This window comes from Pagrus major, chromosome 18 (assembly GCF_040436345.1).
Source record: "Pagrus major chromosome 18, Pma_NU_1.0".
NCBI lineage: Eukaryota > Metazoa > Chordata > Actinopteri > Spariformes > Sparidae > Pagrus > Pagrus major.
Window position 1 is genome coordinate 24102691 of NC_133232.1, and position 63120 is coordinate 24165810.

The 63120-nt window shown below is 39.5% G+C and overlaps 10 protein-coding genes across 10 annotated transcripts in view; all 10 read right to left on the minus strand.

The window, feature by feature from the left end:
* Positions 1-5943, minus strand: part of gfpt2 (glutamine-fructose-6-phosphate transaminase 2) — a 17832-nt gene extending 11889 nt beyond the window's left edge. Inside the window, exons 1-6 of the mRNA XM_073486472.1 lie at positions 5734-5943; positions 4055-4238; positions 3308-3415; positions 2683-2808; positions 1357-1415; positions 396-530 (exon numbers count right to left, since the gene is read on the minus strand). Of these exons, the coding sequence (XP_073342573.1) occupies positions 396-530; positions 1357-1415; positions 2683-2808; positions 3308-3415; positions 4055-4238; positions 5734-5943 (822 nt within the window). The remainder of the gene's footprint in view (positions 1-395; positions 531-1356; positions 1416-2682; positions 2809-3307; positions 3416-4054; positions 4239-5733) is intronic.
* Positions 5944-19397: 13454 nt separating this feature from the next.
* On the minus strand, positions 19398-27138 carry LOC141013091 (putative monooxygenase p33MONOX). The gene is made up of 8 exons (XM_073486645.1): positions 26930-27138; positions 25810-25932; positions 25464-25651; positions 25169-25280; positions 24767-24894; positions 21674-21825; positions 21322-21497; positions 19398-20658 (listed from the first exon to the last, which is right to left on the minus strand). Exons 2-8 carry the CDS (start codon positions 25835-25837, stop codon positions 20453-20455), a joined length of 990 nt encoding a protein of 329 aa, XP_073342746.1. The 5' UTR covers positions 25838-25932; positions 26930-27138; the 3' UTR covers positions 19398-20452.
* A 1645-nt stretch (positions 27139-28783) lies between these two features.
* LOC141013261 (C-X-C motif chemokine 2-like) lies at positions 28784-30071 on the minus strand. Its single transcript, XM_073486922.1, has 4 exons — positions 29868-30071; positions 29547-29676; positions 29246-29323; positions 28784-29087 (listed from the first exon to the last, which is right to left on the minus strand). The coding sequence occupies exons 1-4, from the start codon at positions 29932-29934 to the stop codon at positions 29009-29011; spliced, it is 354 nt and encodes a 117-aa protein (XP_073343023.1). The 5' UTR covers positions 29935-30071; the 3' UTR covers positions 28784-29008.
* Positions 30072-31163: 1092 nt separating this feature from the next.
* On the minus strand, positions 31164-32380 carry LOC141013263 (interleukin-8-like). The gene is made up of 4 exons (XM_073486923.1): positions 32218-32380; positions 31917-32031; positions 31658-31735; positions 31164-31497 (listed from the first exon to the last, which is right to left on the minus strand). The coding sequence occupies exons 1-4, from the start codon at positions 32282-32284 to the stop codon at positions 31419-31421; spliced, it is 339 nt and encodes a 112-aa protein (XP_073343024.1). The 5' UTR covers positions 32285-32380; the 3' UTR covers positions 31164-31418.
* A 3308-nt stretch (positions 32381-35688) lies between these two features.
* On the minus strand, positions 35689-36860 carry LOC141013265 (interleukin-8-like). The gene is made up of 4 exons (XM_073486925.1): positions 36683-36860; positions 36382-36496; positions 36123-36200; positions 35689-35964 (listed from the first exon to the last, which is right to left on the minus strand). Exons 1-4 carry the CDS (start codon positions 36747-36749, stop codon positions 35886-35888), a joined length of 339 nt encoding a protein of 112 aa, XP_073343026.1. The 5' UTR covers positions 36750-36860; the 3' UTR covers positions 35689-35885.
* A 3197-nt stretch (positions 36861-40057) lies between these two features.
* Positions 40058-41327, minus strand: LOC141013264 (C-X-C motif chemokine 10-like). The gene is made up of 4 exons (XM_073486924.1): positions 41156-41327; positions 40855-40969; positions 40554-40631; positions 40058-40393 (listed from the first exon to the last, which is right to left on the minus strand). The coding sequence occupies exons 1-4, from the start codon at positions 41220-41222 to the stop codon at positions 40315-40317; spliced, it is 339 nt and encodes a 112-aa protein (XP_073343025.1). The 5' UTR covers positions 41223-41327; the 3' UTR covers positions 40058-40314.
* A 4813-nt stretch (positions 41328-46140) lies between these two features.
* LOC141013692 (alveolar macrophage chemotactic factor-like) lies at positions 46141-47359 on the minus strand. The gene is made up of 4 exons (XM_073487510.1): positions 47181-47359; positions 46878-46992; positions 46577-46654; positions 46141-46416 (listed from the first exon to the last, which is right to left on the minus strand). Exons 1-4 carry the CDS (start codon positions 47245-47247, stop codon positions 46338-46340), a joined length of 339 nt encoding a protein of 112 aa, XP_073343611.1. The 5' UTR covers positions 47248-47359; the 3' UTR covers positions 46141-46337.
* Positions 47360-50141: 2782 nt separating this feature from the next.
* On the minus strand, positions 50142-51415 carry LOC141013501 (alveolar macrophage chemotactic factor-like). The gene is made up of 4 exons (XM_073487253.1): positions 51237-51415; positions 50935-51049; positions 50633-50710; positions 50142-50474 (listed from the first exon to the last, which is right to left on the minus strand). The coding sequence occupies exons 1-4, from the start codon at positions 51301-51303 to the stop codon at positions 50396-50398; spliced, it is 339 nt and encodes a 112-aa protein (XP_073343354.1). The 5' UTR covers positions 51304-51415; the 3' UTR covers positions 50142-50395.
* A 3241-nt stretch (positions 51416-54656) lies between these two features.
* On the minus strand, positions 54657-55816 carry LOC141013502 (C-X-C motif chemokine 2-like). Its single transcript, XM_073487254.1, has 4 exons — positions 55659-55816; positions 55358-55472; positions 55057-55134; positions 54657-54900 (listed from the first exon to the last, which is right to left on the minus strand). The coding sequence occupies exons 1-4, from the start codon at positions 55723-55725 to the stop codon at positions 54822-54824; spliced, it is 339 nt and encodes a 112-aa protein (XP_073343355.1). The 5' UTR covers positions 55726-55816; the 3' UTR covers positions 54657-54821.
* A 2043-nt stretch (positions 55817-57859) lies between these two features.
* On the minus strand, positions 57860-59106 carry LOC141013464 (C-X-C motif chemokine 2-like). Its single transcript, XM_073487212.1, has 4 exons — positions 58898-59106; positions 58599-58713; positions 58344-58421; positions 57860-58186 (listed from the first exon to the last, which is right to left on the minus strand). Exons 1-4 carry the CDS (start codon positions 58962-58964, stop codon positions 58108-58110), a joined length of 339 nt encoding a protein of 112 aa, XP_073343313.1. The 5' UTR covers positions 58965-59106; the 3' UTR covers positions 57860-58107.
* Positions 59107-63120: the final 4014 nt, after the last annotated feature.

Here is a 63120-nt window from a genome sequence, read left to right on the forward strand (position 1 = left end):
ATTTTATTCCTGCTTGAAAATGGGTCAAGAATTGCCCTCAATCTCATTTGTCACTTAACATTTCTCGGAGCAAGCTATCTTAAAACACATTTTTAACTAATTATGCTTTTTAAAAAGTGATAGGGCCAAGATTGGTCATTTAAAAAAAGTTGTGAGACATGCCCCCAGCGTCTCATATGTAAATGACACTGATTGTTGGTATGTGTCCAGAGGTACTCTGGTCTTTGCCCATTGATAATTACCCTTGGAAATCGTAAAAATGAATGATGCCAGGCTAACAAAACAAAGATAAGCATGCTACCACTTCCTGGGCTGCTGTTAAGTGGGTTGGTGTGTTTTTGTGGCTGCAGGAGTTGGCGTTGTAAGTTATGCTTTGCTGTGTTTGAGGTACTCACCAGCTGCTGAATGACCCTCTCCACCAGGGTGGAGAAGGAGACGCTGTCACTCTCTCGGTTGTCATAAACATATTTGATCAATTTGGGGATCACTTCTGTGTCCGTCTCTGACTCAAACTCATATCCTTTGGTTTTCTGAGGAAGGCACGAGATACAGTTCATGTTAATATAAACATAAACACACTGAGGAGGACCGTCATATATTAAAAGGCTTCATCAAACATCTTTTAAATAGAACGTATGTAAAAGACTACAAAGCACAATGAGTCTCATTTAAAATACTTTACAAGATACAGGGGCTGATTAAGTAGTTTCACACTGAATGTTTTATGTGCAACAAGCTACGTAGTTTGAACAGACGTCATCAGTGTCATCCTGTTTTAACAAAAAGTGTCCCTCCGTAAAAAAAAATCATCCCCTACTACAACACCTTTCCTTAATATTTTATTCCAGGCTTTTTCCAGAGGAATAACATGACAGTTACGTGATACAAGTTTGTTTATTCCAGTCCAGAATTGCTTTTGCCTAAGCAGCTGGGCTGACTAAACAAAACAAATAATAATTTTTTCATAAATGTTATAACTCGTTATTGTATACGTTTTCCATCTATCTATCTCATGATATTCTTTTATTTAAAATTCATGCAAATTAATATGTTGCTGTTGTTTTGTAGGTCATGTCTTGATGAAAGACGTATGACATATGCAGTGGAAAACAAATCCAGCTGAATATGCATAACTCATGACCTTAACTATATAACCTGTCTTACCTGTAAACTAAACACCATGAACCACTTTTGCCATATTTAATAGTCTTTGTGCCACACAGTGACAGAGCAGTGACACCATGGCTTGCTGCTGGCAACAAAACAAAACTTACCTGAAGGGTTGGTCTAAAAATGGCACCGGACATAATGCAACTTCATTTGTTTGTACAAGAGGAATTCCTGAGAATGCCTTACCAGGTACTCCTTCAGCTCTTTGTAGTTGGTGATGATACCATTGTGGATGACGACAAACTCTGAGAAAGGGCAGCAAGAGTGAACAGATTAGACAAATGGGCTTAATGTAAAATACTTGATCTAAAAACACTCATATGTTCTCTCCTGATTATACCCATTTTGATTCATTTACATTTTTGAAGGTCTGAAGGAAGGTTTTTACGACGCTAAAATGTTGCTTTCAACAATGGCACGTAGGCACGTATGCCTGTAGGCAAGGCAGTAACTCAAATGACACGTATACAGTGTCACCACAATGACCTGGTAGAGCAGGATAGGGAAAGCAGCTAAATATACAAGCAAAAGGTCTACAGACAAACCAGGTGATAAGTTATCATAAATGATAACCAAGTGATATTAGACCAAATAGATTATACTAATAAGCTGATATAATACACATATGAATTGCTCAGCAAGATTTTTTTGTGATATGGACTGTCACACTATGGACTTTTATGAGCATACATATCTTGGTCTAAAGCCAAGGTACATTAGAGACACACATGTGAACATGGTGTGCTAATAACAAAGATGTAAAAGGGTCAAAGCGGACAGAACAGAGGGTGTGTGAGGGAGTTTTCATGAAATGTATATTGTATCATCCTAACCATTTATTTTGATGCTAACATGAGATGTAATGGCTACGTACGAGTCACAGGAAAGGTCAGAGTAGGGCTTCGACTAAAGGTTTTTAATAAATTCTAATTATTAATTAATCTGCTGATTCAGTCTATAAAAATGTCAAGAAATTGTGAACAATTCGTTTGTTCAAAGTGACATCTTTAAATTGCTTTTTTGGTCCAACCAGCAGTCCGAAACTCTTCATTCGCTATCGTACATTGAAAAGCAGCTGATCCTTACTTTCAAAAGGCTGGAACCAACAAAAGTTTGACATTTTTGTTTTAAAATTGACTTAAATGATTATTCGATTATAAAAATAGTCATTCATTAATCCTATTGATCGACTAATTGATTGTAAGGCGCCAACGGAATCATCTAGATGATCTTTACAGCACAGCTGTATACAGGAAAGCCCCATCAATCATTCATGCCAAAACAGTTTGAGCTGCTCCGATCAGGGCGACGCTGCAGAGAGCCCCAGGCAAAGACAAACATCTAAAAGGGTTCTTTTATGATGACAAAATGATTGACATTAATATTGACATTCCTCCAGTATGTTTTGCACAGATTAACAGTTGGCTAAGCCTGTGCACGAAATGCTCTATACACTGTATATACCTATATACTGTATGTGAGCATGCATGAAAGTACAGTTGTACATGTTACCATTATCTTTGTCAGAGCGGTGAGGGTGGCTGTTGACAGCGCTCGGCTCTCCGTGTGTGGCCCAGCGAGTGTGAGCGATGCCAAAGTGTGTGCACAGCTCCTCGTCCAGGTCCATTGAGTCTTTCTCTGAACAAATGAAACAAATGATATACTGAAGTAATGCATGACTCATGATGATTTAATGCATGGATTAATGTGGAATGTACCATTAATTCTTGTTGCTCAACATGCACGAATGATCGAGTCACTATGAGTATTTATGGTTAGTTCTCACTTAATAGATCATCAAAGGAATGTTAATTCATAGTTATTTCATACATGAATTAATATGCAAGTTGCTGGCGTGAAAACATGAAAGCACAACGGTGGTCCCTGTACTAGCATGAACATACTGCGGGGAATTTTAAAGACTGAAAAATGCGGCAGAAGATGTTCAAAGAAGGGCAGCCTTGGTGTGTTTGATTGATGCTTCAAAATGAGGTAAAAACAAACAAACATAGGATTATGATTTTGAAAAAACACAAACCAGCTAAATGGACAATAAGACAATACATTGAAACTGACGTGCAAAAATCTTTCAAAGGATCTTTCATGAGAAACATGAATTAAACATGCGTAAACTCACTGTAGAGCTCCTCATCCAGAGCCTTGACCTTCCCCATCTTCTTGATCAAGCAGATGGTGTTGCCGTTGATGTCGGTGGTCGTCTTGTTGGGGCCATCCACAGCGATACCTGCAAACAGGCAGGACAGGATTGGAACGAATTCTTTTATAATGAGATTTAAAAAAGCTAAAAAGATGAAGAAGGAGGATTATTTGACGTGATCCTGGATTGAATATGTTTGTACCTAAGGTGTGATTTATCATGGGTGTGTGTTTGTCTGTGTGTGTGCAAAGGAGGCACGAATGGACCTTTTAGTTGTGTGACTTCATCTTGCTCAAATAGGATGAACAAACACAAAGTGTGTGTGTGATCATTATCAAATGTCCATGTGGCAGGATGTTGATCAGCGAAAGAAGTCACTGGAGCTTTTTCAGCTATCATGGTGGCTCCTACAACGATTGTGCCAATAAACTGGCTCAACTTTGTATATATGTTTTTTAAAGGTGTGTCCGTGTGACACCCAGCACACTGTGTGACATAGCTTTAGTTGTTAGCCGCACAACCAGTTTGTCTTCATTTCATAATTATTGTGTTTTAGAATAAATGTCAAGCAGCATGCAGATATTAAGTAATGCTTTGAATGCTGCCAAACGTTTCACTTTTGGAGGACATGACGCACAGGTGCTGCCGAAGAGCACTATAAGCTTTTGTGAATGGTGTGTGTGTGAGTGTGTATGCGTGGCAATGCTGTGAAGCCGAGTGTCTTACCTGCTGAATCGTACCCTCTGTACTCCAGCCTCTGCAGCCCCTTCACCAGTGTCTCAAATATCTCCTTTCTGGTGCGAGGCACTCGGTAATTCAGGTAGGCAAAGATCCCTTTTAGAGAGGGAGAAAGAGAAACAGAACTTGAATCCTCTGAGATGCTCAAACTTTGTCCACAGAGTTTACACAGCTGCAGAGAGCACAGTGGCAGCATTATCATGTTTGTGTATAAGATAAATATATAATTTAGATGAAGGGTACTGGAACAAACAGTGGCCAACAGTTGTTAGATGACATTGAAATAGAAGTTTTGGTTCTGATAGATGATTGCGGAAGATCAGAGAGGGACTGTGTTATTTTTATCATCCGTAATCTTTACCTATCACTTATGTGCTTATGGGGAAGAACAAGATCTCACAAACAGGCTGGATGAAACACCAGAAATGGCATCGCAGCTTACAATTCTCTCTTATCCACAATCTGACGATTACTTTCACAATACATTGATTCATCATTTGGTTCGTCTATAAAATATCAACATCAAAAAAACAGAAATGTAAAAAAGAAAATGCTCATTACAAGTTTCCCAGAGCCCAAACTGATTGCTTTTATCTTCCAACTAACAGTCCAAACCCCAAAGACTCTTCGTTTACCATCATAAATGAGTAAGAAAGCAGCAAATTCTCACATTTAAGAAGCTGGAATAAGAAAACATTCTACATTTTTGCTTGAAAAGCCCACTGGGGAGGTGTTTCATTCCAGTCGTTCAAGTGTCCCCACTGCCCTTTGGTGTTTTTTTGTTTTTTTTTTCACCCCTGCCTCTAAACGTCTTGAGTCTGGATCAACCAGTTATCCAAATAACTGGCAGTTAATTTTCTTTCCACTGATTAATCGACTGAATCGACTCTAATGAGTCAGTCAAGCTGAAAACTACATGAAAGTAATTGTGTATACAGTGTGAGGCTGTTGGATATGTTGTCGTTGTATACCTGCCAGTGTGTGTGTGTGTGTGTGTGTGTGTGTGTGTGTGTGTGTGTGCAGGAATGTTCCGGGCAGCTCTTGCTCCCGCAGGCACACAGCTGGCCATTGACGGACGCACATTGCGCGCACTGTTGGATCATCCAGGTAGGCAGGCGGCCGTACACTCCCCCACAGCCTTGGCCTCTTCCTTGCAGACACGGGGAGCGGCCGAAGCGCTGATAAAGATTGACTCTCGGCCGTAAACGTCCCTGCTCCTCATCGGGACATGTGAGGCCGTCAAAAGGTGAATGGGGTTTTAACTTGTGGCAGTCACTTAAGCTGGTGGCTGTGGCTCAGTTCATGACGGCGGGATAATAAACAGCATCAAGACGTTTCTTCTTGACAGTTAACTGTGTGTGACTTGCCCGTCCTGTCGTCCAGCGAGTGAGCACACTGACACGTAGCAGTTTAAAGCTCTCCGCGCATCCATACAGACCAGAGATCAGCTACGCTTATTTAACCGTTTCAGCTCTGAAATAAAACAGACCATTACCACTAAACCCACAACTGACATCGGAACGACTGCGTGAAACCAGCACTGATATGACAAGAATCCCTCGCCGTGTCGTTTAGGTTACGCGCATGACAGCGGCACCGTGCGTAATACGCGCAGTCCCTTCCAACAAGTTGGAAAAGACACGTAGTCGATAAAAAACTCACCACACATGGTTCAAGCGGTCGTTGTTGGACACCTTTCTGTGAGAGAATGACTTTCCTGTTTGGAGTGATGCTTCTGCCTCCGCCGTGTTAAATCCAGAAGGAGCCGCTGCACACTCCCACTTCTCATTTAAATGGTGTTTCCTGGAGAGGCGGCGGCCGGCCACACCTCCTCCCGTCCTGTCAGCATAGTCCTGCTGCCTCCCAGGTATTACCATGTCATAGATTGATAGGCGCCTTTCAACTTAATTGTTCTGTCATCTCACCTGTTAACGTCAGCGAGCTTCAAGAGTTTGTCGACACAGAACGACATAGTTCACTTCACCTGGCATGTTATAATGGGCTATAACAGGAACAGTTGTTTTTACCTGTCAGTCAGTCATTTCTTTCTTTCTTTCATCAGTTATTTGATCAAGGTTTGGTCATGACTTCTTTGTCAGCTTGACCCTTTTTCCACAAACTTCTTGGCTGTAAATGAAGAATGAATAGAGGCTGCATTATTCAGCAGGGGTCTTCATGTTGGGGGTATTGTGTAACTGTACACTCAGTCACAGACTTTTTAGTTATGAACTCTGTCAAAAATCTGGTGCTCTGTGGATCTGCCTCTGAGATGTAGGGGAGTAAAAGTATAAAGCTGTAGAAAGGACGAATACTCAAGTAAAGTACAAGTATCTCACATTTTTACTTATGGTGTCATTCACACTGGGCACCCAGGGGACATGTCCCCACCCCGTCACTTTTTAGCATCATTTGTTAACATTTGACTTGGAAATATTTACTTCACCTCTCTCATTCCCGTCCTGACCTATATGGGTTGCTTCCTTGTCATCTCTGTACATTTCCTGGACTCTGAAACATTCACTTCTCTAGAAGCCTGTGTACTTAAGCTGAAAGCATTTTACAATTCAATAAAAATGTTATTTTATTGTAGACTTCTGTTAAATGATTACCAGGAAAGCAGTTTTATCGAAGTCCCAGGTATCAGACAGATACAGTACATTCAAACGAGTCATAACAGGTCAGATTTATTCCACATAAACTTTAAACCAGAGATAACAAAACTGTTGACCTTACACATGACTGGATAACAGAGATTTACTTATGTATATATAATAATTATAAACTTAATTTATATTGCACCTTTCAAAACAGTTACAAAGTGCCTAACAACAAAAACTGAACACATTTGAAACACAAAAGCAATAAACACTGGGGACATGTCACCACCCCATCACTTTTTAGCATCATTTGTTATAAATGTTCTGAAGAATAGCTTGCAATGATGACATGTTAACAGATGAAAATGACTGACGTGCACTTGTACTTTCTATCTCATATCGGCATTGTTCTCTTGACACGGTGTTGAATTTGTGGATGTGATGCATGGATTGTTGTTGCTTGTTCGGTGGACGTTATTGTGTGTTTTATGCTAAGTATGCAGGCTGAGCTCTTTTGATGAACCATTGATGCACACAGGGACACGTGGAAAAAACGTCACTTGAGTGCCCATATGATTAATAATATATATATATATATATATATATATATATATATATATATATATATATACATATATATATATATATATATATATATAAATATATATATATATATATATATATATATATATAAAACATTTCTGTAATCATGAAGTCTTATGTTACTTGACAGTCCTCTGGTTTATCAGTCAAGTGTATGAACTACACTGCAGTCTGGAGTGTTTGTTAATAGTGACAAACATTATCTCTCCTCTGTGAATGTCTGTATCAGACACACTGCTCTTAATACAAGAAAAGAAATAACTGCCTGTTTGTTTAACATTTGCCGAATCTACAAGAATGCCCAAATAATTAAGAAATTGTCATAGACAGCTTTTCACAAAGTTTATAAAGTTCTCCTAACTCAACAGCTCACAAAATCAAGCGATTTTATAAGGGAGTCTGGGGGATTTCTCTTCCTCTTCGTCTCCTTGCTGTTGTCGACTGCAGTTGCTGTGGCTGCTTTGACCTATTTTGGTGTTTGCGTTTGCTGCCTGCTCTTCAAATTGTTGTACATGTCTGTTGATAACTATTAGATATAAGTCATCCTGGCCATTCAAATTAATGCAAAACAAAAGCATGAATGTTGCATACCATTCACTACGACATCTTTATATAGACTGACCTCTCAGCACCTCCAACTGTGACTGACTGACAGCATCCCTGCTCTGACCTCATACTGATCCCCCTTAGGAAGCCTTATGTCCCCACCACTTTTCAAAATAAAGGGACAGCCTTATACTTAAGTAAAGTATTTGAGTAATTGTACTTCATTACATCCACAAGTGTCTCAGAAGGATCGTCGAGTACAGGATAGCCAGACAGGGGGCTGTATGGTGGGAGTCTTTGCCACCTTTGCCAGTGCAGTTTGAATACATTAGTCAACAGGACTGGTGGACCTGAGTGAGTCAACTTCCTGCCCTCAGTGGACTCAACAGATTACAAAGACAACCACAATGAGCTTGCGACTCTGGGGCTTGAGACAGGGAGTTGTTTCAGACAGACTCCATGGTTAATGATAAGATAAAACTAAAGTTGCATGTTCCATGTTCATGAACTGGCGTGATCAGTTTGGGGCTCTGTAGAGCGCTGATTATTCCTGAGTCAGCTGCAAAAGATTAACAACCAAAGCAATACTTCCTTATAGTTTTCTCTCAAGTGGAAATTTGCATAGCTGTCTTACATGTAGTCATTCAGGAATTCACGGTATGTACTCAGCCATTCTTGGGTGGTACTGTACAATTAAGTGTAATTTAGCAACCAAAATACATATTAGACACATACATGTAGAAATGTAACATTTATTTATCCAGTCGGATTCATAGACCTTATTCACACAGCGGCTTTTTTTCCTCTCAGGGTGGGAAAACTTGAATGCTGATATAATGTTATGCTGCTGTGTTCCAGGTTGCAAGTTGTATGAACGAACTTAATCTGACAAACTGTTGTCATTTTACACTCCCTGTCCAGTGAAAGCCATGTTTGATATCAACTGAAATATGAAGATTTCCTTAATGGATTGAGAAAATTCTCCAACTTCTTAAGATAAATAAACTATCAGACTAGCTGGAAAATGCATTGTCACAAAACAGAGAACAGGTTGTTATTCTGAGTTTGTGGAAAGTTGACTTTGGCTGTCCTGTGGATCTCACAGGACAGCCGCCCTATAAACATATGATGATGCAGTAGTTAAAATGAGTTCAACCTTAAATGCCTACAACAGTGAAATGCCCTATACACATTATGCAGCAGTATTATTAATCCAAAACTGTAACCAAATTACTTCAGAATGAGTATTTCACTTTTGTACATTAAGTTAATTTAAGTCGATTGTACTTACAAGCTTTTACTTCAACTGACAATACACAACTTTTTGCTTTAACTTATCATTCTTGAAGTAAATACTGATTGCAACGTGTAATGGCTGCAGAAAAATGACACCATCCACGTATAGATTGGTTCCCTCGCTTTTAAAGTCTCGCTTTTACTATGCTATTCGGTCCGCCATCAAGCTGAATTATGGCACAAAAGGGCATGTCTGCCATTGCGCAAACGAAAACAGGAAGAGGCATTGTTTTCCTTGTTATCTCCGGGTAACTCCAGGCAACCGAAATAACTGTGGAAAATCTTCACTGCAAAAGAAAGGTTTTGACTGCAGGACTTTTACTTGTACTGGAGTATTTTCACAGTGTGGTATTTGTACTTTAAAGAATCTGAACACTCACAGATGAAGTGAACCAAAGGGGTCTGAATGACCTTCAGAAGTGAAAGGTTTTAGGTCATCTCGTAACTCCTTGATTGAGTGTCATTCAGGAGCCACTTGTTATTTTGGTTACTCACTGTTCCTAATTAATTCACCTCTAATTTCCTGGTGAGAACTCACGAAAAGTACCTCCGTGCATACCTTTGTCAGGAGGATCTGCCCAGTTATGAACAAGTGACGTCCACTTTGTAGTATGTAAATATGTGGAGTTTACAAATTCTTCCGCACTGGTACGGGTTCCTGATTGCTGTCTGTGTGGAGTAAAAATAAATGAAAAAGATTATCTAATGCCAAGTGGCATGAGAAAGGACAGAAATTTAACTTGGAAATATTTACTTCCCCTCTAATTCCCATCCTGACTTATACGGGTTGCTTCCTTGGCATCTCTGAACATTTCCTGGACTCTGAAACATTTACTTCTCTGTGTACTTAAATTGAAAGCATTTTATAATTCAATAAAAATTGTATTTTATTTAAGACTTCTCTTAAATGATTATCAGGAAAGCAGTTTTATCCAAATCCCAGGTATCAGACAGATACAGTACATTCAGATGAGTCGTAACAGGTCAGATTTATTCCACATAAACTTTAAACAGAGATGACAAAACTGTTGACCTTACACATGACTGGATAACACAGATTTGCTTATGTATATATAATACTTAATTTATATTGCACCTTTCAAAACACAGTTACAAAGTGCCTAACAATAAAAACTGGACACTTTTCAAACATAAAGACAATAAAACAAACTACAAGCCATAAAAACTTAAAAGATAATAAAACACACAGAGGAAAACGAACTGAAATGTCATTAAACAAATAAAATCACTGAAAGGCAATTTAAAAAAAGTGAGTTTTTAAAAGTGATTTGAAAGATGAGACAGAGTTTGCAGCCCTGATCTCCTCAGGCAGGTCACGCCAAAGTCAATGAGCCCGGACTGCAAAGACTCAATCACCTTAGTGTATTAATCTGGGCCTAGGAGTAACCAGGAATGACACATAAGAAGATCCCAGTGAGCAGGAAGCAGACATAAAGCAATAAAAGATCTGTTAAATAACTAGTAAGTAAGTAACCAATAAACTCTTAAAATCAATTCTACAACCAATATGTAACCAGTGTGAGGAAGCCAGGATCGATGTAATGTGGCCATGTTTACCAGCTCGAGTCAAAATCCTGGCAGCGGAGTTTTGGATGAGCTGGAGGTAGGAGGGGGATTTTTTTTCCTGATGCCAGAGAGCAAGGAATAACAAAAGTCTAACCAACCAGTTAGGAAGACGTGAATAACAGTTTCCATATTTTGGTTGAAAGAAATGGTCTAATCCTTTAATGTTTCTGAATGGTGGAAGCAGGACTGAACCGCTGAATCAACACGTTTGTCTCGGCTGAGGTTTCGTTCCAAAATGACACTAAGATTTCGGCAATGCTGATTTATAGAATAGGACGGAGAACCAAAGCTGTTTGGTTATTTTTACTTTCTTGATCTATGATCATTACCTCTGTCTTATCAGCATTTACCTGCAGGAAATTTTGTGAACTCCCCAAGTGGAAACTGACAGTATGTCCACGTATAATGTCACTAAGAGGGGGCATGTAAATGAAAAAGAAAAAGGATTGGACCTCATTCGACCTTGGGGCACATCACGGTGAACGCCTGTTGCAGCTGACCTGGCATCAGAAACATCTGTCTGTCTTAACAATTTTAGAGCAGCGCCACGATACCTGCTTCATTTTCATCATGGCCAATGGTATCAAATGCTGCATTTAGATTCAGGAGAACAAAAATAGATTGAAAGAAACCAGAGCACTTTAAGAACAAAATTCAGGAAAGGAACCTGATGGCAGAGAGTGGTTTCACATTTGTAGAAGAGAGTGGGACGTGTTTAAAATGTCCTTACAGGGAGAATACCTAATGAGTAATAGGTTGAAGGTTTTATTTCCGTTTCAGATAATTGTTTCAGGTCGATGAACCAACTGAAACTGCCTTCCAGAGATGAGATCTTGCACTTACTGTAAGTTTTCAAGTTTATCACCTTGATTACTGCTACTGCTTCAGGTTTTCCCTGTGCAAAGGTCTAACCACAGCTCAGATCTGATGCCAGGCAACATTTAGAGCCGTCATTAATGATAGAAACTAACAGTTGTATATGGATTTATTGCAGGTGCAATTGAAGACTGATCTTGAGAGAGATTTCATTCTTGTATAAACTATGGTTTAATAATGAATACACTACATTTGAACTCTGGTTGGCATATAAAAACATGACAATGTCAGTGAGAGGCAGAGATAGAGTCGGAGACACTGCTTATCTCCGTCTGCCTGTATCTCAGTAGGAGGGTTAGCAACAGGCACTGAGTGGACACACAGGCAGCAAGACAGTGTGTGAGACAGTGTGAAGGCAGGAAGACTTGGAATTTTAAAAAAAAGACAAAGACAGGCACAAATCTAGAATCAGAGACTAGAAACGGGTGCTGGTGTGATCTCTCTATCCACATCATGTCCTCTTACTGTCCACATCTCTGCTTGAGGAATGTGTGAGTGTCTTGCCAAGTCACACGCCTCACCTCGCTTTGTCCAAACCACATCAGCCCATATGTGAACATGATGTCGGAGAACAGGGACGGACTGCTTAGTGTGGTCCTATTTTGGGTGTACGGAAAAGTACAATCTGTTGTGTTTTCCCAGCTCCACACCTCAGTAATGCTTCACAAAACTACATACACTAAATATTTTTTAAATACTGTATTTGCATACTGTTGAAGATATAGGACATATGTAGGATCTTTCTTTGTACTGTGTATAGACATATGTTTAGGTGTGCTTCAGATGTGCGTGAGCAAGAGCCAGTGACGAAGCCAAAGAACCACATTCCTCTCCTGCTTAAGGGATTAATAAGTATAATTGAGTGTGCACCATGACTTTGTTATCCAATGAGATCCACCCCAAAGATCAAAAGTTCCTTAACTACTACGATGATATAAAATGATGGGCAAACTGCGAGGTTTTGCTATAGCTCATCAAGGAATTTCACAGTTTAAACACTTTGATTCTTCGTCACTTTTAGCTGTTGAGACTTCAAACTTTCACTTCTGTGGTCCAGTTTGTTAGGTTATGATTTGACTTGAATGCCATGCACTCAGGGCCACCCGTTAGGGGGGAGCGAGGGGAAAGCTTTATTTCGGCTTTTTTCCGGGGGGAAACTTCTTCTCCTCTCAGCCAGGTTACGTTTAAGTCGCTAGCATCAGTGTAGGAGCCGCCACCACCTGTGAGAAAAAGGACGATGATGATGATGACAGTGAAGCAGATTTGGCAGGGGCCCGTTGACCTGACCTTATCAGGGGCCAGGCTATTCCTGTGGGCTTATGTGCTGTGATTCATCCTCTCTAATTGCAACATACACATTATAATTTAATAGCAGGTTATTGCCTTGTGCAGTAACAATGTCAGAAATATTTGTGAAGATACACCCAGATAAGCAGGTGTTCTGAATGTGGGTGAGCCCACAGGAAGTATAATCCTCTGTGTCATTTACAGTGGAGAAACTGAGGACATGTTTAAATGGCCTAGTTTGTCCTCATCGTGTTTTTGCATAATTTATTTGCAAAAAGTAGCTTCCACCAAGAAATGTCAATGATCAACGTGTTTTTTTGCCCTAATTTTCTACTATGACCTCATTCTGATCCCCCTTATGACACTGCCTAAAATCGCATACGTCGAAGACCTTACATCTCCACCACTTTTCAAAATGAAGTGACACCCTTCATGATAATAATCAGGGTGGACAACTTTTGACACCCACATCACATAAAAACAAATAAACATTCATCTGTTCATTTTCCACATTCACCCAATAAAAAACAATAAACTATCAATTATAGAAAGTAGAAGGTAGAAAATGACAAACCAGGATAGTTGAGGATTGATATGCGATTGTAATAACTAATCCGTTTCCAAGTCATGGAGATAAATCGGGATGGAGACAGTTTAATCTCTAGATCAATAAGGAAACATCACAGCCTGGATGACGTGACTAAGTTTATAAAACAATATCTGCACTTTGGTCAATTGCACAACACATGCCATTGGTATCAAATTCATCTATTACAGCAGCATATCCGAGAAATGAGTCACGTCACACTTGTTTCACTTTTGAACACGCACATACAGGCCGATTCTGGTATTTTCTCTTGAATTGTTAGACATCAGCAGCTTTTAAGCAAATGTTCAAGCATCAACCGGATGTGGCTCCAGTAAGCTGAGCACCTTCAGCTGACTGCTCAGACCTTGTTGTAGTAGTGGGGGGATCTCCCCTTCCACATCTGTTTCATGTTAGGCCCTGGCGGCCAGCACAAGAGGGCCCAACAATACACTCTGCTTCTCTCTCTCTTTCTCAGTGGGGGATGGCAGGAGAATGCCTGAGGAACGACACGGAGACACACAGAGCCTGATGGCCACATGCAGTAGACTGAGTAACATAAAACAGGTAACATTTTGAGCTCAATATATTCATTGATTGTTTTGTCCCTAACTGCACAATATACAAAACAAAGAGCACAGACGAAACATTGTAGTACATTAAGGTATTCCCTCTCTATCTAATTAAAATCATTCTGATTAGAGATTGTTCACATGGATGATAAAAAAAGTAACCTGATAACGATGCATTTAGTCAGAATATAACTCTTTGACATGCGCTGCGAAGCATCTAATCTGCCAGAAATATAACAGAAGTTTTTTTTCAACTGTATTGAGAACATTGCCATCTGTCCATACACTCTTCACATTCATGTTTACTGAGCTAACGTTAGCTGATGTTGTGACGTTGGCATTATCGTAATGCTGCCGCCCTCTTGAGAAGGAACAGGAGCCGCAGACGAATGTGTCACACCATAACAAGTTACGTTTGCCAATCGTCGCTCTACCATTAGATCATCCGTAATTCAGTCAGAACCACTTTTAGCCTTCTAGCTTTAATCGACTGCCTTCAAACTTCTCCAGCGGTTCTTGATTTGGTCGGTGGTTAGGTGGATTCCGGCTTCGTTCATCTTTTCAAACACTTGTTTGAACAACTTGTTGTTTCGAGCCTTTCAACCACTGGGGCCTTCAACGCTCTTTAACTCCCAGAATACCTCCAACAAATAAGTTGAGCCTCCTAGAAATGTCACCTGTGTTACCCCCACATGGGGCGAGCATGAGCAGAAAGAATATATTTATTCCAACCAAAGAGAAACGATCGGAATAAGCGTTTACATGGTCATTATTTTCCTGTTGATCGCTGCTGAGCACTTGTTGGCAGCTTTGCCTTCACTCCAACTCATCTCAAACCATCTCAATTGGGTTCAGGTCTGGTGATTGTGGAGGCCAGGTCACCTGACGCAGCACTCCATCACTCTCCTTCTTGGTCAGATAGCCATTACAAAGCCTGGAGGTGTGTTTGGGGTCATTGTCCTGTTGAAAAACAAATGGTGGTCCCACTAAGCGCAAACCAGATGGGATGGCGTGTTGCTGCAGAATGCTGTGGCAGCCATGCTGGTTAAGTGTGCCTTGAATTTTGAATAAATCACCAACAGTGTCATCAGGGAAGCACCCCCACACCATCACACCTCCTCCTCCATGCTTCACGGTGGGAACCACACATGTAGAAACCATCCGCTCACCTTTTCTGCGTCCTACAAAGACATCAGACCAAAGTACAGATTTCCACTGGTCTAATGTCCACTTCTTGTGTTTCTTGGCCCAAACACCTCTCTTCTTCTTGTTGTTCTTCCTCAGCTGTGGCTCCTTTGCAGCAATTCGACCATGAAGGCCTGATTCACGCAGTCTCCTCTGAACAGCTGATGTTGAGATGTGTCTGCTACTTGAACTCTGTGAAGAATTTATGTGAGCCCTAATCTGAGGCGATGTTAATTTGCGGTCTCTGAGTCTGGTAACTCTAATGAACTTATCCTCTGCAACAGAGGTAACTCTCGGTATTCCTTTCCTGGGGCGGTCCTCATGAGAGCCAGCTTCGTCATGTGTTTGATGGTTTTCGCGACTGCACTTGAGGATACATTCAAAGTTTTTGATATTTTCCGGATTGACTGACCTTCATGTCTTAAAGTAATGATGGACTGTCGTTTCTCTTTACTTAGCTGAGTGGTTCTTGCCTCACACCTTTTTTGCAGCAGCGTGGAGATGCTGTAACAGAGGCCATGTCAATTTATGAGATACAGCAGTTTTTCTATTGCATAACACAAGCACGCTGATTTGATTTGTGCGTGACCTACACCAGTGTTAATAGCTGTAAAGCTGTAACCCTATCCCCAGGTATAGTGGGCATGATTGATGTTTACTTTCACAGGATACAGTACCTGAAGGCAGCAAACGGCTTCGCTCGGGTCCCTCTGGGCTCGGTGGGTTCACCTCCAGGCCAGCGTGCTGTGATCAGCCCCAGATGTGTTTCTGGAGTCAGATGGCGTAGCATACGATACAGCGAGTCCCACCCAGCAGCAGCACACGTCAGAAGTGACCCCCTTAAAATCCCCTGTCGAGTTTTATCACCAGCTGTTTGTGTCATCGTGTGAATAACTAAATTACCTCTGAAAAAAACACCACATGAGTCATCGCTGTGGTTGGTGACGCTTGCTACACGAGTTGGGAGTTGCTGTAAATGAAATGCAATTCCAGTAATAATGTCCTTTCTGTCTTTAGACATTATTATATTGTCCCAGCTGCTTTCTTTAGCATCACTTAAAGATATAATATGTAACTTTTCTGAATCAAAATGTCTAGAAATGGCAAAACTGTTGTCATATACCTTCTTGAGTTGTGTACTTACATTATCCCAAATGTTTCGAACAATACCCAAGAAATCCGTAATTTCATTCAAGGTAACTGTGGTTGTCTGTCACAATAGCTCCCGGGAGAGAGTGAGAGAATGAGGAAGGGAGTCACGAACACCTCTAAACATAATTTGAATAAAATTGTGGAGCATTGCCCTGCCTGTGAACAATTTTGCTTGAGTCACGTTAGATGAATTTAATGAAATTCTCTATGGCAGCAAACTACATCCCTTGTTTCCATGGTTTTGACTGAGGCAGAAATTACACGCTGTGCGAAATTCATCTTGATCTTTTTTAGTATCTAACATCTAGATGGTAGTTAAGAAGAAAGAAACACATGCTTATCATCACCAGAGCCTTTGAGGATAATTACTTTGTGCAGCTCAGGTATCTGATGTTGCGTACTTGAAGTTACCCACTGGAGAGCTGAGAGTCATATTCCCGGGGTCACCCTGACATAAAGAGCTTCTACCACTCCTACATGTATGAGATTAAAGTACTTCAAAGCTGACCTCTCTCCACTGCACATTAATTAATATTCATAGTATCACTAACAACCCGGGTCACTGAAGCAAGCTGTTCTTAAAGACATTTTTGTGGTTTCTTACAAGCTGCCGCTGGCATCATTATAGTTTTTCCAGACCGGGAAGTGTAAGTCGTGTCATAGAGGGGGAAGGAATTAAAATACAGTCTGTTGTTAAGGAAAGAATGCGGCCAGACTGGTCTTTCAAAATACGGATGAGTAAGTGAGTGTGTCGTGTCAGCTTGCAGATGAGACTCTGCTGTTTGTTTTGGTGCGTGGTCACTCTGGCAGGGTGACGCTTGCCATCGCACATCTGTGAGTGAGCTGAATGATTTGTGTGGGATCAGAGCAGAGGTGGGGGCGGGGACCCGAGAAGGAGGGGGGCCACACAACCACGTCATGTCGGACCCAGAGAGAGAGAGCCATCTGTATTATGTCATGGCTGGTCAGGGCACTCCACCCTTTGCTCTCCATTTCTCTGTTTCTGTCCCTCCCAGACTCCCCCACCCACTGTTTCGCATGTCTTTGCTTTACTGCTGTGGGTGTGTCTAAGTTTTTTTTGTTACCGACACATCACTGAACAGTTGCTTATGTGCCATGTTCAAGAAGTTGTGTTGTGTTGACTGTGTTGGTACCTTAACAAACTTTTACACTAAGTTTCTTTATCCATTGCTGCACTGTTTTCATCACCATCCTCTTTCTGCCTTTCATCTCCTGTCTCGCTATCCATCACTTTATTTGCCACTAATGACCGTCCACCTCCAGCTTTTGACTGACAGCTCTCTGTCCGGACTCGCCTTTCTCATTTGATGTTCACCTTCACTCCTGTAGCACCACCTGAAAACCAGGTGGACACTCAACGGCCTGTTATTAAGTAAAGAAGGGTTCCTTCAGGAGCTCCAGCTAACTTCTGAATCATTTGAAATCAAATCAGAGTTTAAAGTTGATGGGAAAAGAAAGTGATGTTTTGGCCTCAACTCAAGGCCTCACTTCTGACACAGAAAGAGAGATTCATTATGGACTTAAGCTGTACAATATAAATGTTCTGTGTCTGCATCATGGTGTGTTTTTGACAGTAATTAAAACGAGAGCAACAGGCACACCCTGTTATAAATCCACATGCATACACAGAGACACACTGCTGCTGTATCTCTTTCACTCACACACACACAATAAAGAGAGCATCAGACATTAACTGCTGAGAGCTTTAACGAGGCTGTAAACTCACCCGGTTCATGGCTGAGCGAGCCTACGGGGGAGCCCTCTGCTGTTTCTACCTGTGGGCTCATTGTGTGACTGCCTGGATGTTTGCTTTGATGTGGAGGGAGGAGGTTGGGCAGTAGGCTATTGTGCGGCTTTGCTCATTTAATTGCTGTTTCGACATCATCAACGTCTCTGGCACAGTAGGAGAAGACTATTAAAATCATGTTTACGCAGTAGATGACCTGATGGATTAGTCAACAGATCAAATTACAGTCTGCCTTTCATGTCTGTCAGGCAAAATTAATTTCCTCGTTATCTACCACACTTTTAATTTAGGGAAAATTTGTATCATGGCTGCTTTATAGAACATTATTTTGATTAGATACATTATTTGATTTCAGCATAGTCCTGTTCTTGCTTTTAATCTGGAACATATCTCAGTAATAAAACACATAATGACATTTAAACGCATGAAACCCTGTGATTTCATGTTGAGCTTATTACACCATCTTCTGGCCAAAGATGGTAAGTGAGGGTTGTAAGATCCTTGCACTTTATCAACACAAGGGTCAAATTTCACCTTTACGTGTTAATGTCAGGGCAATGGAAAATTCAGTTTGGTGCCAGTGGATTTTTTTTTTTTTACAAGGAAAATGTAATATAAAAATACATTTTTATATGTTTATTAGCTTTTTCGTTGATGCTTAGTACACAATCAAGCTATGTGAGAAGGGCCTCTGAATCACCACCCACATCCCCAAAATGGCAGATTGGTCTGATTAGTCTGTTCTTCCTTAGCACAATATATAGTCTGCTGGTATTAAGAAACTATAAATACATCAGGAAATGTCTAAGTGCTGTATCGTAGGCAACTGAACTTGTTTCAGTTTCTTGAATACGTTTCACCTCTCATCCAAGAGGCTCCCTCAGTTCTAACTAACTGGAGGGGAGTTGGCAGGCTTTTAAACTCTGTGTGGGAGTGTCCTTACAGAGTCGTTAAGGACACGTGTGAGCTCTGAGTTTCAGAGTCATTAGGGCCACTTGTGGGTCGCTGACCCAACCGGCCTTCATGTGGGTTGCTAAGGCTAGGTGAGCCCAGGTGTGAATAGTTGTTAAGCCGTCATGGGAAGGAACTCAGTGCTGCATTGTAGGTGGGTGATAAGTAATGTTTTACATCTTACATATTTAATTCTTACATATGCAAGAATAACTTTGTTAATATGCCATCTGTAGATTGCACAGTAAATTTAAAGAGAGGGGTACTTGCACATATTTCACATCCTTAATTTTCATTTTGCATAAAGAAAGGAACCAGTGAACCATTTCTGCTTCTTAATATCAGATTTATTTACAGATGTAAGTGGGAGACAATCTCCCTTGTGCAATTACTTACTTGGAATTTATCAACTTTTTCAAAACAGCGGGGATTCATGTATTGTGACACACACAAAAAAAGATAAATTGAAAATGACCACTTCATAACTTGTATTTTTATAGCACGCTGAAACAATATTGTGCTGAAATATAAAAATGTGATAAAGCCAATATACTAGCTACTATTAGAATGAAAAATGTTGATTTAAAGCAGAACAATTTGAAAATACTTCAGTTCAAATAATAATAATACAAAAGAAATCACTTCAGGTCAGCAGTCATACTCTCTCACTAAGTCAAATAAGATGCTCTTGCACATATAAAAAACCAAAACAAAAGCTGAGCTTAGATGGCAAGAAAGCAAACACGCTGTAAGTTTAGGCACAATATCAGTCATACTACGCTATACTCTGCATGCTAACAGAGAAGAGCACTACACAACTACAAATTTGTGAGCTTGTTGAAAAATAAAAAAAAGAGGCAACTGAGAATTAGGAATTGAAATAGCTTGTCAGTTTTAGTATATGAGGCAATGCAAAAGTGATTAGCTTGAGCTAAGGACTGATAAGATATTTCAACAACTTCAAGCTCATGCTGCCATCACTGACAATGGAACAAGGACATCAAGGCAATGCATTCAATGCACCCTTTATGTGACAGAACAATAATAATACAAAGCAGTGCCATCTTTATTGATGACGAATGAAGTTACTTCATATGATATTTTATTTGGACCAGTAAGTTGGAAGAAATGGGAAGGGGATGGTGTGCACTAGAAGAAGATTGCAATCCACCTAGTTGGCCCACTAGGAGGGGTAACAGTGCGTTAATGTCACTGGGGCTGGTGAGCATTAATGCTATAGGTGGTCCTCATTCCTCTCAGCCTCAGTGCATTTGCAGGGAGGCAGAGAGGACAAAGGAAGGTAGGAAAACAAATGAGAAATCAGACGGAGAAAGAACAACAGTTGATGTACAGAGCTGTCACTAGACAGCTCATCCGGCTTCAGAAGCCCGAAGGTGTTAAAACATTCATGTCCCGAGGTTTAAGTTTATGTGGCCGTGGGGGCACCCGCTTTGCCTCAATGCCCGAGATTTCAATCTTGGGGGGCATGAAGTTAGCAGGGTTCTCTCCTGTGAAGTTGACCTGGGTGTTGGTGCCATCTATGGTGGAGGACTTCTGCATGCCAAAGTAGGACTGCAGTGAAAATCCTGCAGGAGAGAGGGGGAAGAGGTGGATGTTGTCATTAATTAGCTAAATCTAGCTGCATCTTTAGGTTCTTGATTCTAAAGAGTAACTTTAATAGTGAAAGTCCCGTTATTGCTAATGTCCAGTGGTTTACTTCTCACATTGTTGCAGTGATGTACAGGCGTGCTCTACGTCCATATGACATCACTAGTGGGTGTGGTTTCAGATATAAAAATAGCTAACTTTAAACCACACCCAGATATGGTCAGAGATAAAAAATGCCTTGGAATACATTAGTCATTACTCTTTGAATTAACATGACTCTTGTCTAGTTATACAAGTTATACGAGTTATACAAGTTATAATAGGGTCCCATCTTGTGTCCTGATTTTTCTGTGGTACTGTAGAGCTTCATTCTGATCACATTTGGATCGCAGCTTGTGGATTTAACATAGCACTATGTTGTCTCTGGCAAAATCTCCACTGACTTCAAGAGCTATTCAGTTGCAACCAGTTCATCAGTGGCAGTTGAACCAGCACTATTGTATTCAGAGGAAAAACAAAAAGCAGGGGCCTCACCACAGTTTGTCGTAGAACAGAGTTCAACCTACTGCCAGGAGAATCTATACTACCAAAGCTGCAACACAGTCAAAATCCAGATGCAGGAGTGGGTATAAATCTCTCACCTGTGCTGGTGTCAGAGCCTGGGTCAGTGGGGGACTTCTGTACCACAGATCGAGTTCCAAAAAAGTTCCATCTCTCTCCTCCTCCTCCCTCATTTCCTCCCATGTCTGTGCCGGGGTTGGGACTGCTGAGCTCTGGGGTGGTAAGAAATGGTGCAGGACTCAGCTGGAACCAGGACCTGTATTCCCACCAAGCAAGAGCAACACATGAACATACAAGCTTGTTGTTACAAGTTGAGAAATAAGGCATGTCACGATTAGGGGTTTCAGTTCCAAACATTTCATCATTACATTTTGGATTTGGGTTTAGATCAAATAACAATACGAGTTAAACATTCAGTAGCATGATACCTACCTGCGAGTAAGAGCCGGTGATGTGTGGGGACTAACACAGGGGGTGACACTGGGGGTAACAGAGGGGGTGACGGAGGGGGTGCCACTTGGGGTGGATTGTGCCGATGTTGTAAGCCTGTCCTCCTTGAAGTCCCCGCTTGGCATCTTCAACTTCTGCACAGATAGAAAAAAAACAAGCAATGAAACAAAATGACACTTGAAGAATATCCTCCACTGATCTGAAATCATTGTGTACATTAGATAGCGATTAAAAAGGGTTTAAATGTTTAAAACCAAAGTTGGCTGCCTGTATATTTTTTACTTAAGCACTTGGTAAAGGCAGCAAACCTTTGGCACATTTCCTCCCCATGTCCATGTTAGACTAACAGTAGAAGTTTGTGACTCATGTGTCAGAAACACAGCATCGATCTTATTTGAAGAGCAAACACCCTCTAAATACACAATGCAAAAGGTCAGCAGTGTTTTTCTGGACCTACATAATAAAATGCATCAAACATCGTCAGAGCCTATCACATGTGATAGAGGAGACACAGAAGACGATCGCTCTAATGTGAAAATATGATAATTTTATGTTGAACCACGTTATTATTAAACAAAAATGAGAATTAATATATACTGCTTGACTCAAAAATCTGGTTGCTATGCCTGCAACACAAACAGCAAAAGTGAATGCTCTGATTTTGTATCATTCAAAACAATAACGTTATGTGCAAAAGCTAGTTCCACATCCTGATAACTCTAACAAACCGAGATACATGATCAACCACAAGCGATCTCTGGAAAAACATCTTCAATGTTCAGTCTGTATTCACTATGGGTATAATCCCACCCATATGTTGAACCTCGCTCCTAACTCATATCAATCTTGCACAAGTGGTCCTGCATTCTGCTCAGGGATGGCCATCCTGAAAATGAATAACAAGCAGCTCCCCTTTGGCTTAGATCCAAATGTATTATTTGGTATCCTGTTCCAACCCTGCTTGACCTCAACCAGAATCTCCCAAATCAGGACCCAGCTACATTTTGACAAACTATTTCTGTGTGATTTAGAAAGTCTTTGAGCCATGGAGACAGAAAAAAAAACATGTTCCACGTTGGACCCAGTGCTTCTCGAGTATCTAGTGTGAAATATGTTTTAAAATAGGCCTGGACAAAAGGAAGAAGCCCCAGTTTGTGCCTGTCATTTATTGTCATTAAGCTAGCTTACATGACAATATCCGAGGAGCACAAGTCGCAGCTTGTTTACCCCAGGAAGCTGGCGTACATAGGGACATAACGGTTTCCTAAATAGTATTGAAACACGAAACGAAAAGTCACAAAACCATCTTCAGTCGTGGGAACAGCCTCTGGTGAATATACGTCTCTGTAAACCCACTGTCATTAAGCAATATGACCGGTATGTGTACCGTTAGTTAGCAAGTGTTAAGCTAACGGTGCCACATACCAGCTACTTTAACGTTGTGTATGATGCTGCCAAGCCACACAGAGCTAACGCTTCTCAGCCAAATTAAATTAACGCCAGCTTCTGACTCTGAGCCACACAGTAGTTCAACTAAAGAAAGCGTGGGCTGATAAATGGCCGTTCACGGATTTGATTAACTATCGCTGGACATAGCTAGTTTGTTTTTTTCCGGTTTTGCTAGCTAGCCTACAGTGTTGCTTTGCTAACGGCCTTCTCTCCTGCCGAAAGGTACAAACAGCTATCGGTAAACGAAATAACTCCTCCACATACCTTTTTATGATAACATTTCTTTGGCGTTCCAGTCCGATAGATTCCTTCATTTTGTCCATAATTTGCAGTTTTAACAAGTTTAAGGGACTATTTATTTGTCGAAAACACAGACGATACCGTCTGTGCACACCGCAGTAGGCCTCCAAAGTGTCGCTCGTTTTGTTAGGAGCTCGGTGATTGGTCCGTTTCAGGAAGTAAGGGGGCTCGTTTCATTTAAGGGCGTTGCCTGGCAACAATGCTTCTAAAAGCTGCAGGCTGCGGAGCTGATTACGTAATTTGTTTACCAAGACGTTTTTCCATGTTTACCCTGCAATCACCCAAGAGGCTACAACAATATGGCATTATCCTTAAGTTTCTCACAATAATACTTGCTTATTTTAAATAATGACACAAACACCATAATTCTTTTAGTATTTATACAGTCCTCACAATGTGTATAAGGTAGCTATGTATGTAGGCTATGTTTGATTATTAATTATAAATAATATATATTTAAAATAAATATATATGTTCTGTATATGTGTGTAGCATGGATGAGCTACAGCTTACACTTCATTGTGCAAACCCTGTGTTGTAAAGTAATAAATAAATGAACCTTGATACTTAACACTTAATAACATCACAACACTATGGACTGTTGCACTTCTGATACAGCCCTTGAAATGTGAGCAACGGCGGAGGAGTGGGTCATAGCGGGCAGGGAAACTGTGCAAAAGTAGACAGAAAAGAAAACACAACCTTTGTGCATCCACACAGTCACAGGTACTGTGCGGATGCACTCCTCTGTGACTTTCTAAAACAGTCTTTGAAAAACCCTCCATCTGGATCAGCCCGATAATCTTTGCAACTGGTTAACATTTAACCCCCAGTTTTGTTTTTCTATTTGTGCAAGTTATTATATATTATTATATAATAATGATCATTATCATAATATCTTGATGACTAAGACATTATTCTCTATTTCAGTGTTGGTGGGACGTTAAATAAACTCAATCTTGCCAAAAGATGAAAAACAAACAAACATTAAAAACTCTTACCCAGCCACGCTTACTCCTGGTTTGTTATGCCATTTCAGCCTGAAGGGACTTCATCAGATTTACCTGATCAGGTTTGTCAGGTTCATTGGGTTGTGACCTTTTATTTAGGCCTGAACTTTGCAATAAACCAGCAGTAAGCGAGACAGTATGTTCATATTTCATTTGAACTTTTATTGAACTATTTGCCCTCTAACACACCTTTCACACATTTGGTTGTGAAAAGGTGCTCGCTCAGTCAGTTATTTATTATTCTCTGAGGAAGAGAGAAACTTTTCACTGCTCTTTGGCAAATCAAGTCTTCTTCCTCACATTTGTTCATACTCACTGGCAGTGTGCCGTCACCAAGCCGGTGAAAGCGAGTCTCCTCGGCCGAGAGCCCCTTGTGGGGAGAATACTTGGCATCAGTCAGCCCTGCCTGGTGCTCAAACCTCTGTAGGTTCTCTTGGGTCTGCTCTAAGTGAAGATACAGTGAACAGTGGGTACAAAATTAGTCAGTGTTTTAATATGCTGCACTCCATTACAGCCTGCTGGTACTCTGAAGATTGTTTATCCATGTTTGGCAGCCAAGGCAGCAGCCATTTAGGCAATCATTGATAAAGCTTACATAATTTTTTGACATGAAGTGAACTCATGTATCAGTGACTTTATAACTTGTATCTAAAGATATGTAGCAAGATTAAAATACATGTTATTAAATCATGTTATTCAGTTGGTTTTGTCGACTTACTGATCATAAGTGAGCTCATTAAAGAGGTGGCTTTGGCTTTCACAACAGGCGCTGGGGACTTGGCTGACGCTGCCGCCTCGAAAGTCAGCAGCTTCCCACCACTCTCGCTTTCCTAGTCACACAAGTTTAATGACTGTTAGGATTAGCCTACAAACCAGTTACATAACAAATAGGTGAGAAAATCAAATGTGTCCAGCCATGCACCTAACCTACAGGCACAAATTTCACACGGGACAACACAAACAACAATATGTTCAGGCAACTACTTCAAAACAATCAGGCTACTGGAAAGCACCTCTGCAGTGTTTCTGAACTTGTGCTGTGGGATGACAGGGTCTTTCCACAAGATGTTGACATTAAAGTCTGCAGGCGGCGAATGCATGGGGGCGTCCATGAGCTCATCGTAACTGATGTTACGTCGAGTCATTCCGATCGGCGATGATAAGGCACCAAAAAGTCCAGAAGATGTGCCAGACTCAAGTGCTGAAAGATGGGCGAGAAGAAGGAAAGTTAGAACTGCGTTTTACTTTTTACACAAGGAAACTATTTCTGACAACTTCAACAAAAAACAGCAATCATTTCACAAGTTAAACAATGTAAAGATGATCACACATGTCTAGGTATCTGAATGTAAAATTTACCTGGAATGTCTCCTCGCCCCGAGGCCATTTTGACAGCAGATCTCTGGGACTGACCACAGGAGAGTCTGGAGGGTGACGGTGTTGAAGTCCACTCTGCTTTGCTTTGGACTCCAAATCTGAACACTTCATCACATGACATCACAAAGTGTTACTGGATCATTAAACAGATAGATAGGCCTGAATCAACGGGAGCAAAGTGTGCAGTGCGACAACAAGTCGTTGGAGAATAAGTGAGGCCGATGAAGAAACATATGCACGGATGTTTTTTATTAACCTATCCATGTTAATGTCAGAGAATAACACGTCAGAGGCTTGTATTTACTGTGCACGGTGCATAGTGTCCTGTTTCTGACCCGCTGCAAATAGAAGCAGAGAGTCTGGTTACAGCACCGTCATTAATATCAGTTAATGTCCAGGAGTCACCCTCATACCCTCATACACCAGTCTCTCCTCTGGCAGTGGTAAACAGCCAGACTGTGGAGTAAAGAAGGCTCCTTCTCACGAGGAAATGAAACTTTGTGAATTTAGGAAATACTGTCTGTTTAATAGAATTCAATCTGTTCTGCAGATAGTTCCTCATTATGGAAAATGCAGCCACTCTGACTTGTGTTATGGTGAACCTTTCTATCTCTTATCAGTGCTCCTTATCAGCCTTGCCTGAGCTCACTGTCCACTGGAGTCCACCTGCATCTTCCTCACTTAAATGAATGATGACAGGGCAAGACTGGAATCTAAACTCTGTCAGGATTTTGCAGCTTTATGTCGATGGTATTTCGTGGTGTCTTTCCCGACAGCTAACTGTTATTCCATCTGCTGTTGTTCACGTCAGGGCTGTGGGGAGCCAAATACAGTGACTTGCATAAAAACAGGAACCGAAGTCACGCAATGGGCGTGTGGGAATACCGCACGATGATCTGTAAACTGTTATTACGGTCTAATAACAGTTACTTTTAATGGTGTTTCTGAATAGAGTAAAGGACAGTGACATGTTGTCTGATGTTTGCGTCATCTCCACATGCGTTCATACTGTAGCCTGTCATTATTTAAAATAGTGTCCAGTCTGCAGCGTTCACATGGAGGACAACATCTCGTCATGCACGCTTCAGTATTCAACACTTACCTCAACCTGTCTGTATTTCCAGTCCTCTCCCGGTCAATTTATTCCTCGGCTGCAGCGATTTCTTTGTCACAGTCGCATCGTCCTGACAGGCTGATCGGACAAACACTGTATGTTTGCTCACCGGCCGCTTCATCCATGACTTTTGGACATGCAGAGTAAACAGGGCGCTGCGGGAGACGTCCGCACGGCACCAGCGACCGCGCGTGTCCGTCAGCAGGAGCCGGCAGGAAGTGATCATCATCACACACTTCAAGTCATCATGCAGCCCGTCTGGGAAGCAGCAGAGTGACTGTATTGTGAAGTGTGAGAAAAACATCCTGCAATTCAGATGTCATGTTATTGTGTGACTTGAGCTGGTCAGGTGATATGTTAGCCTACCTGTTGTCTGTGAAGTTTTGTCAAGGTTTTGATCTTCATTAAATAGCCCATCATCCTTTACTGTATGTTTGAGGCATACTTTAACTTCCAAAGTGTGTTTGTGTGTCCTTGTATTGCTTCAGTTACTTTGTAGGCACCAAAATCTGTTCCTAAGGTCACATGGATACATTAAACAGATGCTCAATTCCCATTTGGGGTCAAAAAGCTCTGGTCCCTATAAGGAGCACTGAAAGACTGCAGGTTTACACTTAATTTAGGTTAAAATTAGGGTTAGGGGAGCTAAATCTCCAAGGAATGGAAGGGAATGAATACCACTGTGTGTGTGTGTGTGTGTGTGTGTGTGTGTGTGTGTGTGTGTGTGTATGTGATATGGGTGTAGAGGATGACAGCCTATAAGACTCAACCGATCTGACCCGCCCCTGTCAGGGTTGAGCGGGAACACATGGTCATGGTGTTGGTGTGCTGCTACAGACCTGCAGGCCTGCAGCTTCAGTGTCCTCTGGTATCTGATACTTGTGAGTACTGGTAGGACCTTAATGGAGTCTCTGAGACTCCTTAGAGTGTAACTCCCTCTGATATTTAACACTTGGCAACAGTGGCAGGCTGTCTGAGGGCCGTGGGCGAGCAATATAAAAAGTGCACCAGCTCGTAGAAAGTTGTGATGCATTTATAGTGAAACCATTCAAAAACCTGGTAAAGATGATAATTGTTTTATTACGTGGCACAACACTGTACTAAAGTCACATTTAACTACTATTTACTATTAAGAATGGGATGTAGAGGGTGCTTTGTCAAATTTTCTTGCACACTTAGTCACCATAGAGGGCATTTTTTTTCTGGCTGAGGATCAGATCTGATATTCAGCATTTTTCTGAACATCAGAATCAGTGTATTTTATCTGATTGCTGATAAAATAAATTAATTAAAAAATGCACCACTATGGCTTCTAATGCAACATGTAATCTGTAAAGTAACTAGTAACTAAAGTTATCAAGTAATTGTACTGGAGTAAAACGTGCACTATTTGCCTTCACAATGTTGTGGAGTAGAAGCATAAAGCAGCAGAAAATGGAAATACTCACGTAAAGTACAAGTACTTCACTTAAGTATGATACTTGGTAGTTATATTCCATTATACTGTAGTCCTGGGCTTGTTGTTGTTTTTTTTACAAAACTTCTAAGAACTGGTTGGTCCTAAACTTAAACTTCATAGGACTTTGCTTTGTGAAAAAAAGCTAAAAGTAACTTTTTGTATAGTTTAAGTGTGATTTCTAAGTGCTGACTGTAGTGGCACCTCTGTGAGGAATAAGGATTACAATCATGTCTACCTGTCTCATCAAATCTGTGTGTACTCAACATGGCTAGGTACGAACTATCTACCTTTAAATTCAAAAAGTGACTTTGATTTCTGTACGTAACGTTCCTTACCTACATACATATGACCACATTGAGCCAAGAACTGCCCCTTACTCAGTGTTTTCTTGATTATGTTTTTTATTAGTCAAAGTTTTATTAGTTTTATTGGTTAAAAGTCAAAGGAAATACAAAGGAGATATACTGTAAGTGCACAAAAGTGTAAGTAGAAGACAAATGATCAAAAAGCTTCATTAATTTCACATCTGTGCTTTTTTTTTTACGGTGCTTTTGTTGCAGTAAGAGGTCATCTGAGCTTCTCACTGATTGAAGGAGTTACAGAGAGAGTCAGAAACGAACTGTGCTGCTGCTGCCGGAGGTGGAACTGAACGTAGTTGGTGTGGCAGTAGAGGCTTTCTGTCTGTTCCTAGAAGTGACAATAAAACAGGAAGGACACACATTAGACACATTACAACAGTGCTGAGAGGGCATCATGTCACTCATTACTGTTATCTCTAATCAATATTTACTGAAAGATTAACATCAGTAGTGTTTTCTGAAGATGGGTTTTGTAAATATACTCACATGACGTTAGCCACGAGCCTCTGCACTACTTTCATCTTGGGGTTCAGGCAATAGCGATAGCCGCTGTTTGTGGTGACACTGTTGAAATAGAAAGTAGAGGTGAGATGAGGAGAAAAAAACACCAACATAATCATCTCTTTACCAAATGGAGGAGATAAACAGATACATCACTGATTAAGGCAGGCAGACTAATGGTTAGGGGTGATTTTAGATATTTCTGATATGAATTAAATGTGCAGGTCATCGTAGCTTCATCATTTTTGCATAATCCCACAATATTAAAGATTTTAATGTTTCTTACACAATCTCCACTCTGTTACAGAAGATGGTTGCTGGGTAGATCTGGACGTCCTTTACGTTAGAGGTATTTAACCTACTGACACGTGAGCACAGACACTGCTGTGATTCTTGCGGAGATTCTTGTGGAGATTCTTGTGTGAGGACAATACAAGAAAAAAAAAATAACATGATTAAAATCAGTGCTACCAAAACATATTGAACATATCAAAAATAAATCTTTCTTTCTTTTACTTTTGTTGCCTGTCAACAAAACAAGCCTCACGTTGTAAGTGATGAAAGTGTAAAGTAAAGGTATATAAGTATAAAAAGTATAAGAACTTACGTTGGGCTTGAGAGATGCAGACAACGACGGCCAGGAGAAGAAACACTTTCATGATGCCGGTGGACATTGTTGAGTTCCTCTGTAGTCAAGATGACACTGGTGCTAGAGAAAGAAATCTTGGTACGTGTGGTACAGATGATAGATAGAGGCTGTAATAATTGCAGCTGAGAGATTAGCTACCAAGCAAAATCTGTTGACAGACGAACTGTGATGGGTAGAGGCAGAGGGTCATCTTAAATAGTCTCTTTTGACACATTAATCATCCTTCCTGTGTTTACAGGAATTTCTGAGACTGGGAAGTGAAACTCAGAAAACACAAGAAAAACAGGATTCAGTCTTTCCACTGTCCCTCTCCCACTCTCCCTGGTTTTACTAATAATTTAACCTGATTTTAGATTTAATAAAAATAAAAGTATAATTTGGATATTAGGTATGGAAGTAAGAAAATATCAACAGTAGTGTAACTTGTGCAAACTGTAAACCTCCATGCATAATTAAACTTTTACATCAAACTTGTACTAACACTGTACATGTCTGGACATTTTGCACACTTTATTTACTTTAGTACAATGAAGAACAAAGATCCAAAGGCAATTACACACTATGAAAACATCATTACTGCTCATACTATATTACATTTTTGCTTCCATATCCTACTCACTGGAGGCTCCTTCTCACGAGGAAATGAAACTTCATGAATAAGGAAATACTGTCTGTTTCATAGAATTCACTCTATTCTGCAGATAGTTCCTTATTATTGTAAAATGCAGCAACTCTGACTTGTCCTCTTGTCTTCTGGTAAACCTTTCTATTTTTGCATCTTCCTCACTTAAATGAATGATGACTGGACAAAACTGGAATCTAAACTCTATCAGAATTTGGATTTTGCAGCTTCATGTTGATGGTATTTCGTGGTGTCTTTCCAGACAGCTGAATGTTATCGTATCTGCTGTTGCGTGTGGAAATATTGTATTCATCTGTAAACTATTACTAAACCAAAGGACAACATCTTGTCTAGGGATGGGTTGATACCACTTTTTCATGTCCGATAACGATAAGACAACATTGAGTATCTGCCGATACTGATATCAATCCGATACAGCCTTTCCCCCTCTCTTAACGTTAGGACTGACTGATATTTTCAGGAGTTTCTCCAAACTTGGACAGAGAGGAGTGTCTTGACAACTTAATACACAATGAGATGTCATTCTTGCATTGGCAAGCCTGAACCACAAGATAGCACTATTGGTAGAGGACACAGTCTCAGAAAAGGAACAGATAACAATGACTCAATGCTTTCTTGATTATATCTTTTATTATAAAAAACTGGAATGAACAAAATGCAGGAAAAACTTGGTTCACAACACATGAATGTATTTACAAAAGTCAAAGGAAATAAAACGGAGATATACTGTAAGTGCACAAAAGTATAAATAGAAGATAAATAAACAAAAAGCTTCATTCATTTCACATCTGCTTTCTTTGAAGGTGCTTTTGTTGCAGTAAGAGGTCATCTGAGCTTCTCGCTGATTGCAGGAGTTACAGAGAGAGTCAGAAACGAGCTGTGCTGCTGCTGCCGGAGGTGGAACTGAACGTAGTTGGTGTGGCTGTAGAGGCTTTCTGTCTCTTCCTAGAAGGGACAATAAAACAGGAAGGACACACATTAGACACAGTACAACAGTGTTGAGAGGGCATCATGTCACTCATTTCTTTTACTGTTCTAATCAATATTTACTGAAAGATTAACATCAGTAGTGTTTTCTGAAGATGGGTTTTGTAAATATACTCACATGATGTTAGCCACGAGCTGCTGCACTACTTTCCTCTTGGGGTCCAGGCAATAGCGATAGCCGCTGTTTGTGGTGACACTGTTGAAATAGAAAGTAGAGGTGAGATGAGGAGAAAAAAACACCAACATAATCATCTCTTTACCAAATGGAGGAGATACACAGATACATCAGATTTCTGATATGCCTTAAATGTGCAGGTCATTGTTGCTTTCGCAATTTTGCATATTCCCACAATATTAAAGATTTTAATGCATCTTACACAATCTCAACGTTGTTACAGAAGGATGTTGCTGGGTAGATCTGGACGTCCTTTACGTCAGAGGTATCTAACCTACTGACATGTGAGCACAGACACCGCTGTCCCGATCCATGTCCTGGAGAGAAATACAAGGGAAAAAAATAATGTGATTAAAATCAGTGCTACCAAAACATATTGAACATATCAAAAATAAATCTTTATTTCTTTTACTTTTGTTGCCTGTCAACAAAACAAGCCTCATGTTGTAAGTGATGAAAGTATAAAGTAAAGGTATATAAGTATAAAAAGTATAAGAACTTACGTTGGGCTTGAGAGATGCAGACAACGACAGCCAGGAGAAGAAACACTTTCATGATGCTGGTGGACATTGTTGAGTTCCTCTGTAGTCAAAGTGACACTGGTGCTAGAAAAAGAAATCTTGGTACGTGTGGTACAGATGATAGATAGAGGCTGTAGTAATTGCAGCTGAGAGATTAGCTACCAAGCAAAATCTGTTGACAGAAGAACTGTGATGGGTAGAGGCAGAGGGTCGTCTTAAATAGTCTGTGCCACATGCATCATCCTTCCTGTGCTCACGGGAATTTTTGAAGCTGGGAAGTGAAACTCAGAAACCACAAGAAAAAACAGGATTCAGTCTTTCCACTTTCCCTGGTTTCACTAATAATTTAACCTGAGATTTAATAAAGATAAAAGTATACATGAATATAATGTATTGAAATAAGAAAAATATCAACAGTATATTGATATTTGTGCAAACTGTAAACCTCCATGCATAATTAAACATTTACATCAAACTTGTACTAACACTGTACACGTCTGGACATTTTGCACACTTTATTTACTTGAGTACAATGAAGAACAAAGATCCAAAGGCAATTACACACTAATGAAAACAACATTAATGATATTACAGTATATTCAATTTCAGCCAATACTATATTCAATTTTTGCTTCCATATCCTACTCACTGGAAGCTCCTTCTCACGAGGAAATGAAACTTCATGAATTAAGGAAATACTGTCTGTTTCATAGAATTCACTCTGTTCTGCAGATAGTTCCTTATTATTGTAAAATGCAGCAACTCTTACTCGTCCTCTTGTCTTCTAGTAAACCTTTCTGTCTCTTATCAGTGCCACTTATCAGCCTTGTCTGAGCTCACTGTCTGCAGGAATCCACCTGCATCTTCCTCACTTAAATGAATGATGACTGGACAAAACTGCAATCTAAACTCTGTCAAAATTTGGATTTTGCAGCTTTTTGTTGATGGTATTTAGTGGTGTCTTTCCAAACAGCTGACTGTTATTGTATCTGCTGTTGCGTGTGGGAATATTGTAATCATCTGTAAACTATTAATAAACCGAAGGACAACATCTTGTCTATGGATGGGTCGATTCCACTTTTTCATGTCCGATACCGATAAGACAACATTGAGTATCTGCCGATACCAATATCAATCCGATACAGCCTTTCCCCCTCTCTTAAACAACAAAGCTACATCTGTATGGAAGCACTTTGCTTAACCCAATAAAAACATGCTTAAAGTGATAATCCTGCAGATTTTCATGTGAATAAATATCTGTTAAGTCACTATCTATCTCCGAATGAGGTAGCACTATGATGATTGAGCCCATGGCCCACTGATGAAAGCCCTTGCATTTGCTGTAATACACCGGATGTACGGAGATGCACACTGGGTGTCGGAGGCAACTTTCCGGGAAAATATCACAAGCGGGGCACAGTTAGTAACGTGTTCACCCAGCAGTGGCTGGTCAGCCAGAGAGAGTAGGTGGTTAGACAATGAATAAGTATGCACATAACGATACTTTTATAGCAGCCATTTTTCGTTCAGTAAATAGTAAGTGTAATGTTGTTATGGAGGCGTGGCAAAGCTGCCGAATGACTGACGTCACACAGGCAACACTGGATCTCTGGTAAGCAGTGAGTGAACTTCAAAGTGCAACTTGAGTGTAGTTCTGAGTAGTTATGATAAATGAGGCACTGCGGCACAGTTTGACTCGGCACAGCCAAACGTGCTGGTGGAGAAACGGATGACAGTATCACTCAAGCTGATAGATGTTGCTCTCTTTACAGCATGTTGTGCATAGTTTAAGCATTTATGGGAGAGTTTAGGCTAATAAATCGGATCAGATTATACATTTTCCCCTCTTATATGTGTGATCTAGTGATTTTGGCCAATATTGGACCAATACCGATACTGTTGGATTGGTGCATCGCTAATGTTGTCATCTTGTAATCTTTTCTTGTAATATTTTACAGAAGGTTTGCTGTGAAGTTTTGTCAAGGTTTTGATCTTCATTAAATAGCCCACCATCCTTTACTGTATGTTTGAGGCATACTTAAACTTCCAAAGTGTGTTTGTGTGTCCTTGTATTGCTTCAGTTACTTTGTAGGCACCAAAATCTGTTCATAAGGTCACATGGTTACATTAAACAGATGCTTAATTCCAATTTGGGATCAAAAAGCTCTGGTCCCTATAAGGAACACTGAAAGACTGCAGGTTTACACTTAATTTAGGTTAAAGTTAGGGTTAGGGTCAAGGTTAGGGGAGCTAAATCTCCAAGGAATGACAGGAAATGAATACCACTGTGTGTGTGTGTGTGTGTGTGTGTGTGTGTGTGTGTGTGTGTGTGTGTGTGTGTGTGTGTGTGTGTTTGTGTGTGTGTGTGTGTGTGTGTGTGTGTATGTGATATGGGTGTAGAGGATGACAGCCTATAAGACTCAACTGATCTGACCCGCCCCTGTCAGAGTTGAGCGGGAACACATGGTCATGGTGTTGGTGTGCTGCTACAGACCTGTAGTCTCAGAGTCCGCCTGCAGCTTCAGTGTCCTCTGGTATCTGATACTTGTGAGTACTGGTAGGACCTTAATGGAGTCTCTGAGACTCCTTAGAGTGTAACTCCCTCTGATATTTAAAACTTGGCAACAGTGGCAGCTCATAGAAAGTTGTGATGCATTTATAGAGAAACCATTCAAAAACCTGGTAAAGATGATAATTGTGTTATTACGTGGCAGAGCTCTGTACTAAAAACTCACATCAAACTGTTAACTAGTAGTTACTATTAAGAACAGGATGTAGAGGGCACATTTTCACGTGTTCTTGCACACTTGGCCACTGTACAGGGCATTTTTGCAGCCTTTTTTTCAAACATGGGGACACAATGGTCCACCAGTGGCCAGTGTACCCAAAAGTCATTCTTGAGCAAAAGTAAAGATGTGTTAAAATATTACTTTGGTAAAAGTGAAAGTCACCCATACAAATAGTACTGGAGAAAATCTTAAATGTCCTGAAGTATCTCTAAGTGCTGTAGGCAACTGGAGTTTTCTAGAAGTTTCTTGAAGACGTTTCACCTCTCATCCACGAACTACCCCGAACCACCAGGTAAGTCAAGAAATGGCACAGACCTACTAACAAAGTAGATTCTGTCTGAGTGCGTAACCTGCAGATGCTGACTGTTTGTGAGTAGGCCTCTGACCTACATCTTTGTGAAATCCTCTTACATCAAAAACTTTGGGATCTTAACGTTATGACTGATATTTTCAGGAATTTCTCCAAACTTGGACAGAGAGGAGCGTCTTGACAACTTAATACACAATGAGATGTCATTCTTGCATTGGCAGGCCTGAACCACAAGGTAGCACTGTTGGTATAGGACACAGTCTCAGAAAAGGAACAGATAACAATGACTCAATGCTTTCTTGATTATATGTTTTATTATAAAAAAAACTGGAATGAACAAAATGCAGAAAAAACTTGGTTCACAACACATAAATGGATTTACAAAAGTCAAAGGAAGTAAAACGGAGATATACTGTAAGTGCACAAAAGTATAAATAGAAGATAAATACACAAAAAGCTTATTCATTTCACATCTGCTTTCTTTGAAGGTGCTTTTGTTGCAGTAAGAGGTCATCTGAGCTTCTCACTGATTGCAGGAGTTACAGAGAGAGTCAGAAACGAGCTGTGCTGCTGCTGCCGGAGGTGGAACTGAACGTAGTTGGTGTGGCTGTAGAGGCTTTCTGTCTCTTCCTAGAAGTGACAATAAAACAGGAAGGACACACATTAGACACATTACAACAGTGTTGAGAGGGCATTATGTCACTCATTACTGTTAACTCTAATCAATATTTACTGAAAGATTAACATCAGTAGTGTTTTCTGAAGATGGGTTTTGTAAATATACTCACATGATGTTAGCCACGAGCTGCTGCACTACTTTCCTCTTGGGGTCCAGGCAATAACGATAGCCACTGTTTGTGGTGACACTGTTGAAATAGAAAGTAGAGGTGAGATGAGGGGAAAAAAACACCAACATAATCATCTCTTTACCAAATGGAGGAGATAAACAGATACATCAGATTTCTGATGTGCCTTAAATGTGCAGGTCATTGTTGCTTTTGCATTATTGCATATTCCCACACTATTAAAGATTTTAATGCATCTTACACAATCTCAACGTTGTTACAGAAGGATGTTGCTGGGTAGATCTGGACGTCCTTTACGTCAGAGGTATCTAACCTACTGACACGTGAGCACAGACACCGCTGTCCCGATCCATGTCCTGGAGAGAAATACAAGGGAAAAAAATAATGTGATTAAAATCAGTGCTACCAAAACATATTGAACATATCAAAAATAAATCTTTATTTCTTTTACTTTTGTTGCCTGTCAACAAAACGAGCCTCACGTTGTAAGTGATGAAAGTATAAAGTAAAGGTATATAAGTATAAAAAGTATAAGAACTTACGTTGGGCTTGAGAGATGCAGACAACGACAGCCAGGAGAAGAAACACTTTCATGATGCCGGTAGACATTGTTGAGTTCCTCTGTAGTCAAGATGACACTGGTGCTAGAAAAAGAAATCTTGGTACGTGTGGTACAGATGATAGATAGAGGCTGTAATAATTGCAGCTGAGAGATTAGCTACCAAGCAAAATCTGTTGACAGAAGAACTGTGATGGGTAGAGGCAGAGGGACGTCTTAAATAGTCTGTGCCACATACATCATCCTTCCTGTGCTCACGGGAATTTTTCTGAGACTGGGAAGTGAAACTCAGAAACCACAAGAAAAAACAGGATTCAGTCTTTCCACTTTCCCTGGTTTTACTAATAATTTAACCTGAGATTTAATAAAGATAAAAGTATACATGAATATTATGTATTGAAATAAGAAAATATCAACAGTATATTGATATTTGTGCAAACTGTAAACCTCCATGCATAATTAAACATTTACATCAAACTTGTACTAACACTGTACATGTCTGGACATTTTGCACACTTTATTTACTTGAGTACAATGAAGAACAAAGATCCAAAGGCAATTACACACTAATGAAAACATCATTATTAATATTACAGTATATTCAATTTCTGCCAATACTATATTCAGCTTTTGCTTCCATATCCTACTCACTGGAGGCTCCTTCTCAGGAAATGAAACTTTATGAATTAAGGAAATACTGTCTGTTTCATAGAATTCACTCTGTTCTGCAGATAGTTCCTTATTATAGGAAAATGCAGCAACTCTGACTCGTCCTCTTGTCTTCTAGTAAACCTTTCTATCTCTTATCAGTGCCACTTATCAGCCTAGTCTGAGCTCACTGTCTGCAGGAATCCACCTGCATCTTCCTCACTTAAATGAATGATGACTGGACAAAACTGGAATCTAAACTCTGTCAGAATTCGGATTTTGCAGCTTTTTGTTGATGGTATTTCGTGGTGTCTTTCTAAACACCTGAATGTTATTGTATCTGCTGTTGCGTGTGGGAATATTGTAATCATCTGTAAACTATTAATAAACCGAAGGACAACATCTTGTTTATGGATGGGTCGATTCCACTTTTTCATGTCCGATACCGATAAGACAACATTGAGTATCTGCCGATACCGATATCAATCCGATACAGCCTTTCCCCCTCTCTTAAACAACAAAGCTACATCTGTATGGAAGCACTTTGCTTAACCCAATAAAAACATGCTTAAAGTGATAATCCTGCAGATTTTCATGTGAATAAATATCTGTTAAGTCACTATCTATCTCCGAATGAGGTAGCACTATGATGATTGAGCCCATGGCCCACTGATGAAAGCCCTTGCATTTGCTGTAATACACCGGATGTACGGAGATGCACACTGGGTGTCGGAGGCAACTTTCCGGGAAATATATCACAAGCGGGGCACAGTTAGTAACGTGTTCACCCAGTAGTGGCTGGTCAGCCAGAGAGAGTAGGTGGTTAGACAATGAATAAGTATGCACATAACGATACTTTTATAGCAGCCATTTTTTATTCAGTAAATAGTAAGTGTAATGTTGTTATGGAGGCGTGGCAAAGCTGCCGAATGACTGATGTCACACAGGCAACACTGGATCTCTGGTTAGCAGTGAGTGAACTTCAAAGTGCAACTTGAGTGTAGTTCTGAGTAGTTATGATAAATGAGGCACTGCGGCACAGTTTGACTCGGCGCAGCCAAACGTGCTGGTGGAGAAACGGATGACAGTATCACTCAAGCTGATAGATGTTGCTCTCTTTACAGCATGTTGTGCATAGTTTAAGCATTTATGGGAGAGTTTAGGCTAATAAATCGGATCAGATTATACATTTTCCCCTCTTATATGTGTGATCTAGTGATTTTGGCCAATATCGGACCAATACCGATACTATTGGATTGGTGCATCGCTAATGTTGTCATCTTGTAATCTTTTCTTGTAATATTTTACAGAAGGTTTGCTGTGAAGTTTTGTCAAGGTTTTGATCTTCATTAAATAGCCCATCATCCTTTACTGTATGTTTGAGGCATACTTAAACTTCCAAAGTGTGTTTGTGTGTCCTTGTATTGCTTCAGTTACTTTGTAGGCACCGGAAATCTGTTCATAAGGTCACATGGTTACATTAAACAGATGCTCAATTCCCATTTGGGATCAAAAAGCTCTGGTCCCTATAAGGAGCACTGAAAGACTGCAGGTTTACACTTAATTTAGGTTAAAATTAGGGTTAGTGTCAAGGTTAGGGGAGCTAAATCTCCAAGGAATGGAAGGGAATGAATACCACTGTGTGTGTGTGTGTGTGTGTGTGTGTGTGTGTGTGTGTGTGTGTGTGTGTGTGTGTGTGTGTATGTGATATGGGTGTAGAGGATGACAGCCTATAAGACTCAACTGATCTGACCCGCCCCTGTCAGAGTTGAGCGGGAACACATGGTCATGGTGTTGGTGTGCTGCTACAGACCTGTAGTCTCAGAGTCCGCCTGCAGCTTCAGTGTCCTCTGGTATCTGATACTTGTGAGTACTGGTAGGACCTTAATGGAGTCTCTGAGACTCCTTAGAGTGTAACTCCCTCTGATATTTAAAACTTGGCAACAGTGGCAGCTCATAGAAAGTTGTGATGCATTTATAGAGAAACCATTCAAAAACCTGGTAAAGATGATAATTGTGTTATTACGTGGCAGAGCTCTTTACTAAAAACTCACATCAAACTGTTAACTAGTTACTATTAAGAACGGGATGTAGAGGGCACATTTTCACGTGTTCTTGCACACTTGGCCACTGTACAGGGCATTTTTGCAGCCTTTTTTTCAAACATGGGGACACAATGGTCCACCAGTGGCCAGTGTAACCAAAAGTCATTCTTGAGCAAAAGTAAAGATGTGTTAAAATATTACTTTGGTAAAATTGAAAGTCACCCATACAAATAGTACTGGAGAAAATCTTAAATGTCCTGAAGTATCTCTAAGTGCTGTAGGCAACTGGAGTTTTCTGGACGTTTCTTGAAGATGTTTCACCTCTCATCCACGAACTACCTCGAACAACCCAGTAAGTCAGGAAATGGCACAGACCTACTAACAAAGTAGATTCTGTCTGAATGCGTAACCTGCAGATGCTGACTGTTTGTGAGTAGGCCTCTGACCTACATCTTTGTGAAATCCTCTTACATCAAAAACTTTGGGATCTTAACGTTATGACTGATATTTTCAGGAGTTTCTCCAAACTTGGACAGAGAGGAGCTTCTTGACAACTTAATACACAATGAGATGTCATTCTTGCATTGGCAGGCCTGAACCACAAGGTAGCACTGTTGGTATAGGACACAGTCTCAGAAAAGGAACAGATAACAATGACTCAATGCTTTCTTGATTATGTCTTTTATTATAAAAAAAACTGGAATGAACAAAATGAAGGAAAAACTTGACTCACAACACATGAATGTATTTACAAAAGTCAAAGGAAATAAAACGGAGATATACTGTAAGTGCACAAAAGTATAAATAGAAGATAAATAAACAAAAAGCTTCATTCATTTCACATCTGCTTTCTTTGAAGGTGCTTTTGTTGCAGTAAGAGGTCATCTGAGCTTCTCGCTGATTGCAGGAGTTACAGAGAGAGTCAGAAACGAGCTGTGCTGCTGCTGCCGGAGGTGGAACTGAACGTAGTTGGTGTGGCTGTAGAGGCTTTCTGTCTCTTCCTAGAAGGGACAATAAAACAGGAAGGACACACATTAGACACAGTACAACAGTGTTGAGAGGGCATCATGTCACTCATTACTTTTACTGTTCTAATCAATATTTACTGAAAGATTAACATCAGTAGTGTTTTCTGAAGATGGGTTTTGTAAATATACTCACATGATGTTAGCCACGAGCTGCTGCACTACTTTCCTCTTGGGGTCCAGGCAATAACGATAGCCGCTGTTTGTGGTGACACTGTTGAAATAGAAAGTAGAGGTGAGATGAGGGGAAAAAAACACCAACATAATCATCTCTTTACCAAATGGAGGAGATACACAGATACATCACTGATTAAGGCAGGCAGACTAATGGTTAGGGGTGATTTTAGATGTTTCTGATATGAATTAAATGTGCAGGTCATTGTAGCTTTATCATTTTTGCATATTCCCACAATATTAAAGATTTTAATGTATCTTACACAATCTCCACTCTGTTACAGAAGACGGTTGCTGGGTAGATCTGGACGTCCTTTACCTCAGAGACAGCTAACCTACTGACACGTGAGCACAGACACCGCTTTCCCGATCCAGGTACTGGAGAGAAATACAAGAAAAAAAAATAATGTGATTAAAATCAGTGCTACCAAAACATATTGAACATATCAAAAATAAATCTTTCTTTCTTTTACTTTTGTTGCCTGTCAACAAAACGAGCCTCACGTTGTAAATGATGAAAGTGTGAAGAAAAGGTATATAAGTATAAAAAGTATAAGAACCTACGTTGGGCTTGAGAGATGCAGACAACGACAGCCAGGAGAAGAAACACTTTCATGATGCCGGTGGACATTGTTGAGTTCCTCTGTAGTCAAGATGACACTGGTACTAGAAAAAGAAATCTTGGTACGTGTGGTACAGATGATAGATAGAGGCTGTAATAATTGCAGCTGAGAGATTAGCTACCAATAGCTATCTGTTGACAGAAGAACTGTGATGGGTAGAGGCAGAGGGTCGTCTTAAATAGTCTCTTTTGACACATACATCATCCTTCCTGTGCTCACGGGAATTTTTCTGACTGGAAAGTGAAACTCAGAAACCACAAGAAAAAAAAGCACCCAGTCTTTCCACTGTCCCTCTCCCACTCACCCTGGTTTTACTAATAATTTAACTTGATTTTAGATTCAATAAAGATAACAGTATACATGAATATTATGTATTGAATTAAGAAAATATCAACAGTAGTGTAACTTGTGCGACCTGTAAACCTCCATGTATAATTAAACTTTTACATCAAACTTGTACTAACACTGTACATGTCTGGACAATTTGTACACTGTATGTATTTCAATACAATGAAGAACACAGACCCAAAGGCAATTACACACTAATGAAAACATCATTAGTCAATAATATATTCAATTTTGTCTTAACGTAGGGACCTACAAAATATAGCTAAACAAGGGTGTTTTATTTAATCTGTTTTATTTTCATATACGACATGTCCCATGATCCTTTGTTTTGTTGTTGTGACTTGCACTATCCAAGGTACCAAACTAACCTGCTAGAAGTTCGTTTGAATGATCTAATCTAAGCCAATCAGATTTCTGGAACAGTGCACTATTAGCCAATGAGAGGAGAGGTCAAAAAAAGGAGGGGAGAGAAAAAAACATCGTTGCGTGTACGTGAGAGAAGAGCCGCCGTGTGTCGTGAGCAGAAAGCTAAACGCTAAGATTGTTGGTGAAGTAATTAATATTTGTAGACTAAATACTTTTTAAGTATTGGTGAAAGTATTACCTTGCAGTTAAACGTCGTGTGTATTTCACGGTTCAGTAACTCGTTTTCGGGAAGTTTAAGGTGAAAGTGAAGCCAGGTTAACTGCGTTTATTGTTTTATTAACTTTGTAAAAAAAAGTGTATATTGGACTCTAAAACGTGGACGTTTAAGCTTGCATCGTCGTAGACAGTCAGCTATGAAAACCCGCTGCATTTTCCCCGAGGACTGGAGGAAACGAGGACTTCGCTGGATTGCCGTGCTAACTAGCATTTGTTGCTTCTGCTCGTGAGGACCCGAGTTGAGACACGGACATACCTGTTCACCTTGCCTGCTACTGCTTCAGCTACCAGCTCGTGGACTCTTCTGGATTATATTTCGGTCGCGTGAGTAACTTACTGTGTTTATTCACATGTGCACCAATTTATGGGCCCCACGAGGTAGAAACCCAAGCGCTTGGCAGTAACTGAACTGCTCTAAAGGTTGAACTGGTTAACTACAAGTTATTGGACTGAAACTGTGTTGATATGTCATTGGAGTTTTTCACTCTAACCCACTCAAACACACACAGACACTAATACACATTCACATAGGTTGTTTTGGTTTATTGCATATTTTCCTGTGGGGAAAACAAAGAAAGTGTTAAGTTTGAAGTGTTTAACTTAAATGCTTTTGGTTTATTAATTATAATTGCCATAAGGTCGATTTAAGTTTAAAGGGTACCTACCTGAGATTTCATTTATATTTTTATTTTGCACTGGTATTGAATTTGTGTTTATTCAGTATTGTGAAGCAACAGAAAATAGGTCTGTTTGAATATAGTACTGTAGGAGATACACTACTAATTTATTAATCACTGGCGATTAATAAAACACTCACAAATGGGGCACCACCTCAGTTGTTTTATCTATTTGAATAATCCGGAGGGAATTAATCGTATTCGACTGGACAAGGTTAACTTGGAACAATTCTAATCAATTTCAGATCAATTTATTCAATCTCATAACTGAAGCAATGACTTCTACACAGTTTCCATCGGTTCTCCACATTAAAAACAGACCTGCACAGACAACGACATACGGTTAAATATGTTTATTGACTAAATAATTCAGAGTAAATAAATGGAATGGCAATTTAAACGAATGACAACAGGTAACAGAAAGATGAGGAGTCTGTAATAACTACAGTAATGAGATTATTAGTGAAATATGTGCGGATGGTGAAATCACAGGTTCACAGGGAGAGAGAGCGATGTCTCTCAGTTTTGTTTTCACGGATGGCAGGCATGACTCAAGTGGGCGGGCTGCCAGTGTTCACGCTTTAGACAAGATTATAAGTCTAAACTCACAGAAACTTAATTAAACTAAACTATCATTTTAAATGTTTCAAAATCGTGTTTCACCTTTCCCAGAATTTCACCATGGCTTAATATGTGGACTTTGTCTAACACGAAATCATATGGCATTATTAAAACCATTTAACATTCAAAAAGAAACTAAAACTTGATCGAAACATCTAAACACACTTGATTATACAGTAGAACTAATCACTTATACACATTTCTTTTAGTTCTAACCTAATACTTATTAAACAGGGCATATCAGAGACATTTACTGGTAATAATCAAAAACGTATTAAAGAAAAGGTCCCCTGAGAGTCTGTCCCAATCATACCAGGACTCACCATCAGGAGGTGCTGTGGTTCCACCGAACACAGGACATTTACACACAGAAAACTTGATCTCAGCCACATTTCATTGCAGGCTTAATGGTTATTTAAAACTTTGTTGAGCTCTGGATGAGTGCAGAAACCTTTACAGATTGGAATGTCACAGATAAGAGAAAAGCATGGTCGTAAAGAACTGAGTGTCAGGAGGATTAGGAAAGCAAAAGGGTGGGCGAAGTGTACCTTCACTCTGGAACGTGTATGTGTTAATTGGGGGGGGGGGTGTCTTCTGTGAATCGTCTATTTGACGGCTTAATTATAAAAGAAAATAAAGTCCTCCTTGCCAGGTTGAGAAGGGAGAGACTGCAAAGCGCCTCTTCCTGAGAACACAGTCAACTTGGAGATGAAAGGAGAAATTAAGGCAAGGAACAAGTCTTCAATAAAACGCAGAGGCGATGGACATGTGAACCAGTGAAAGTGAATGTTTTGAATACAGAAGATACAAAAGAGGAACTAAACTGAGATAATAAATCTATTGTTTGTTATACATTTTTACATGGTTGTCCTGAACATTTAATTTGCCTAAGGTTTACTTACGATACTTACTTACCATTGTTTCTCGGGGAATACAGATATTACTCACATTGTAGGAGGGATGTAATCTCACAGTGGAGGCACCGCGCTATTAGTTTGATAATTGTTTGTAGAGACATATTTTTATTTGTCACATCCTGGCCTATAATGGTAACAACTACTGGTACAGGGAGGGGTAGCCAGTTCAACATCAAAAGCTAAGTACTCAGGATCCTGTTCATACAAACATTGAAATTGTAGCCCAATATTTTACTTCCAGTGGCAAGGACGGGTTACACCTATACTATGGGTTGAACCAATACTGGCCTGGCTGACGATCAGATATGATATTCAGCATTTTTCTGATGAATCAGTGTATTTTTATCTGATTGCTGATAAAATAAATTAATTTAAAAATGCACCACTATGGCTATTAAAATTATAGTGGAGTAAATAATGCAATATTTGCCTTCAAAATGTAGGGGGTAGAAGCATAAAGTAGCAAAAAATGAAAATACTCAAGTAAAGTACAAGTACCTCACTTTTGCACCCAAAATTTACATTCAACATGACTCGGTGTGAACTATCTCCCTTTAAATTCAAAAGGTGACACTGATTTCTGTACGTAACATTCCTTATATTTAAACGTTGTCTTACCTGCACAGTTATTGTCAAACTCTTGAACAGGTGTTCATTAATTAGTGGTCTACATGAGGACCATTTTCAAATTCTCCAGTTCCTACAGTAACCCAGTGATCCATTAGTTTTGTTTTTCAACGAGAGCCATTCCCCACTAGGTTATTTGCAGCACTTAGATTCTCTAAGACAGTTGTATATCTACAGTTTCAGTTTGTAACAGGTCAACCAGTCAACTCGTTACCACGTCCGAGTGCGAAGTGAGAAATCAGTGTGTTCTGCCGAGTCATCATTCAATTTTCATGACATCTACTGACACACATGCATGTAAGTGAGCAGGGCAGAGAAAGCAAAGAGACATTATATTTCATTTTTTTCTAATATTTGTTAAATATATGTTTGTTTTCTTTATACTTTTTTGATTTTTAGTGTTTCTTTTCATTATAGCGCTGCTTTTATCTCGTATCATGGAACTCATGAGTTGTGTGTGTTTTTTCTTACATTTCGAGTTATAATACATCATAAACCTAATGCGGTTCAACCATTTGTGAGTGAATACACAATCGAGACACAGAGATTTAATAGGCCAACAGGTTATGTCAATCGTCCAACTTTTGTGTTTACATGTTGATGTGAAGCTCTGATTGTTCATCCTGTGACTTTAATGACAAAGTCTCCTTCAGCACCTAATGTGTCCATAATGATAAAACACACAGCACGTGTACAGTCACATTGAGTCAGGTACTGCCCCGAATCACCCTGTCGGTCAGGAAATGACACAGACCTACTAACAAAGTAGATTCTGCCTGAATGGGCCTGAGCACATAACCTGCAGATGCTGACTGATTGTGAGTAGCCCTCTGACCTATTTGTGAAATCCTCTTACATCAAAAACTTGGGGATCTTTAGGACTGACCGATATTTCCAGGAGTTTCTCCTGAGTTGAGCTTCTTGACAATTCAATATTGCATGAGATGTATTTCTTGCATTGGCAGGCCTGAACCACAAGGTAATACTGTTGACATATGACAGTATCAGAAAAGAAACAGATAACAATGACTCAATGCTTTCTTTATTATGTCTTTTATTACAAAAAACTGGAATGAACAAAATGCAGGAAAAACTTGGTTCACAACACATAAATGGATTTACAAAAGTCAAAGGAAGTAAAACGGAGATATACTGTAAGTGCACAAAAGTATAAATAGAAGATAAATACACAAAAAGCTTATTCATTTCACATCTGCTTTCTTTGAAGGTGCTTTTGTTGCAGTAAGAGGTCATCTGAGCTTCTCACTGATTGAAGGAGTTACAGAGAGAGTCAGGAATGAGCTGTGCTGCTGCTGCCGGAGGTGGAACTGAACGTAGTTGGTGTGGCTGTAGAGGCTTTCTGTCTGTTCCTAGAAGTGACAATAAAACAGGAGGGACACACATTAGACACATTACAACAGTGTGGAGAGGGCATCATGTCACTCATTACTTTTACTGTTCTAATCAATATTTACTGAAAGATTAACATCAGTAGTGTTTTCTGAAGATGGGTTTTGTAAATATACTCACATGATGTTAGCCACGAGCCTCTGCACTACTTTCCTCTTGGGGTCCAGGCAATAGCGATAGCCACTGTTTGTGGTGACACTGTTGAAATAGAAAGTAGAGGTGAGATGAGGAGAAAAAAACACCAACATAATCATCTCTTTACCAAATGGAGGAGAGAAACAGATACATCACTGATTAAGGCAGGCAGACTAATGGTTAGGGGTGATTTCAGTGATTTCTGATATGTCTTAAATGTGCAGGTCATCGTAGCTTTATCATTTTTGCATATTCCCACAATATTAAAGATTTTAATGTTTCTTACACAATCTCCACTCTGTTACAGAAGACAGTTGCTGGGTAGATCTGGACGTCCTTTACTTCAGAGGTATTTAACCTACTGACACGTGAGCACAGACACCGCTTTCCCGATCCATGTACTGGAGAGAAATACAAGGAAAAAAAAAATAATGTGATTAAAATCAGTGCTACCAAAACATATTGAACATATCAAAAATAAATCTTTCTTTCTTTTACTTTTGTTGCCTGTCAACAAAACAAGTCTCACGTTGTAAATGATGAAAGTGTAAAGTAAAGGTATATAAGTATAAAAAGTATAAGAACTTACATTGGGCTTGAGAGATGCAGACAACGACAGCCAGGAGAAGAAACACTTTCATGATGCCGGTGGACATTGTTGAGTTCCTCTGTAGTCAAGATGACACTGGTGCTAGAGAAAGAAATCTTGGTACGTGTGGTACAGATGATAGATAGAGGCTGTAATAATTGCAGCTGAGAGATTAGCTACCAAGCAAAATCTGTTGACAGAAGAACTGTGATGGGTAGAGGCAGAGGGTCATCTTAAATAGTCTCTTTTGACACATACATCATCCTTCCTTTGCTCACGGGAATTTTTCTGAGACTGGGAAGTGCAACTCAGAAACCACAAGAAAAAGACGCACTCAGTCTTTCCACTGTCCCTGGTTTTACTAATAATTTAACCTGATTTTAGATTTAATAAAGATAACAGTATATTGAGATATTATGTATTGAAATAAGAAGATAAAAACAGCAGTGTAACTTGTGCGACGTGTAAACCTCCATGTATAATTAAACTTTAACATCAAACTTGTACTAACACTGACCCAAAGGCAATTACACACTAATGAAAACATCATTAATATTACAGTATATTCAATTTTTTCTTAACATATCTGATCTTAAATATACTTAAGTATCAAAACATTTTTTTTTTAGCAATAAATGGATTAAGTATCAAAAGTACAAGTTGAAGTTAAAGTAAACTTTATGTATACATATATTTACATGTATGTATACACTGTAGCATATACTATGGGTTGAACCAATTCTGGCCTCTGTTAGTAAAAACTAGTAACTAAAGTTTTCAAGTAATTGTAGTGGAGTAAAAAGTGCAATATTTGCCTTCAAAATGTAGGGAGTAGAAGCATAAAGTAGCAGAACATGGAAATACTCAAGTAAAGTACAAGTACCTCACTTAAGTATGATACTTCTGTAACCCACTTTTCTTGCCTGGTAGCGTACTCCAGTCTCTCTTGGCTGTGGATAAATAGCGGGCTACACTTCTCGTTCTCACTCTTTACTTTATCAGTAACTTAAGTAATACAAATAATATACATAATAAACATATAGAAATTACAATAATATATAAAAATAACCCAAAATATAAAGTGTACAGTAATTACGGTTACACTTCTAAGAACTGGTTATAAGAATGGGGCCAAACTTAAACTTCATACGACTTAAAATCTTGTGAAAAGAAGCTAAAAGTAACTTTCTGTATAATTTAAGTGTGATTTCTAAGTGCTGACTGTAGTTGCACCCAAAATCTGTGTATTCAACATCACTAAGTGTGAACTATCTCCCTTTAAATTCAAAAGGTGACACTGATTTCTGTACGTAACATTCCTCATATTTAAACGTTGTCTTACCTGAACAGTTACGCCAGGTTCAGACAGGACGCCGAAGTGCCGTGCTCGGAAATTCTCGTGCGAGCCACGGCCCTTCTGTTGACACCAGACACGAATATCTCCGCGGCGGTCGGCAAACGGCTCTGCTCCTCAGCTGTTCTGTAGTCACACTTGGAGCTGTTTTTTCACCATAGGAAAGTAAATAACCGCATAAAATTACAACGCCATGTTTTCCTGACGACTGTAAATGTATGTCCACTTCATAGTAATGAGTAGTTTTCTGTCAATCGGGGTGTTTAATTATCGAAAATAGTTTTATTTTGAAATTTGTTTTGTTTTGAAAATCTACCGGATTCTCTCGTTGTTGCTTTGTTTGACTTCCTGCCCGGCTTGACACATTCGGCCGCGGCACGCGAAAAAATAGACCAGACGCCGAAATGGTCGCTGCACGGCGCGTGCCGGCAGCGGAGCAGAGCGCTGCGGCGCTACCTATGTGAACGACACCATTGGTTAACATGGGCACCAAATCGAAAATGGCTCCGCTCCTTGGCGCTTCGCAGCTAATCGCAGTGCTTCGGCGTCCTGTCTGAACCTGGCGTTATTGTCAAACTCTTGAACAGGTGTTCATTAATTAGTGGTCTACATGAGGACCATTTTCAAATTCTCCATTTCCTACAGTAACCCAGTGATCCATTAGTTTTGTTTTTCAACGAGAGCCATTCCCCACTAGGTTATTTGCAGCACTTAGATTCACTAAGACAGTTGTATATCTACAGTTTCAGTTTGTAACAGGTCAACCAGTCAACTCGTTACCACGTCCGAGTGCGAAGTGAGAAATCAGTGTGTTCTGCCGAGTCATCATTCAATTTTCATGACATCTACTGACACACATGCATGTAAGTGAGCAGGGCAGAGAAAGCAAAGAGAGACATTATATTTCATTTTTTTCTAATATTTGTTAAATATGTTTGTTTTCTTTATACTTATATTTTTGATTTTTAGTGTTTCTTTTCATTATAGAGCTGCTTTTATCTCGTATCATGGAACTCATGAGTTGTGTGTGTTTTTTCTTACATTCTCAGTTATAATACATTATAAACCTAATGCAGTACAACCATTTGTGAGTGAATACACAATCGAGACACAGAGATTTAATAGGCCAACAGGTTATGTCAATCGTCCAACTTTTGTGTTTACATGTTGATGTGAAGCTCTGATTGTTCATCCTGTGACTTTAATGACAAAGTCTCCTTCAGCACCTAATGTGTCCATAATGATAAAACACACAGCACGTGTACAGTCACATTGAGTCAGGTACTGCCCTGAATCACCCTGTCGGTCAGGAAATGACACAGACCTACTAACAAAGTAGATTCTGTCTGAATGGGCCTGAGCACATAACCTGCAGATGCTGACTGATTGTGAGTAGCCCTCTGACCTATTTGTGAAATCCTCTTGCATAAAAAACTTGGGGATCTTTAGGACTGACCGATATTTCCAGGAGTTTCTCCTGAGTTGAGCTTCTTGACAATTCAATATTGCATGAGATGTATTTCTTGCATTGGCAGGCCTGAACCACAAGGTAATACTGTTGACATATGACAGTATCAGAAAAGGAACAGATAACAATGACTCAATGCTTTCTTTATTATGTCTTTTATTATAAAAAACTGGACTGAACAAAATGCATTAAAAACTTGACTGACAACACATGAATGTATTTACAAAAGTCAAAGGAAATAAAACGGAGATACACTGTAAGTGCACAAAAGTATAAATAGAAGATAAATACACAAAAAGCTTATTAATTTCACATCTGCTTTCTTTGAAGGTGCTTTTGTTGCAGTAAGAGGTCATCTGAGCTTCTCACTGATTGCAGGAGTTACAGAGAGAGTCAGAAACGAGCTGTGCTGCTGCTGCCGGAGGTGGAACTGAACGTAGTTGGTGTGGCTGTAGAGGCTTTCTGTCTGTTCCTAGAAGTGACAATAAAACAGGAGGGACACACATTAGACACATTACAACAGTGCTGAGAGGGCATCATGTCACTCTTTACTGTTATCTCTAATCAATATTTACTGAAAGATTAACATCAGTAGTGTTTTCTGAAGATGGGTTTTGTAAATATACTCACATGATGTTAGCCACGAGCTGCTGCACTACTTTCCTCTTGGGGTCCAGGCAATAGCGATAGCCGCTGTTTGTGGTGACACTGTTGAAATAGAAAGTAGAGGTGAGATGAGGGGGAAAAAAACACCAACATAATCATCTCTTTACCAAATGGAGGAGATACACAGATACATCACTGATTAAGGCAGGCAGACTAATGGTTAGGGGTGATTTTAGAGATTTCTGATATGTCTTAAATGTGCAGGTCATTGTCGCTTTATCATTTTTGCATATTCCAACAATTTTAAAGATTTGAATGCATCTTACACAATCTCCACTCTGTTACAGAAGACGGTTGCTTTGTGGATCTGGACGTCCTTTACGTCAGAGGTATTTAACCTACTGACACTTGAGCACAGACACCGCTGTCCCGATCCATGTCCTGTAGAGAAATACAAGGGGAAAAAAATAATGTGATTAAAATCAGTGCTACCAAAACATATTGAACATATCAAAAATAAATCTTTATTTCTTTTACTTTTGTTGCCTGTCAACAAAACGAGCCTCACGTTGTAAGTGATGAAAGTATAAAGTAAAGGTATATAAGTATAAAAAGTATAAGAACTTACGTTGGGCTTGAGAGATGCAGACAACAACAGCCAGGAGAAGAAACACTTTCATGATGCCGGTGGACATTGTTGAGTTCCTCTGTAGTCAAGATGACACTGGTGCTAGAAAAAGAAATCTTGGTACGTGTGGTACAGATGATAGATAGAGGCTGTAATAATTGCAGCTGAGAGATTAGCTACCAAGCAAAATCTGTTGACAGAAGAACTGTGACGGGTAGAGGCAGAGGGTCGTCTTAAATAGTCTGTGCCACATGCATCATCCTTCCTGTGCTCACGGAATTTTTCTGAGACTGGGAAGTGAAACTCAGAAACCACAAGAAAAAGACGCACTCAGTCTTTCCACTGTCCCTGGTTTTACTAATAATTTAACTTTTTTAGAGTTAGATTTTAGATTTAATAAAGATAAAAGTATACATGAATATTATGTATTGAAATAAGAAAATATCAACAGTATATTGATATTTGTGCAAACTGTAAACCTCCATGCATAATTAAACATTTACATCAAACTTGTACTAACACTGTACATGTCTGGACATTTTGCACACTTTATTTACTTGAGTACAATGAAGAACAAAGATCCAAAGGCAATTACACACTAATGAAAACATCATTATTAATATTACAGTATATTCAATTTCTGCCAATACTGTATTCAATTTTTGCTTCCATATCCTACTCACTGGAGGCTCCTTCTCACGAGGAAATGAAACTTCATGAATTAAGGAAATACTGTCTGTTTCATAGAATTCACTCTGTTCTGCAGATAGTTCCTTATTATTGTAAAATGCAGCAACTCTGACTCGTCCTCTTGTCTTCTAGTAAACCTTTCTGTCTCTTATCAGTGCCACTTATCAGCCTTGTCTGAGCTCACTGTCTGCAGGAATCCACCTGCATCTTCCTCACTTAAATGAATGATGACTGGACAAAACTGCAATCTAATCTCTGTCAGAATTTAGATTTTGCAGCTTTTTGTTGATGGTATTTTGTGGTGTCTTTCCAAACAGCTGAATGTTGTTGTATCTGCTGTTGCGTGTGGGAATACCGTAATCATCTGTGAACTATTACTACAGTGAAGGACAACATCTTGTCTAGGAATGGGTCAATACCACTTTTTCATGTCCGATACGATAAGACAACATTGAGTATCTGCCGATACCAATATCAATCCGATATAGCCTTTCCCCCTCTCTTAAACAACAAAGCTACATCTGTATGGAAGCACTTTGCTTAACCTATTAAAAACATGCTTAAACATGCCCACCCTGTCGGAGGCCTCGATTTCTCTTCTGCTTAAGAGTGATAAAGACCCTCTTCTTTGTGGAAGCTATAGGCCCATTTCCCTGTTAAAAGTTGACCTAAAGATCCTGTCAAAAATCCTAGCCCAGCGTCTACAACGGGTTCAATCAAGTATAATATCAACTGATCAAACGGGATTCATGCTTGGAAGGCACTCATTTCATAACAAGAGGAGGCTCTTAAATATCATTAACTCTCCTAGTTCGAGCTCTCCTGAGGTGATTATCTCACTAGATGCGGAGAAGGCCTTCGACAGGGTGGAGTGGAGCTATCTTTTTTTTGTTTTGCAGAAGTTTGGTTTCAATTCAGAATTTATATCTTGGATTAAGTTGCTTTATGTTAGCCCAGTCTCCTCAGTTCACACAAATGGACTCCCAGTCTGCCCCATTTCCCCTTTATCGAGGAACTAGACAGGGCTGCCCTCTTTCCCCCCTCCTATTTGCCTTAGCTGTTGAACCTCTAGCTATCTGGCTGCGTCAGGAGACTGGGTTTGAGGGCATCACCCGAGCAGGGAAAGTTAATAAATTATCGTTGTATGCTGACGACCTCCTTTCATACATGTCCGACCCGGCTGCCTCTCTCCCTGTGGTTCTCAGCATTTTCGACAAATTTAGATTCTATTCAGGCTATAAACTGAACTTCCAGAAGAGTGAGCTTCTTCCCATCAACTTTTCGGCCAAAAATATACCCCAGACCTTTTTCCCTTTCAGATATGCTACAGATGGATTTAAATATTTGGGGGTGTTTATTACTAATTAAATTAATCGACTTTTCTCCAAAAATTTCTCTCTTCTTTTTGAGAGGTGTAAACAAGACTTTGTTAGGTGGGGTCGTCTCCCATTATCTCTAGTGGGTAGAGTTAATTTGGTTAAAATGGTTGTTGTACCCAAGTTTTTATATCTCTTTTCACATATCCCCATCCTTATTAAGAAGTAATTTTTTAGATCACTTGATCAATTAATAAGTTCTTTCCTCTTGGGCAACAAAAATCCATGCATCAGGAGATCAGTGCTACAGCTCCCCAAAGCTCTTGGTGGCTTAGCATTGCCCAATTTCTTACACTATTACTGGTAATTATATGGTGTGTGTGTGTGTGTGTGAGAGAGAGATATGGGTGTAGAGGACCTGTACAGACCTGTAGTCTCAAAGTCTGCCTTCAGCTTTGGTGTCCTCTGGTATCTGATACTTGTGAGTACTGGTAGGACCTTAATGGAGTCTCTGAAACTCCTTAGAGTGTAACTCCCTCTGATATTTAAAACTTGGCAACAGTGGCAGCTCATAGAAAGTTGTGATGCATTTATAGAGAAACCATTCAGAAACCTGGTAAAGATGATAATTGTTTTATTACGTGGCAGAGCTCTTTACTAAAAACTCACATCAAACTGTTAACTAGTTACTATTAAGAACAGGATGTAGAGGGCACATTATCACGTGTTCTTGCACACTTGGCCACTGTACAGGGCATTTTTGCAGCCTTTTTTTCAAACATGGGGACACAATGGTCCACCAGTGGCCAGTGTAACCAAAGTCATTATTGAGCAAAAGTAAAGATGTGTTAAAATATTACTTTGGTAAAATTGAAAGTCACCCATACAAATAGTACTGGAGAAAATCTTAAATGTCCTGAAGTATCTCTAAGTGCTGTAGGCAACTGGAGTTGTTTCATTTTCTTGAAGACATTTCACCTCTCATCCACGAACTACCCCGAGCAACCCAGTAAATCAGGAAATGGCACAGACCTACTAACAAAGTAGATTCTGTCTGAGTGCGTAACCTGCAGATGCTGACTGTTTGTGAGTAGGCCTCTGACCTACATCTTTGTGAAATCCTCTTACATCAAAAACTTTGGGATCTTAACGTTATGACTGATATTTTCAGGAGTTTCTCCAAACTTGGACAGAGAGGAGCTTGTTGACAACTTAATACACAATGAGATGTCATTCTTGCATTGGCAGGCCTGAACCACAAGGTAGCACTGTTGGTATATGACACAGTCTCAGAAAAGGAACAGATAACAATGACTCAATGCTTTCTTGATTATGTCTTTTATTATAAAAAACAACTGGAACGAACAAAATGCAGGACAAACTTGGTTCACAACACATAATGTATTTACAAAAGTCAAAGGAAATAAAACGGAGATATACTGTAAGTGCACAAAAGTATAAATAGAAGATAAATAAACAAAAAGCTTCATTCATTTCACATCTGCTTTCTTTGAAGGTGCTTTTGTTGCAGTAAGAGGTCATCTGAGCTTCTCACTGATTGCAGGAGTTACAGAGAGAGTCAGAAACGAGCTGTGCTGCTGCTGCCGGAGGTGGAACTGAACGTAGTTGGTGTGGCTGTAGAGGCTTTCTGTCTGTTCCTAGAAGTGACAATAAAACAGGAAGGACACACATTAGACACATTACAACAGTGCTGAGAGGGCATCATGTCACTCATTACTTTTACTGTTCTAATCAATATTTACAGATTAACATCAGTAGTGTTTTCTGAAGATGGGTTTTGTAAATATACTCACATGATGTTAGCCAAGAGTTTCTGCACCACTTTCCTCTTGGGGTCCAGGCAATAACGATAGCCGCTGCTGTTGGTGACACTGTTGAAATAGAAAGTAGAGGTGAGATGAGGAGAAAAAAACACCAACATAATCATCTCTTTACCAAATGGAGTAGATAAACAGATACATCACTGATTAAGGCAGGCAGACTAATGGTTAGGGGTGATTTTAGATATTTCTGATATGAATTAAATGTGCAGGTCATTGTTGCTTTATCATTTTTGCATATTCCCACAATATTAAAGATTTTAACGTTTCTTACACAATCTCCATGTTGTTACAGAAGACGGTTGCTGGGTAGATCTGGACGTCCTTTACTTCAGAGACAACTAACCTACTGACACGTGAGCACAGACACTGCTGTCCCGATCCATGCACTGGAGAGAAATACAAGAAAAAATAATAATGTGATTAAAATCAGTGCTACCAAAACATATTGAACATATCAAAAATAAATCTTTCTTTCTTTTACTTTTGTTGCCTGTCAACAAAACAAGTCTCACGTTGTAAATGATGAAAGTATAAAGTAAAGGTATATAAGTATAAAAAGTATAAGAACCTACGTTGGGCTTGAGAGATGCAGACAACGACAGCCAGGAGAAGAAACACTTTCATGATGCCAGTGGACATGTTGAGTTCCTCTGTAGTCAAGATGACACTGGTGCTAGAAAAATAAATCTTGGTACGTGTTGTGAAGATGATAGAGGCTGTAATAATTGCAGCTGAGAGATTAGCTACCAAGCAAAAACTGTTGACAGAAGAACTGTGATGGGTAGAGGCAGAGAGTCATCTTAAATAGTCTCTTTTGACACATACATCATCCTTTCTGTGTTCACGGGAATTTTTCTGGCTGGAAAGTGAAACTCAGAAACCACAAGAAAAAAAGCACTGTCTTTCCACTGTCCCTCTCCTACTCACCCTGGTTTTACTAATAATTTAACCTGATTTTAGATTTAATAAAGATAACAGTATAATGAGATATTTTGTATTGAAATAAGAAGATTAAAACAGCAGTGTAACTTGTGCGAACTGTAAACCTCCATGTATAATTAAACTTTAACATCAAACTTGTACCAACACTGACCCAAAGGCAATTACGCACTAATGAAAACATCATTATTAATATTACAGTATATTAAATTTTATCTTAACGTATCTGATCTTAAATATACTTAAGTATCAAAACATTTTTTTTTGGCAATAAATGGATTAAGTATCAAAAGTACAAGTTGAAGTAAACTTTATGTATACATATATTTACATGTATGTATACACTGTAGCATATACTATGGGTTGAACCAATTCTGGCCTCTGTTAGTAAAAACTAGTAACTAAAGTTTTCAAGTAATTGTAGTGGAGTAAAAAGTGCAATATTTGCCTTCAAAATGTAGGGAGTAGAAGCATAAAGTAGCAGAACATGGAAATACTCAAGTAAAGTACAAGTACCTCACTTAAGTATGATACTTGGGTAAATGTACTTAGTTACTTGTAAGAATGGGGCCAAACTTAAACTTCATACAACTTAAAGTCTTGTGAAAAGAAGCTAAAAGTAACTTTCTGTATAATTTAAGTGTGATTTCTAAGTGCTGACTGTAGTTTCACCCAAAATCTACATTCAACATGACTCGGTGTGAACTATCTCCATTTAAATTCAAAAGGTGACACTGATTTCTGTACGTAACATTCCTCATATTTAAATGTTGTCTTACCTGAGAAGTTATTGTCAAACTCTTGAACAGGTGTTCATTAATTAGTGGTCTACATGAGGACCATCGTCAAATTCTCCAGTTCCCACAGTAACCCAGTGATCCATTAGTTTTGTTTTTCAACGAGAGCCATTCCCCACTAGGTTATTTGCAGCACTTAGATTCACTAAGACAGTTGTATTTCTACAGTTTCAGTTTGTAACAGGTCGACCAGTCAACTCGTTACCACGTCCGAGTGCGAAGTGAGAAATCAGTGTGTTCTGCCGAATCATCATTCAGTTTTCATGACATCTACTGACACACATGCATGTAAGTGAGCAGGGCAGAGAAAGCAAAGAGACATTATATTTCATTTTTTCTAATATTTGTTAAATATATGTTTGTTTTCTTTATACTTATATTTTTGATTTTTAGTGTTTCTTTTCATTATAGCGCTGCTTTTATCTCGTATCATGGAACTCATGAGTTGTGTGTGTTTTTTCTTACATTTTGAGTTATAATACATTATAAACCTAATGCAGTACAACCATTTGTGAGTGAATACACAATCGAGACACAGATTTAATAGGCCAACAGGTTATGTCAATCGTCCAACTTTTGTGTTTACATGTTGATGTGAAGCTCTGATTGTTCATCCTGTGACTGTCATGACAAAGTCTCATTCAGCACCTGATGTGTCCATAATGATAAAACACACAGCACCTGTACAGTCACATTGAGTCAGGTACTGCCCCCAATCACCCTGTCGGTCAGGAAATGACACAGACCTACTAACAAAGTAGATTCTGTCTGAATGGGCCTGAGCACATAACCTGCAGATGCTGACTGATTGTGAGTAGGCCTCTGACCTATTTGTGAAATCCTCTTGCATAAAAAACTTGGGGATCTTAGGACTGACCAATATTTTCAGGAGATTCTCCTGAGTCGAGTTTCTTGACAATTCAATATTGCATGAGATGTATTTCTTGCATTGGCAGGCCTGAACCACAAGGTAACACTGTTGACATAGGACACAGTCTACGAAAAGGAACAGATAACAATGACTCAATGCTTTCTTTATTATGTCTTTTATTATAAAAAAAATGGAATGAACAAAATGCAGGAAAAACTTGGTTCACAACACATGAATGTATTTACAAAAGTCAAAGGAAATAAAACGGAGATATACTGTAAGTGCACAAAAGTATAAATAGAAGATAAATACACAAAAAGCTTATTCATTTCACATCTGCTTTCTTTGAAGGTGCTTTTGTTGCAGTAAGAGGTCATCTGAGCTTCTCACTGATTGCAGGAGTTACAGAGAGAGTCAGAAACTAGCTTTGCTGCTGCTGCCGGAGGTGGAACTGAACGTAGTTGGTGTGGCTGTAGAGGCTTTCTGTCTGTTCCTAGAAGTGACAATAAAACAGGAGGGACACACATTAGACACATTACAACAGTGTGGAGAGGGCATTGTGTCACTCATTACTGTTATTTCTAATCAATATTTACTGAAAGATTAACATCAGTAGTGTTTTCTGAAGATGGGTTTGTAAATATACTCACATGATGTTAGCCACGAGCCTCTGCACTACTTTCATCTTGGGGTTCAGGCAATAGCGATAGCCGCTGTTTGTGGTGACACTGTTGAAATAGAAAGTAGAGGTGAGATGAGGGGGAAAAAAAGCACCAACATAATCTTCTCTTGATTCAGATTATATATCAGATATCAGATTTCTGATATGTCTTAAATGTGCAGGTCATTGTTGCTTTATCACTTTTGCATATTCCCACAATATTAAAGATTTTAATGTATCTTACACAATCTCCACTCTGTTACAGAAGATGGTTGCTGGGTAGATCTGGACGTCCTTTACGTCAGAGGTATTTAACCTACTGACACGTGAGCACAGACACTGCTGTCCCGATCCATGCACTGGAGAGAAATACAAGGGAAAAAAAATTGTGATTAAAATCAGTGCTACCAAAACATATTGAACATATCAAAAATAAATCTTTATTTCTTTTACTTTCGTTGCCTGTCAACAAAACGAGCCTCACGTTGTAAGTGATGAAAGTATAAAGTAAAGGTATATAAGTATAAAAGTATAAGAACTTACGTTGGGCTTGAGAGATGCAGACAACGACAGCCAGGAGAAGAAACACTTTCATGATGCCGGTGGACATTGTTGAGTTCCTCTGTAGTCAAGATGACACTGGTACTAGAAAAAGAAATCTTGGTATGTGTGGTACAGATGATAGATAGAGGCTGTAATAATTGCAGCTGAGAGATTAGCTACCAAGCAAAATCTGTTGACAGAAGAATTGTGATGGGTAGAGGCAGAGGGTCGTCTTAAATAGTCTGTGTTGACACTTACATCATCCTTCCTGTGCTCACGGGAATTTTTCTGAGGCTGGAAAGTGAAACTCAAAAACCACAAGAAAAAAAAAGCACCCAGTCTTCCCACTCACCCTGGTTTTACTAATAATTTAACCTGATTTTAGATTTAATAAAGATAACAGTATATTGAGACATTATGTATTGAAATAAGAAGATAAAAACAGTAGTGTAACTAGTGCGAGCTGTAAACCTCCATGTATAATTAAACTTTTACATCGAACTTGTACTAACACTGTACATGCCTGGACATTTTGCACACTTTATTTACTTGAGTACAATGAAGAGCAAAAATCCAAAGGCGATTACACACTAATGAAAACATCATTATTAATATTACAGTGTATTCAGTTTCTGTCAATACTATATTCAATTTGTACTCCCAAATCCTACGCATTGGACCTTTTTTAATGACATTTGGGTCATATGTGTTTTTATTTCTCACTTCCACCTATTTGCAATGTAAAGTCAACACAAAGATTACGTCATCTTCCTGTTGAGCTAAGTTGAGTTGATTGCATATTACTGTGGGGTTCATAAGATTATCTCAGCAAAGCAAACAACAAACAATCTCATATACAACAAAACAATCAAGATAATTAAACCAACTGAACTGAGCATGTGCTTTGGTGATCAAACACTATAATAACAATAAATGATCATACCATTATAAAGAAGATACAATTGGCAGTGTGGGCCGGTGATCTTTGGCACATTAGATTCGAAATGTATACTGTGTGCACTGGTGGTTAACACCTTCAGCATCTAAATGGTATGTGCAAGCGCTCGGAAAAAACATGATTTCATTTCTTTCCACCGTGGTTGCGTGGTAGTCACACTGACATTTGTGGTATGAAAAAAAAAATCAATATTAACAGCTTCATCTGATTCACTTCCTCTTCATGTTCTGTATATGTTATATGTATTAATACCGCCAACACAAAGACATTTTCCTCCATTCACATTCCACATACTGCACATACTTTGAGTTTATACAAATATGGGTATATTGTGTATGCATATAATCATATGTATGACTATCTACGTATTGTTTTGTTTAATTTTGTTCAATTTATTTCTATTCTTATGTACAACACATATGTTCTATATATGTGTAGCATAAGGTGGCTACAAATAACCTTCATAGTGCAACCCTTTGTTGAAACTGTCAAAGTGAAATTTGATACCTTGATAGATCTGATATGATATGCCTATGTTTTTTCTATGTTTATAGAAAATGCACGGTTTCATCAGAAAGCACGGTCTAAATGTCAGTTTCAGTTTTAAGTCCTCTTTCACTTTTGCTGAACAGAGCAAAGATCCCATTACACTGTTTTTTCCTTCTCTTTTTTTCATGTCCTTCTCTTTTCTTCTGTATTTTAGCCACAAGAAGGGAAAGAAACTAAAGGAGCTGAGGAGTGTGAGAATCCTTCCTGTAATATGATAGTCATTTATAATAACAAATTAGGGAACACTTGACCATTTAAAAAAAATGGGGGATACATGAGCATTCAAAAAATATGGGACCTCAAAGCCAAAGGAGCGTGGCTGCTATATTGCCATATGCCTTTAAAAAGCAGGTTTGTGTCCTGCATGTGAAAAAAAGAGTAAATAACTTGTAGTCATTCTGAGAGTTTTGTTTTTACTTGCCCAGGTTTTGAGATGTGTATCAGTTTGAGGTGAAACCACAGAGACTGATATCTAAAACCGAGGCAAGTAAAACCAAAACGGGAACCAGAAGTAGATGTGAAGATCTTATCTGTTCTCATCTTTGAAAGGGTTTTGTGAGCATGTTGCAACATATAATCCCGAGATACTTTTCACTGTCTTCAGAGCTTTGTGTGATTCTTGAGAAATCTGTCAAAACCAAGCTGAGCTAATTTAAGACATGGAGGTCTTCCCTGGCAGTGACGAGCAGTGAAAGGGACTTTCACGTATTTCTGACCAAACAGCAGAAGTCAGGTGGTCAGCAAAAGTGACTTCTCCAAAACCATCTCAAAAGACAGCTGAGCTTTTAACACAAATTAAATCTTGTAGAAAACCATGAGTCATATCATGAGCACTGGTTGACTTAACGGGGGATTTAGTGATCACACATTGGTTTGCCGTTGGCACAGTGTACTGCTCCCACCTCTGCTGAACTTTCATCCTGAGAGACAGACTGCACTTAGCAAGCTTGAATATTTTATATTTCCCTGCTGTTAATATTTCATGGGTTTTACTTATTGGGGAGTATGAAGTGCACCAGCTCTCATCGGTAAAGTGCAGCTTGTTCCTTCACGCACTCTGACATGCACAGAGACAAAAGGAAGTGACTCTGCAGTTGAGCTATTAGTGGCAGTCCACATTATGACCAGCGTGGTTCATGGGGAATTGTGGCTTTTCATAGTTGCCCTTTCGGCTGTGTAGAGGGTGAATGTTGGTTGTGGCATGCTAGGGGATTGCCAACCATAACTATCTTTAATAATTCATGTTCCCTTTTCATGAAGCAGTGCTCTTCATCAAGTCAATAACCACAAAGTGTGACCCTGTGTAGGAATGAACCGACAGGAACTAACAGCGTCAGCAGTCTCTTCCTCTGCAGACTTCGGGTGTATGGCTGATGTGGTTGCACTTCTCATTTTATTTTAAAAGTAATTTTTACAAGTAGCAGGAAAGTTATGATGAAATACAAAGTGATTACAGAGGAGAGAAAGAGAAAACATACACAAAATCAATGGTGGAAGTACTGAGGTCCTTTTGTTGAGTAACAGTACTAATACAACAATGTTAAAGTACTCCATTATAAGTAAAAGTCCTGCACTCAATTAACACGTAAAACAAATATTAACAGTAAAAGTACATGTACTACAGGCCCCTGCCAGTTGTTGTGAGTAGCATTTTACTGCTTTAGCTGCTCGAGTTAGTTCAAAGGGGAGTTCCAGTATTTTTAAACCTTGGCCTGATATTTACATGTTTGGGTGTTGTAATGATTCATGCTAAAAAAAAATAGGATCCTTTTGGTAACCAGAAACACAAATCTGGCTCAAGTTGAGGTCTTGCTCTGGAATCACGCATGAGGTGAGTTGTTACAAGAAGAGAGAAGAGTTTAGAGTTTGTCTCGATGAGCTGCCAGCAAGAATTCATTTCCAAAGTCATGGCTCAATATTTAATTGATTTTGACAATCTAATGGTACAACAATGGTGCACAACTAATGGTAACATTCTACAGTGTTGTGTGACCCCATGTGCTTTACACACTGCACTGAGCCCCAGGCTGAGGGAGCTGTTAGCCCCAGGCTAACAAGGTGTTCACACTGGCACAATCCTGGCACAAATTTCAAAAGTGGGCTAACCCTCGCCCTGTTGGGCTGAATCCCGACTTTAAGACCTAGTTATTTGAATGAAACCATCTGAACAAATGGAGCCCCAACTAGACAGCTTTTTGGTTAACCATGATCAAATAAATGTAATGGAATAAGTAGAACTACAAATCATCCACCACACATCCACTGTCTCTTGTCTCCAATTGTTGCACACTGCTGCGTTCTGATTGGTCAGTGTCTACACACAAAGGGGAACAGACTCCATATCGTTTTACAATTAAAATTTAAGTATACTTCTCAACTTGTGGCGTTTCTTCATGCATAAACAGCTCTGCATTGCAGGGGGCCCACTGCCTCAGGCTGTTGTACAAAGAGCGGATGTTGCTGAGTTTGTGGTGAAGGTCATAAGAGTGCACATCAGTTTCATCTGAAGACTGTTCCTTTGTGTGGTTCCTATGTGTGGTTGATTCCATCCACAGCAAAGTTGAAATGATCTGTCCCATATTATTCAGCTTTCAATTTTTTTTTCATGATAGCTAAAGTTAAGAATGATGTTTTACAAATACATATGATTAAATAGGGTGTTTAAAGCCTCAAAAGCAGAGCAGTAACAACAACATTCAAATTGAGACAGTTGATT

What these genes read in the sequence shown, in the direction of transcription:
- LOC141013091 (XM_073486645.1), bottom strand. Translation starts at nt 25,837, where the DNA reads ATGGCCTCGGGGCGAGGAGACATTCCAG. An exon ending in AGTTCAGAAACACTGCAGAG is followed by an intron (nt 25,281 to 25,463) that starts GTGCTTTCCAGT and finishes TTGTGTGACTAG; the next exon opens with GAAAGCGAGAGTGGTGGGAA. An exon ending in TTGGTGACGGCACACTGCCA is followed by an intron (nt 21,826 to 24,766) that starts GTGAGTATGAAC and finishes CTATCTGTGCAG; the next exon opens with AAGTTGAAGATGCCAAGCGG.
- LOC141013261 (XM_073486922.1), bottom strand. Translation starts at nt 29,934, where the DNA reads ATGTCCACCGGCATCATGAAAGTGTTTCTTCTCCTGGCCGTCGTTGTC. An exon ending in TGTAACAGAGTGGAGATTGT is followed by an intron (nt 29,324 to 29,546) that starts GTAAGAAACATT and finishes CTATTTCAACAG; the next exon opens with TGTCACCACAAACAGCGGCT. An exon ending in AGGCTCGTGGCTAACGTCAT is followed by an intron (nt 29,088 to 29,245) that starts GTGAGTATATTT and finishes TGTCACTTCTAG; the next exon opens with GAACAGACAGAAAGCCTCTA.
- LOC141013263 (XM_073486923.1), bottom strand. Translation starts at nt 32,284, where the DNA reads ATGTCCACCAGCATCATGAAAGTGTTTCTTCTCCTGGCTGTCGTTGTC. An exon ending in CTGCATCTCTCAAGCCCAAC is followed by an intron (nt 32,032 to 32,217) that starts GTAAGTTCTTAT and finishes ATTTCTCTCCAG; the next exon opens with GACATGGATCGGGACAGCGG. An exon ending in CAGCTCGTGGCTAACATCAT is followed by an intron (nt 31,498 to 31,657) that starts GTGAGTATATTT and finishes TGTCCCTTCTAG; the next exon opens with GAAGAGACAGAAAGCCTCTA.
- LOC141013265 (XM_073486925.1), bottom strand. Translation starts at nt 36,749, where the DNA reads ATGTCTACCGGCATCATGAAAGTGTTTCTTCTCCTGGCTGTCGTTGTC. An exon ending in TGTAACAACGTTGAGATTGT is followed by an intron (nt 36,201 to 36,381) that starts GTAAGATGCATT and finishes CTATTTCAACAG; the next exon opens with TGTCACCACAAACAGTGGCT. An exon ending in CAGCTCGTGGCTAACATCAT is followed by an intron (nt 35,965 to 36,122) that starts GTGAGTATATTT and finishes TGTCACTTCTAG; the next exon opens with GAAGAGACAGAAAGCCTCTA.
- LOC141013264 (XM_073486924.1), bottom strand. Translation starts at nt 41,222, where the DNA reads ATGTCCACCGGCATCATGAAAGTGTTTCTTCTCCTGGCTGTCGTTGTC. An exon ending in CTGCATCTCTCAAGCCCAAC is followed by an intron (nt 40,970 to 41,155) that starts GTAGGTTCTTAT and finishes ATTTCTCTCCAG; the next exon opens with TACCTGGATCGGGAAAGCGG. An exon ending in TGTAACAGAGTGGAGATTGT is followed by an intron (nt 40,632 to 40,854) that starts GTAAGATACATT and finishes CTATTTCAACAG; the next exon opens with TGTCACCACAAACAGCGGCT.
- LOC141013692 (XM_073487510.1), bottom strand. Translation starts at nt 47,247, where the DNA reads ATGTCCACCGGCATCATGAAAGTGTTTCTTCTCCTGGCTGTCGTTGTC. An exon ending in TGTAACAGAGTGGAGATTGT is followed by an intron (nt 46,655 to 46,877) that starts GTAAGAAACATT and finishes CTATTTCAACAG; the next exon opens with TGTCACCACAAACAGTGGCT. An exon ending in AGGCTCGTGGCTAACATCAT is followed by an intron (nt 46,417 to 46,576) that starts GTGAGTATATTT and finishes TGTCACTTCTAG; the next exon opens with GAACAGACAGAAAGCCTCTA.
- LOC141013501 (XM_073487253.1), bottom strand. Translation starts at nt 51,303, where the DNA reads ATGTCCACCGGCATCATGAAAGTGTTTCTTCTCCTGGCTGTTGTTGTC. An exon ending in TGTAACAGAGTGGAGATTGT is followed by an intron (nt 50,711 to 50,934) that starts GTAAGATGCATT and finishes CTATTTCAACAG; the next exon opens with TGTCACCACAAACAGCGGCT. An exon ending in CAGCTCGTGGCTAACATCAT is followed by an intron (nt 50,475 to 50,632) that starts GTGAGTATATTT and finishes TGTCACTTCTAG; the next exon opens with GAACAGACAGAAAGCCTCTA.
- LOC141013502 (XM_073487254.1), bottom strand. Translation starts at nt 55,725, where the DNA reads ATGTCCACTGGCATCATGAAAGTGTTTCTTCTCCTGGCTGTCGTTGTC. An exon ending in TGTAACAACATGGAGATTGT is followed by an intron (nt 55,135 to 55,357) that starts GTAAGAAACGTT and finishes CTATTTCAACAG; the next exon opens with TGTCACCAACAGCAGCGGCT. An exon ending in AAACTCTTGGCTAACATCAT is followed by an intron (nt 54,901 to 55,056) that starts GTGAGTATATTT and finishes TGTCACTTCTAG; the next exon opens with GAACAGACAGAAAGCCTCTA.
- LOC141013464 (XM_073487212.1), bottom strand. Translation starts at nt 58,964, where the DNA reads ATGTCCACCGGCATCATGAAAGTGTTTCTTCTCCTGGCTGTCGTTGTC. An exon ending in TGTAACAGAGTGGAGATTGT is followed by an intron (nt 58,422 to 58,598) that starts GTAAGATACATT and finishes CTATTTCAACAG; the next exon opens with TGTCACCACAAACAGCGGCT. An exon ending in AGGCTCGTGGCTAACATCAT is followed by an intron (nt 58,187 to 58,343) that starts GTGAGTATATTT and finishes TGTCACTTCTAG; the next exon opens with GAACAGACAGAAAGCCTCTA.